Source organism: Lathyrus oleraceus, chromosome 1, assembly GCF_024323335.1.
Source record: "Lathyrus oleraceus cultivar Zhongwan6 chromosome 1, CAAS_Psat_ZW6_1.0, whole genome shotgun sequence".
Lineage (NCBI taxonomy): Eukaryota > Viridiplantae > Streptophyta > Magnoliopsida > Fabales > Fabaceae > Lathyrus > Lathyrus oleraceus.
Genome location: NC_066579.1, coordinates 411,717,017 through 411,789,105, shown reverse-complemented (window position 1 = coordinate 411,789,105; position 72,089 = coordinate 411,717,017). Strand labels below are relative to the sequence as shown.

The window sequence follows — 72,089 nt, the reverse complement described above, 5'->3', positions numbered from 1 at the left end:
CTCAAGCAGAAGTCAAAGATCATTCAACCACACCAAGAAGCAGTAGAAGTTATCAACCTCGAAATAGAGGAGGACAAGAAAGAAGTCAAGATAGGTGATGCCTTATAAGACGTTGAGAAAAGGAAGTTGATCAAACTTATTCATAGTGTTCGCTTCGTCATACCGAGATATGTCTTGGCTAGATACGGACATTGTTGTGCACAAGCTGCCTCTCAGAGAACAATGATCACCAGTCAAGCAGAAACTCAGAAGAACCCGGCCATATATGACTCTCAAGATAAGAGAAGAGATCAAAAAATAGTTTGATGCATGCTTCTTGGTTGTAGCAAAGTACCCATAATGGGTTTCAAACATTGTGTTGGTACCAAAGAAGGATGGGAAATTCCTAATGTGTGTCAATTACCGAGACCTAAAATAGAGCGAGCCCAAAAAAAGATTTCCCTTTATCTCACATTGATGTAATGATGGACAATACGGCTCATTTATAGGTATTCTCTTTCACAGATGGTTTCTCCGGGTATAACCAAATCAAAATGGCCCCAGAAGACATGGAGAAAACCATATTCATCACCCCTTAGGGAACCTTATACTATAAGGTGATTCCTTTCAGGTTTAAGAATGTTTGGGCAACATATCATCAAGTGATAATAAATCTCTTTCATGATATGATTCATAAAGAGATTGAAGTATACGTCGATGATATAATTGTAAAATCCCAAACTAAAGAGGATCACAATGTCAATCTGAAAAGTTGTTTGCTCGATTGAGGAAATTAAGGTTGAGGCTCAACCCCAACAAATGCACTTTTAGGGTCTGATCTGATAAATACTCAACGGTTGCATCAATCTTGACAGGTTATGATGCTCGATCTTAGACTTATGACAAGTCAAATAGAATAAAAAAAATCGGCAAAATCCTTCTTCATACCCAACCACCAAAATATTTTCTTAAGATCCTGATACATCTTCGTAGCACCAGGATGAATACTCAAACCACTTATGTGGCCTTCCTCAAGAATCTTATTCTTAAGCTCTGGAAAATATGGTACACGGAATCTATCTCTGAACCTCAAAACACTGTTCTCGTCAATTTTGAAATGCACCTCTTTACCTTGATTAATTAACACTAATCGGTCAATCAATCCCAAATCTGAGTTTTGGCCCTCTCTGATCTCGTACAGAACATAGTCAGATAACTTTAGCATACCCAACATAACACTTTATGACGCTATCTCACACACCAATCTAAGATCTATGAACTGCCCAATCAAGTCTATCTCTCCAACCATCAATGACGACATATGCAAAGACTTTCTATTCATAGCATATGTTACCATATTAGCTTTGCAAGGTTGGTAACTCAACTCAAAATCGTAGTTATTCAAAAAATCAAGCCACCTTCTCTACCTCATGTTTAGCTTCTTCTGATCAAACAAATATTTCAAACTCTTATGATCGCTGAAAACCTCAAATCTCGAACCATACAGATGGGGCCTTAAAACGTTAAGTACAAACAAAACATCTGCTAACTCTAAGTCATGGGCAAGATAATTCATCTCATGAACCTTGAGTTGTCTTGAAGCATAAGTTACCATATTACTCTTCTGCATAAGCATTCCACTCAATCCCATCATGGAAATATCAAAATACAAACCAAAGGTTCACTAGCATCTGGTAGAACCAAAATTGGAGTTGTCTTCAACCTCTTGTTCAACTCTTGGAAGATTTCCTCACACTGAGCATCCAACACGTAAGCTTGTCTTTTTAGAGTCAACTAAGTCAAAGTAAAAGCTAACCTCAAAAATCCTTCTATAAACCTCTTGCAATAACCAGCCAACTAAGAAAACTTTTAATCTCGACAACAGACTTAGGAGTCTCCCACTGCAACACTATGTCTACCTTAGTTGGATCGACTATTATACCACCACTAGAAATCACATGACCAAGGAAGCTCACTTCATACAACCAGAACTTACACTTGGACAACTTCATATATAACTTCTTCTCTTGAAAAGTCTACAACACCACTCTCAGATGTCATGCATGCTCTTCATCTAACTTCGAATACACCAAGATGTCATCGATGAATACTACACCAAAATGATCCAAATAGGGATGAAAGATTATGTTCAAGTACTCCATAAACACACCTGGAATATTAGACACACTAAATGACATCATTGAGTACTCATAGTGACCATATCAGGTTCTAAACACATTCTTCGGAATATCTTCAACCTTCACTGGAATATGATGATAGCCTGATCGCAAATCAGTCTTTCTGAAAACACAAGCACCTACCAATTGATCCATAAGTTCATCAATTATCAAAAGAGGATACTTGTTCTTAATTGTGACCTTATTCAGGTGTTGATAGTCACCACATAACCTCATGCTACCATCTTTCTACTTCACCAACAACACTGATGCTCCCCACGGTGACACGCTAGGTCTAACAATCTTCTTCTCAAGCAGATCTTCTAAATGTTTCTTCAGCTCATCCAACTTTGATGTAGACATTTTATATGAAGCCATCAAAACAGGTCTAGTATCAGGTACTAAATCTATGGCAAACTCAACTTTCACGTTCCGGAGCCAAGTCACAAATATCCTCAGGAAAAACCAGGAGGCTCGCACACCACAAACATATCACTAGCACTAACATCGCTCTCCACTCTCAATGAAACAAACATCACGAGCACCTAATCATCCCCCTGAAGGACATATCAACCTGAGTAACAGACACGAATCTCGAATTTGTACTCTCTTCAGGTTCAAGAAACAATACAACCTCAACAACACATGTCGCATACTAGGGGAAAGTCAAAATTACATAACCTAGCCGGATGGACCAACCCGGCTTTGATATCACTATGTAACACCCTTCTTCCCCGACTCGACATTTAATTAAATAATTCAATATAACTTGACAAATAGACTGTTATTTATGCTTCACCATAGCATAAAAAAACCACTAACAATTTTTTTAGAAATAAGCAGCGGAAAACCAATAAGTTTAATGTATAAATCTTAACAACAATAAATGAGAAAGTGGTTCAATAATCCTCAAAGGAAATAAGATATGCAGCAAAAGAAAACATATAACAATCCTTTCCCTAGTGTTACATATCAGAGTGACTCCACTAAGACCCAAATAATAAATAATTAAAGAGGCACAACGCCATCCTCTAGCATCAAACATCTACTTTTGCACTGTATCGTTTGTACCCTAGAGGAGCACAACCATAACAACAAATAGAAAGGGTGAGAATACGCTCAAATAAATTAACAGTGTAAAAGAATGCAATGGTAATATCATATAAATACAATCACCAACACATAATCATCACACAATAACACACATATTCATCATTCAACCACATCACCAAACAATCACATGTTCATTTACAACATCAAACAATCATAATGATAACTCGATCATAAATGCAGGTATATATGCAAATGTATCCTCAACTCGACTCTAAATATAAATATGGTACAGACTCTTTGGACATCAGAGGTATGTTACCGATATTCTTCCATAGTCGCTCCTGATCCTACCACTGGACCAGAGCATACAAAATCATTATTGATTCGTCATCATAGAGTCAACAACGTTTCATTGATTCACTTTCATCGAATGCAGCTACTCGCTTCTGATTTAGCCACTGAACTAGAACACACCAAAATCGTTATTGATTACTCGCCATTGAATTAGGAATGCTTCACTATCCCCATCATACAAGAACCAGCTACTCACTCATGATCCCACCACTGGACTAGAGCACACCACCAAATCGATATTTGTACACAAATGATGCATGACAAAATGCATAAATATGCTAATTAAGGACACCAACAAATATCCATGCTTACATTATGACGCACCTTTGTATAATTTACAAAAGCATGACAATATCATACATATTCCCTTAACATATTAATATTTATGCACAACAATAATTCACCAATATTAATCATATAATTATTCGATAACATTCAGAGTATATCGATTCGCTTACCAACACATCAAACACCACAAAACAAAGTCCAATAATTATCAGATTTAGAAACAACACAAAAAACTAAATCGGAGACCCAAAATTGGTCCAGTCAAACCCTGGCGGTCGACTTCCAGGCCATGACGACCGTCACTTGGATGTCGACCTACCCGTCATCCCTTCCCCTTACGCATCACCCATTTGGACACCATGACGATTTGCCCATCATCTTATTGATGGGCGCCAGCCTCACAAAGTGCATTGACAGGCATCCTGTCACGCAGGTGACCATCGTCACCTCTGGGAAGAATTTAGAGTGCATTTTTATGCCATTGGAGCACTTCGAAAGCTCCAAATTTCACCCCAACACACCCAAACACACAAAATCGATCCAACAATAATTATATCATATTGAACATGTTAATTCCACACCAATTAACATCTTAATTCATCAATTACTCGCTGGTTCAAAATTATGTTTCTTGTAATCAAAACTTTTCACATAATACTACAGCTTAAGGAAAACAATTTAATCACGCCTTGAAATGCACATTTAGTCTCTTAAGGAATCACCATGAGATAATGCTACGTCTTAGCTTTCCAACGCTTCAAATCACGCCTAAGACAGAGTCACGAAACTCAAGCTATGGTGAAAATCATATTTGAACAAGGTCATCCTGGTCGTGACGGGTGGACCATCACAAAGCTGACGATCGTCAACTCGTTGGACGCAATGAAGGGCGGCCCATCACAAGGTAGACAATCATCACTGCTGCAGAATGCAGAGTTTTGCATTTTTCCACCATTGGAGACCTTTCAGACCTCTGATTTTCATTCCATAAAAAGCCAAATGCTCAGAATTTAACATACAACAATTATATAACAATTATACAGCAACTGGATAATTATACAAACCAGCCATATCCCAAAAATTGCCCTATCCTTTTTATTTTTCATCTGACTTTTGACTTAAGATTCATCTGCACACTTTTATGCCAACTATATGTGTATCATGTATTCATATTAACACTTTCTCACAAACTTCATAGATTCAGAGCTTGTGAATAACAAATTTTGGTTTACTTGACCTTGTGGGATTACATCTTGACCTTTCATTCATACACCCTAGTTTGCTTGGCTCTTGCCCTAGAAGGATCTTTTGATCATGAAAACCATAATTGTGGATGTTCATCATGGGTGATTCATCTATTGATCTTGCTTTAAGCTTGAAACCCTAATTTAGGGGTTTCATCATTAAGGTTTGCTTTTAGCCTTTGCTTGTGCATAAAATCCTAATCAAGGAAGGTATGATCCCAAGGTGCCTTGTGGTTTGACTTGTCACCTTGTGCTTATTGATAACCCTAATCCATTGGGGAGAGGCTTTTGGCTTACATGTCCATTTGCTTGGGATTTCATTTGGTTCAAGGTTTGTTCAGATATCCATTCACATGGTGCTTTCAAGATTCATAGGTCTTTGATTCATGCTTACATCAATGCATTGGTCTTTCGATCCTTGATTTGTCATTTGATCCATTATGATTCAATCCCTTATAAGACATCATTGTGGGTCCATCTATGATCAGACTTATCCATATGGCTTTGAACATATATTATTGTTTCAGGTTATTATTCATTCAATACCTTGCTTTACACAGGTCTATTTTACACAAGAAAACCTTAGTTCCTAATCCTTTTGGTCAACAAGTTGACCAAAGTCAACCTTCACCCATGAGATAACTTCAAGCCCATGCTCATTTGGTTTTGTCCAAGTCATGGTTTAACAAGCCATGTCATTCCATTTTGTTACTAACTTTTCGACCTAAACTTGTGTTATTCTTCATTTCATCCTACTTTCCATTAAACCATTCAATTACAACCATTCAATTACAAACTATTCTTTTCAAATCACATATGACTAATTCCATTCAACTTTTCACATTTTATTTAATTCAATTTATAATGTCCATATCCGTTTATACTTTCCATGTTGAATACTTTCACATTCGATTTTAATTAACATTTCTAAACTTGTCAAAACCATGCAATTAACATTTCAAAACCTTTTAAAGATAAATCCATTTCAAACTTTTACTAACATTTAAATTCCATTTTAAACTAAGCATTCAAATCCATTAACTTTGAATTAACAATTCAATTCTAACTTTTAATACCAATTCAATTTCAAACATTTTTCAAAAGAGACCCTCTCATTACATGTTTCAAGTCTATTACATTCATATACAATCATCAAGAAAATTACACAATATTCCTTTAAACCTACACGTTGACCAAAGTCAAAACCTTTCCCTAAGATATATTCCCTTTAGAGTCCAGCCTCACTATGCTTCAATCTTACCACCATCTTGCCTTGACTCCATATGCCTTTACAGAACCTGCAGAATCAATGCCAAACATTTCAAATCATGAGCTAAGCATCATCACATCAAAATTACAAACCACCAAACAACTAACCGAATCATGTAATTCATTTAGCAACACAAACTGAGGTCCACTGTAGTCTAACAGAACAATGCAGAGGATCGAAGCTAACTCTAACAGTTTTATTTAACGAATAACTGATTACAGATTCTGGGATCTAATAGAGTTTGCACTCTGTTAAATCAAGTTGGTATTTAACCATACTTCACTGCAGTTTCTAGGAGGCTTTCATTTTCTCATTCTAAAATCCAGTTTCTCACAGAAACGTTCACTCTGAATTTCTCGATCTCTCTCATTTTTTACTATCAATCACACACTTCAAATTCACTCCCACTTCCCCCTCAATCGATCACTCATCACAAACAAACACATGCACACGCATACAACAATCACAACACAGAGGAAGAGCCAACATCACACCATGATCTACAACGGAGGGAAAGAGGAAGAAGAAAGCACTTACGCGAAGAAGAGGAAGAAAGATCTGAGCTCTATTTGTCGACGTTATTTCCGTCGAGCCACTACATCGGGATTTCGATCCGGTGAGTTCTTCAATCCATTTTCAATGCCATTTTTTCTGTTTTCACGTATGTGTGGTCACAGTCTTAAATTGAGTTGGTGATGGAGAATTTGAAACGTGATTTGATGATCGTTATCCGTCGTATGGTTCGCTGCGTGTGGATTCGGAGCTTGAAACGTAGATGCGACGCCGGAGATACGAAATAGTTGCAGAGGCACGTTCACTTGTTGCTCATTTAAGTAGTGGACTCGGTTTATGGCACTGGAATTTATCTATTGGCTTCCATTACAACCCGGTTCCAGTTGGGCCTAAAGCCCAAAAGAATTATGCTACACACACTGATTCTCATTCCAACACACCTTTTTTTTTGCTTTTTGCTTTGTGAATTGGATGGGCTTTGACTCAGTAGGCCCATGCTCGTAGAATTCTTGTTAACACCCCTACATGGGCCTGCACCCCATGTTCCTACTATTTCTTTTAATTTCTTTTTTTAGATTTTAATTGTTTCTTTAATTGTTTTAATGAGATTTAATTTCTGTTTTTACAATTTTTAGCATGAAATTAATTTATGGAATTGATGCTTGATTTTATTAGTTTAGTTTAATAGTCATGTAATTAGATATTAGGAATTAATTAAGATTTAATTAGGTTTTGACTAAATTTGTAATTAGATTTTTGATTTAGAAATTAATCCATATTGATCATCTGTGTAAATTGACTTTATTAACCTTAGGGTTTAATCATAGAATTTCATGTTCCCTTAGATTAGGGTTTGATTTAGATTAATGGATCATTTTTTTACTAATTATTTTCATGTGATATTTGACGATTGATGATTAACTTGATCCTAACTTTTGCATGACCCCTTAGATTAGGTGAATCATTTAATCTTTAGATTAGGTTGTACTTAATTGACCATTAATTCAATCTCTTTGATTTAAGTTGATCAAAAGAAATTTTGATTAACTAAATCATTTGATTCATGTATAACCCAACTGTCTATTTAAGTGATCAAAAGTCCCTAAATCACTTGATAAGACTATTTTTGTAAAGCTGTGTATTTTGAGGCCTTAAGTCCAGACCTTCATGAAATGCACCCTAGGCAAATCTGGCAGTGGATAATATAAGGCATGTCAAAGGTGTTTCTTCAAGAGCTTGTCAACAAATATTACAATTGTGTGACATGAGCCTTAAGAAATAGGGAATGGATGAGAGTGGAGAATTCCATTAACTCATTCTGAATATCTTTAGGTATGGGACGAATGACCCAGTTGCTCATTGTATTCACCCTATTCATAGACTTTAGCATAATTTAAATCACATGATTGTCAAGTCTCTCTTCAAAGTAACAATGCAACAATCAGAGGTCTCCGTCAACAACTTATCAATCAGGATTCAAGTTATATGCCACGAGCCTTAAGTAACAAAGAATGATGAGAGTGGAGAATTCCTATCCTTGTCTAGGATATCCTTAGGTACGAGACGAATGACTCAGTTGCTCAAGGTATTCACCTTTGTTCATAGACTTTATTGCAATTAGAATCGAATGATTAATAAGGTCTTCATCATCACAAGGAACATCAAAGATTCTTCTCCAACAACTTAAAAGTTATAATGAGAATCACATGTCACGAGCCTTAAGTAGTAAAGAATGAATGAGAGTGGAGAATTTTATTAACTCATTTTAAATATTTTCGGTACAGGACGAATGACCCAGTTGCTCATCGTATTCACCTTTACTCATAGACTTTAGTGTGGTTCATATCTAATGACTGCCAAGTCTTTTTCATCTTCCATTATCATATCATATCTCTTAGCCCAGTCTCTTGTTGTCAGCCCTAGTAGGCTGAACTACGAAAGCTTTGACTTTCTCATTGCACAGTGAGAATACGTAGGCACGAGGATTCAGATTCTCCGCGAGCTACCTTATCCATTTCTACCTCTTTGTTATTCTTCATCAATCAATACCATCCTTTTTGGAACCAAATCCTTTATCACTTTAGATTCCATAACCATTGCCTTCCTTTGAACCAAGAGGTGTTTCCTTTGATATCAAACACTTAATTCTATTTGTTTTTCTGGTTATGACAATATTGTGGGTATGTCTCTGTCCCTCCATATAGTAGTTTGTACCTCGTTACTCTTTGGTTCAGAGTTTATTCCTTCATGGATCCAATATACCATTCTTCTTTGGTTTCAAATCGTTTGTTCCCCATAGTGATATACTATTCTTTGTACCAATCAGTATTCTCCTTTGGGTCCCATACTTACCCTTTTAGGACATGTGTCCATCTTACAAACCAAGAGATGTTTACTTTGGAATCAAACACTTAATTCTCTTTGTTTCGTGGTTATGACAATACATTGGATATGCCTAGTTTCCTCCACATCTTAGTCTGTACCTCTTTACTCTTTGGGTTTAAAGTCATTTTTCCTTTATGGTACCCTAAGCCACCATGTTCTTTTGGTACAAGTTACATTATTCATCAATACAATCATACCATTGAAGTTGTTTGTCTTATTAGTCCTAGTTGCTTAGACAAACACTTATTTGTTTCATCATTTGTTTTCGTGGTCCCATGAACTACGAATGCTCTAACTTTCTCATTACATGATAAGAATATATAGGCATGAGGATGCGAATCCTTGGCAATCACAATCCTAATTAATCCTTCTGCCTTAGGGCACCATTCATACCTCTCATGATCCATGATCTACCTTCAATTATAACCACTCACCTTAGTGACATACTGCCTTCTTTGAAACCAAATACCCTTTTCTTTGGAATTTCATATACACCATTTTAGGATATTTGTCCACCTTTGCACCAAGAGATGTTTGCTTTGGAATCAAACACTTAATTCATTCTTTTCAATCATGACAATACAGTGGGTATGCCTTTGTCCCTCCACATCTTAGTTATGCCATATTTACTCTTGGGTTACAAATACCATTTACCACTATGCATTCCAATATAACCCTTACATTTGGTTCAGACCATACCTTTATCACTCTTCTTCACCTCCCATAATTAGTTATATGAACTACAAAGCTCTGAATTCCTTATTGCACTATAAGGATACGTAGGCATAATGGGTCAATCCTCATCGAGCACTTTATCTATTCTTTTCCTTTCCCCTTATTCTTTTGCGAGTAAACCTTAAGATATAACACCTATTCGAGCAAGAATAACCAAAACAGTTCCCATGGAGTACCATGATGTTAGGGGTGCTAATACATTCCCCTTGCATAAACGACTTCCTTACCCAGTTATCTCTTCCCCCGGGTTTTATCTTTTTTTCCCTTTCCTTCAAGAATAAATAAATTTTGATGGCGACTTTATTGTATGTTCGAGCGTGCGATGCGTTCGGGTGTATTTCCGCTAGCTTCAGCTGGCGACTCTGCTAGGGACATTCTACTACTTAGGATATTCCCTAGTCGTTAAAAGTAGTTGAGCCTAGTTTTGATTGCTCTCTTAGCTTTCTTAGGGTGTTTATCTTTGCATTTTATCCACTTTATAATTATATTCATATGCTTTATATTCTGAATATTATTGTTATACTCTCTGTTGGGTTGGGGTTATGCTACATGAGAGAAGATTTACACCCGATCTTAGTATACACACATGATAAACTCGTGAATAGTCATGTACACCTGTGTTTCGCGCGTTGGGTTGTCACAAGAGTCACACCCAGACTACATTCACTTGAAAGTACTTTTGTCTTGCGAGAATTCGCTACGGCAGGCTATTTTCATTTCGAGTTGATGACTCTGGGAGACCTTCTAGGAACTACCGTTTGAAGACTAGAACTTATATGTTAGAGGGATGTGAGTTTTTCTGCAGGAAACCATCGACTTTACATACCTTTGTTCTCATGGATACGTCGAACCTTTGATCCTACATCGGGCAGTGTATGCAGATTATCCAGTTCATGATGTGTTGTTCCATACCATTTTTGCATTGTTGTATATATGTCGGACTTCTGAATCTGAGTTATTATGCCATCATGCTTTGAATCAATGGACGTTGCATAATTTTTTGCATTTCATCCATAACATATGCATCCATTCATTTGCATTTCATGCATGTCAACCAAAAAACTCACCTTATCCATTCCTCCGTCAGAAAGACAATGATTCGCCGACACCGATCATCAGAGAGTCATGGAAAAGGGAAAGAGCATTGACAGAGCTAACATGGTCTTGGGGATATTCTTGGATAGCATGACAATGGACTTCCCAAATTAGGTTGTAATTGATTAACGATCTGAAGATGGTCTGAAGAAAGGTGACACGCAGAAGGTGGCTGCAAGCATACTACCACTTCCTCCTTAAGAACATCGTCTACTTCCACATTAGGGGTCTGTTCAAAGCAGCCAGAAATTAAAGCAGAATCAAACTAGCAAGAAGAACAACGACCAGGAAGGGAGACGTCCTTATAATTATCCAATTCATATGACTTATGCACATCTGTTACCTATACTAGTTAACGCTGGGCCATTGTGCCTAAATAGATCCAACCTACTAGAGTTCCTTATCATCCCAAGCATAATCCTAATGCCACATGTGGATATTGTAACACCCTTCTAAAATACCCCAAATATTTAATTAAAATAGCAATACATCAATCAGAGTAATTATGCAATTAAGGGTGTCACACAATCATTTCACACCATTCACCATAATAACTGTCATGCTCTTTTATTAATTCAAAACATAAAGCATTTGCACAATACGCAGCGGATAGAAATCAATTCAATCATGCAAAACATGTAACACATTACATGTAAAATTATTCAACAAGGTAAAACATCCCGTCCCGATGTTACATCTATCAGAGCATGACCCACTAAGGAGACTACACTAGACTCCAAGCACTAGCTTCTACTCAATCACTGCTCGTTACCTGAAAAATAGTTGTAAGGGTGAGTTCCTCAATCGATATAATAAGCATTATAAAATATCATGCAATGTTAAGTAATTTAACACATTTCATCACCCTAATCATAACACACATTCAGTAACGGCACATCAACTCAAATGGCATACTCAATACCAACACAATTCATACTCATACCCAATGCCAACACAAACACACGTATAATATTGGAATACATCCATTCATATTATACGTCATACATACATTATGCAATGAGACTCCATGCATGCGGTACCGACTATTCGTGAACATATAGTTCACCTCACCGATCAAATCCAGATACGGCTACCAAGCCCACTAGTCCCACTCATTTGAGACCTAGTGACTCACTCACTAATTCCTCACCATGGGAATTAGCTACCACCCCAAGGGCTATGCTATGCACGCTAATCACCTAGCATGCAAACATCAACAACAATCTACAAAGATTTACTCACTAATTCCTCACCATGGGAATTAGCTACCACCATAAAGGCCACAATATGCATGCTAATTCACCTAGCAATGCAACATCATCAACAACAATCCACAATGGACATATGCTCACACTCTAAGCCATAAAACAGTCCATTCACCAACACATGCATAATATATACATTCACAACATTATGCATATTTTCACACATCATCAGCATATTTATCACATAATCATATCATGTCATGCCAATTAATCAATCACAGTATTAGCACACTCTACTAATACCTATACTACTCAAAACAACGGGAAATAATCCCTACTATATCACATACCGATATAGGCCAACCATCAAATATATACACAACATTTAAAATACCAATTTTCCCACTTTTCAACAGTGTTAACCGGTTAACGCCCTGGGTTAACCGGTTAACGCAGACCAAAACACGCTTCCTGGCAAAACTTAACAGTGTTAACCGGTTAACGCCCTGGGTTAACCGGTTAACGCAGACAGAACAATAATTTCTCAGAAACCACAACAGTGTTAACCGGTTAACGCAAGCAAAACAGCAATATTTTCACAGTTCATAACAGTGTTAACCGGTTAACACCCTGGGTTAACCGGTTAACGCAAGACAGAAAGCTGTTCCTGCGCTAACACGAAGCAGAATGCAGAATTCTCCGCATTTTCCGCCGTTGGAGGACTTCCGGACCTCCGATTCCGATTCCGTAAAAAGCTATACGTTCGGGAATTTACAACTCACACAAATACAGATTCAATTACAGTTTTCACATCATCTATTCATCACAATTTTTCAACATTCATAATCCAATTAGGGTCAAATCAACGGCTTATCACTACCCATTACATGTTAACCCATAATACCCATTAAACGACGATAAACCCCCTTACCTGAGTTAATCCGGCAATCCTTTAGCCTCAAGCTCTTCTCTTCTCCAACCTTCTTCCTCTTGCTCTGCCTCTTTGCCCTTTTCCTCTTTTTGAGCCGCTTCTCTGTTTTCACGTGAAAACTCTTTTTACCAAACTAGAACTCTTTTTCCTTATTTCCAACTTATATATTTTCCAATAATTATTATTCCAATAATAATAATAATAATAATAATAATAATCCAAAAATTCCAATTATTTAATTAAATTAATAAATATAATATTAACTTAGATTAAATAATTATCTTATTTTTATCGGGGTGTTACAACTCTCCCCCACTAAAAGAGTTTTCGTCCTCGAAAACATACCTCAAGCGAATAACTCCGAATAAGACTCCTTCATCTGACTCTCAAGTTCCCAAGTCACATTGCCACCTGCTGGTCCTCCCTAAGCTACCTTTACCAAAGCAATCTCTTTACCCCGCAACTGCTTCAACTCTCGATCCTCGATCCTCATAGGTGATGCTTCAACAGTCAGGTTATCTCTCACCTGTACATCATCTATTTGGACAACATGCGACGGATCAGGAATGTACTTCCTCAACTGAGACACATGAAAAACCTCATGCAAATTCGCAAGTGACGGCGGTAAAGCGATACGATAGGCTACTTCCCCTATCCTCTCCAAAATCTGATAAGGACCAATAAATCGAGGTGTCAACTTCTTCGACTTCAAAGCTCGACCAACACCAGTTATCGGAGTAACACGAAGAAACACATGATCTCCCTCTTGAAACTCAAGTGACTTCCTCCTCTTGTCGTGATAACTCTTCTGACGACTCTGAGCAATTCTCATCTTCTCCTGAATCATCTTAATCTTTTCCGTAGTCTGTTGAACAATCTCCGGTCCAACCACAGCACTCTCACCGGACTCATACCAACATAAAGGCGTCCGACATCTCCTACCATACAAAGCTTCAAACGGTGCCATACCAATGCTCGAATGAAAACTATTGTTGTAGGTAAACTCAATCAAAGGTAAATAACAATCCCAAGCACCTCCTTTTTCCAAAACACAAGCCCTCAAAAGATCCTCCAATGACTGAATCGTCCTCTCAGTCTGACCATCAGTCTGCGGATGATATGCAGAACTCAATCTCAGCTTAGTTCCCAAAGCCTTCTGCAAACCTTCCCAGAACTTCGATGTAAATCTAGGATCTCTGTCCGAAACAATACTCGACGGAATACCATGCAAACTTACAATTTTCTCAATATACAATTCAGCTAATCTCTCCAATGGATAGTCCATTCTGATCGGAATAAAATGAGCCGATTTTGTCAATCTGTCAACAATCACCCAAATAGCTTCAAAATTCTTAATCGTTCTCGGTAAACCAGAAACAAAATCCATACTGATACTATCCCACTTCCACTCTGGAATAGCCAACGGTTGCATTAGCCCAGACGACTTCTGATGCTCAATCTTTGACTTCTGACAAGTCAAACAAGAATAAACAAAACTCGCAATTTCTCTTTTCATTCCCGGCCACCAAAATAACTTTTTCAAATCATGATACATCTTCGTAGCCCCAGGATGAATACTCAGGCCACTACGATGTCCTTCCTCAAGAATACTCTTCTTAAGCTCGGTAACATCCGGAATACACACCCGATTACCAAATTTCAAAACACCATTCTCATCAACTCTGAATTCACCACCTTGACCTTGATTCACTAGAGTCAACTTGTCCACCAAAAGCACATCGGATTTCTGACTCTCTCTAATCTCATCCAGAATACCACTTGTTAACTTCAACATTCCCAATTTAACACTATTGTGAGTACTCTCACACACCAAACTCAAGTCTCTAAACTGTTCAATTAAATCCAATTCTTTAACCATTAACATAGACATATGCAATGATTTCCGACTCAATGCATCAGCCACTACGTTTGCTTTACCCGGATGGTAATTCAAACCAAAGTCATAATCCTTCAGAAACTCTAACCATCTCCTCTGTCTCATATTCAGCTCTTTATGATCAAACAAATACTTTAAACTTTTATGGTCACTGAAAACCTCAAATCTTGACCCGTACAAGTAATGTCTCCATAACTTCAGAACAAATACCACGGCTGCCAACTCTAAATCGTGTGTCGGATAGTTCCTCTCATGAACCCTCAGCTGTCTCGAAGCATAAGCTATAACCTGCTTATTCTGCATCAACACACCACCCAAACCCAACAATGAAGCATCATAGTAAACCTCAAATGATTTCGACAAACTCGGTAATATCAGAATAGGAGCAGTAGTCAACCTTCTCTTTAACTCTTGGAAACCTTCTTCACATTTTGAGTCCCAAACAAATGCTTGCCCCTTTCTGGTCAACATCGTCAACGGTAACGCCAACTTAGAAAATCCCTCAATGAACTTCCTATAATATCCTGCAAGTCCAAGAAAACTCCTTATCTCAGAGACTGACTTCGGAGCTTCCCACTCAGATACCGCTTCTATCTTAGAAGGATCAACAGCAACACCATCTCTTGAAATTACATGACCAAGAAAACTAACCTCTTCTAACCAAAATTCACACTTTGACAGTTTAGCAAATAACTTCTTTTCCCGCAGAACTCCCAAAACCACTCTCAAATGTTCAGCATGCTCTTCTTCAGATTTCGAATACATCAAAATATCGTCAATAAACACCACAACAAACTTGTCTAGGTACGGATGGAAAATCCTATTCATATACTCCATAAATACTCCAGGCGCATTAGTCACACCAAAAGGCATCACAGAATACTCATAATGTCCATACCTTGTTCTGAAAGCCGTCTTCTGAATATCCTCAGTTTTCACACGTATCTGATGATACCCCGATCTCAAATCTATTTTGCTGAACACACTCGCACCAACCAACTGATCCATCAAATCATCAATCCTCGGCAAAGGATACCGATTCTTGATCGTCACTTTATTCAGTTGCCTGTAGTCCACACACAACCTCATAGTACCTTCTTTCTTCTTAACCAATAACACTGGTGCACCCCACGGTGACACACTCGGACGAATAAATTTCTTATCCAACAGATCTTCCAGTTGACTCTTCAATTCAGCTAACTCAACAGCAGACATACGGTACGGAGCCATTGATATCGGCCTAGTACCAGGTACCAAATCAATCGAGAACTCAACTTCACGCTCTGGCGGTAATTCATTCACTTCTTCCGGAAACACATCAGGAAAATCACACACCACAGCTAGATCGCGAATCACCAGTTTATCTTTAGCCTCCAAAGTCGCTAACAGCATAAACAACTCTGCCCCATCTGCTACTGCCTCATTCACCTGCCTTGCTGATAGAAACAAACTCTTTCCTTCCTCAATCTCAGGAAAAATCACAGTCTTATCAAAACAATTGATATAGACTCGGTTAAACACCAACCAGTTCATACCCAGAATAACATCAATCTGCACTAGTGGAAGACACACTAGGTCTATTCCAAAGTCTCTACCAAAAATACTCAAAGGACAATTTAAACAAACTGAAGTAGTAGTCACTGAACCCTTCGCAGGAGTATCAATCACCATACTTCCATGCATCTCAGATATCTCTAACTTAAGTTTCACAGCACAATCCAAAGATATAAAGGAATGAGTAGCACCGGTGTCAATAATAGCTACAAGAGGAAAGCCATTAATATAACACGTACCTCGGATCAAACGATCATCTGCAAAAGTCTCAGAACCCGATAAAGCAAAGACCTTGCCTCCCGACTGGTTCTCTCTCTTCGGCTTAGGACACTGTGGACTGATATGACCCAACTCTCCACAGTTGAAACAAGTCACAGTCTTCAACCGGCACTCTGCAGCCAAGTGACCACCTTTGCCACACTTAAAACACTTCCTCTCAGCACTGGTACACTCATGGATACGATGTCCAGCCTGACCACATCTGAAACACTTAGTAGGGGCACTGGAGTCTCCCCCACCAGGCCTCTTCATCCCACTCTGTCGCTGGAGACCTTTGCCAGCTGCATACGGTTTCCCACGATCATTCTGATTCTTGCCTTTCCTATCAACCCTCTGCTGATAGCTCTCCGCTCTGGCTTTGGTATCCTGTTCAAAAATCCTGCAACAGTCAACCAAATCAGAAAACACTCTAATCCGCTGATATCCAATAGCCTGCTTGATCTCGGGACGTAACCCGTTCTCAAACTTCACACATTTCGAGAATTCCCCAGTAGCCTCATCATAGGGAGTGTAATACTTCGACAGCTCTGTGAACTTAGCAGCATACTCAGTAACAGACCGGGTGCCCTGCTTCAATTCCAAGAACTCTATCTCTTTCTTTCCTCTGACATCCTCTGGAAAGTACTTCCTCAGGAATCTCTCTCTGAACACAGCCCAAGTGATCTCAGCATTCCCAGCAGATTCCAACTCAGTGCGGGTAGCAACCCACCAATCATCTGCTTCTTCTGACAGCATATGCGTACCGAACCTGACCTTCTGGTTATCGGCACACTCAGTCACTCGGAAGATCCTCTCGATTTCCTTCAACCACTTCTGAGCACCATCTGGATCGTATGCTCCCTTGAACATTGGAGGATTGTTCTTCTGGAACTCACTCAGTTGACGAGCAACTCCCATTCCCGCAACATTCGGATTCCCTCCAAGTACTCCAGCTAGCATACCCAGAGCCTCAGCAATCGCAGCATCATCTCTACCTCTTCCAGCCATCTCTAATCTGAAAACCCAATCAAGCTAAAACAATAAGTACTGATAGGGTTACACAACACCTATCCCGTACAGGGGAAACAGAATAATTACGACTCGACTCGACCGACTATGCTCTGATACCACTAATGTAACACCCTTCTAAAATACCCCAAATATTTAATTAAAATAGCAATACATCAATCAGAGTAATTATGCAATTAAGGGTGTCACACAATCATTTCACACCATTCACCATAATAACTGTCATGCTCTTTTATTAATTCAAAACATAAAGCATTTGCACAATACGCAGCGGATAGAAATCAATTCAATCATGCAAAACATGTAACACATTACATGTAAAATTATTCAACAAGGTAAAACATCCCGTCCCGATGTTACATCTATCAGAGCATGACCCACTAAGGAGACTACACTAGACTCCAAGCACTAGCTTCTACTCAATCACTGCTCGTTACCTGAAAAATAGTTGTAAGGGTGAGTTCCTCAATCGATATAATAAGCATTATAAAATATCATGCAATGTTAAGTAATTTAACACATTTCATCACCCTAATCATAACACACATTCAGTAACGGCACATCAACTCAAATGGCATACTCAATACCAACACAATTCATACTCATACCCAATGCCAACACAAACACACGTATAATATTGGAATACATCCATTCATATTATACGTCATACATACATTATGCAATGAGACTCCATGCATGCGGTACCGACTATTCGTGAACATATAGTTCACCTCACCGATCAAATCCAGATACGGCTACCAAGCCCACTAGTCCCACTCATTTGAGACCTAGTGACTCACTCACTAATTCCTCACCATGGGAATTAGCTACCACCCCAAGGGCTATGCTATGCACGCTAATCACCTAGCATGCAAACATCAACAACAATCTACAAAGATTTACTCACTAATTCCTCACCATGGGAATTAGCTACCACCATAAAGGCCACAATATGCATGCTAATTCACCTAGCAATGCAACATCATCAACAACAATCCACAATGGACATATGCTCACACTCTAAGCCATAAAACAGTCCATTCACCAACACATGCATAATATATACATTCACAACATTATGCATATTTTCACACATCATCAGCATATTTATCACATAATCATATCATGTCATGCCAATTAATCAATCACAGTATTAGCACACTCTACTAATACCTATACTACTCAAAACAACGGGAAATAATCCCTACTATATCACATACCGATATAGGCCAACCATCAAATATATACACAACATTTAAAATACCAATTTTCCCACTTTTCAACAGTGTTAACCGGTTAACGCCCTGGGTTAACCGGTTAACGCAGACCAAAACACGCTTCCTGGCAAAACTTAACAGTGTTAACCGGTTAACGCCCTGGGTTAACCGGTTAACGCAGACAGAACAATAATTTCTCAGAAACCACAACAGTGTTAACCGGTTAACGCCCTGGGTTAACCGGTTAACGCAAGCAAAACAGCAATATTTTCACAGTTCATAACAGTGTTAACCGGTTAACACCCTGGGTTAACCGGTTAACGCAAGACAGAAAGCCGTTCCTGCGCTAACACGAAGCAGAATGCAGAATTCTCCGCATTTTCCGCCGTTGGAGGACTTCCGGACCTCCGATTCCGATTCCGTAAAAAGCTATACGTTCGGGAATTTACAACACACACAAATACAGATTCAATTACAGTTTTCACATCATCTATTCATCACAATTTTTCAACATTCATAATCCAATTAGGGTCAAATCAACGGCTTATCACTACCCATTACATGTTAACCCATAATACCCATTAAACGACGATAAACCCCCCTTACCTGAGTTAATCCGGCAATCCTTTAGCCTCAAGCTCTTCTCTTCTCCAACCTTCTTCCTCTTGCTCTGCCTCTTTGCCCTTTTCCTCTTTTTGAGCCGCTTCTCTGTTTTCACGTGAAAACTCTTTTTACCAAACTAGAACTCTTTTTCCTTATTTCCAACTTATATATTTTCCAATAATTATTATTCCAATAATAATAATAATAATCCAAAAATTCCAATTATTTAATTAAATTAATAAATATAATATTAACTTAGATTAAATAATTATCTTATTTTTATCGGGGTGTTACAGATATCATGTCAAACATGTAGGGTATTCTATTAGAATTGTGATCCTTTTAAGGCTAGAGTTCAAGAGATCAGTAATCATAAGTTGTTGTGTTTCACGCATGTGACTACTAAGGCGCCTATTGAGAAAGGGTTTAAATTACAAGGGTCCTCCGATTCATGTGCAAGTTCCTCTTTCTGCGGTCCAGCCTGCTGTGCAGTATCAGAATCAAGGATATCACCCTAGAATGCCTTTGGCCTATCCCAGAGCATTATCTTCTATTGTTGCTGCACCTCATTACGCCTATACTAGGGCACCTTATGTCTCATTTGGAGTTCAGTATGGTCATACTTTTAATCAGATAGTCAATCATGGCTTGGTGCACTCTGCTCAGATGTTCCCACCGATGGCTACTCCTCATATTCATTCTCAGTTGCAAATACCTTTGGTGCCTTTGCCATACTACTCATTCCATAGGATATTGCATCTCAATATCAATAATCTCATAAGGCTTAGGTGGAATCGATTGAATGAATATGAGTCAAAGCTCTTTTGAGCCTTTTGCCGACCCAGGACACCATTTTTTGACATTTACATGTTTGTAGAATAACTACAAAACTATTAAATTTTAAAAATATAAATTATATATTAAAATTATAATATTTAATAATTGTAGGGTGTAAGGTGCAACTGGCAAGTAAAAACTTCTTACAAATCTACACTAGAGTGGATGAAGAGACACGAATCCAAAAAAATTTAACCCATGAATATTGTATTATGAAGCTCAAGCTCATAATGTAAATAACGGGCCAAGTGGAAAACCAAAAAATATAGGAGATATTATCTTGCTATAGTTTGACGTGACACTCCCACATATTTTTATAATGGAAAAAAATACCTTTCCCATTATTTACCCTTCAAAAATTTACATTGGGTCAAAATATTTCACTTTGGAAAACTGATAAAAAGAGAAAAATTCGATAGTTATGCAGAAAAATCTGATACGAAAAAATTTGGAAAAGGCGGAAGTTATGCAATTTTACCGGATATTTTAAAAGCCAATATGAGTTTTTATCGATTTTTTTGAAAAATATGTTTTTTTTTTCATTTTTATTGGATATTTTTAAAAAAATTGGTATTTTTTAGAAATTAGTTACATTTTGACCGCATTTTTTTAAAAAAGTCGGTCCATTTATACCGGATTTTTGAAAAATCGATTAGTTACTATATTTTCTTCCAAATATTTAGAAAATCTGGTATAGATCCAAAAATTCTAGATATTTCAAAAGTTTCGGTGCACCGTATTTTTCGACTGTTGTAAAAATTATGGTAGTTCATAATGCTTCAATTGTGAGGTCCAAATCCTGATTGTTCCCCAACAAATTTTATATAGTTTTTTACCATTGACGTTGCATGTTTTACTTACATATTTTCTTTTTAACTTGTTCAAAACTTAATAGACTTTCAGTAAATCTGACATTGATAATTTACTTTAAATTTGTTGTAAATGACAGATATTTCCCTCCATATCTAAAGTGTTAGCATGAACAGAGTCCATTGGTAAACAACATGGTGTTATTGTTGTTACTATTCATTTTTATACTGTAGATGGAATCAGAGGGATGAGAGATAAATTAATTATGGATTGTGAGAGAGGAGGAAACTACAAAAAGAATAATTCTTCTGATGACATTTATAGTATGAAAGTTAAATATCCATTTATCCTAATATCAATGCCAAGTGGTAGCGGTTGAAAGGTTATGGTTAGATGTGGGTTTCACAATTATAAACTAGCTAAGGACTTAGATGACTATGATATATTAGGCCGTTTAAAAAATGATGATGAAAGACAGTTTGTGAATGACACGATAAAATACATTTTGGCCCCTAGATACATAATTGTTGCTTTGTAAGATAGAGATCCAGAAAGCCCCACGAGCGTTACCCAAGTGTACAAGGCAAGATATACATACAAGACGAGCAAGAGAGGTCCATTGACTAGAATGCAACATCTCTTGAATCTTATTCATGAAGATAAATATATGTATTGGACTAGAAACAATGACGATTCAAATGTTGTTGCTGATATCTTTTGAACACATCCCGATTCAGTGAAATTATTGAACATGTTTAATTTGGTGTTTATTTTTTATTGTACATACAAAATAAACATGGATTGCATTCTACAATAATATAAACTTTCATTTATTTGATTCTGGGTTGGAAGCTGTTGATTATTTACTGTACATATAAAACAAACAGGTATCGACTACCACTACTTGAGATTGTTGGTGTTACATCCACGAAGTTGACATTTTCGGTTGGATTTTCCTATATGGAGAATGAAAGGGAGGAAAACTTCACATGGGCACTAAAGAAGCTGAAAGAGTTATTTGCTTTTGAGAAGTTGCTACCGAAGGTTTTGGTGACGGGTCGGGAAAAAGCGTTGATGAATGCCATGGAAGTTGTGTTCCCAAACTCAACTCATATGTCTTGCTTGTTCCATATTTAAAAAAAAAAGTTAGTATGAAGTGTAAGTAGTATGTTGAATCACATACCCAACATCATGTTATCGATCTATGGAACAACAACATGTATTCAAATAGGGAATATGAGTTTGTGGAACACCTGAAGCATTTTGAGGTTGTATGTGTTGATATTCCTTTATTTGTCTGGTATGTGCACGAAACATGGTTGACACCCTATAAGAAAAGGTTTGTTATTGCATGGACTAATAGAGTCACTTATTTAGGGAGCACGACAACAAATAGGTACATCTATGTGACTTTAAATACATTACATTACTAATCATGAAATAATGACATCCTTTTCTATTTATGTTTTTTAAGGTTATTTCTACTTACTGGAGACTAAAAAACATGTTAACTACTAGTAAAGAAGATTTATGCAGAAGTTGGGATGTTGTGAATGTAACACCCCGATAAAATAAGGCTAATTATTTAATTTGAATTAATATAATATTTATTAATTTAATTAATTAATTGGAAATATTATGGGATTATTATTATTATTATTTGGAATAATAATTATTGGGAAAAATATATAAGTTGGAAATAAGAGAAATAGTCTCATTTTGGAACAGAGGAGTTTCACGTGAAAGAGCAGAAGCATCGTGAAAGTGGAAAAAGGGAAACGCTGAAGAGAAAGAGAAGGAAGAGGAAAAGGCCAAAGATTGCTCGGAGCTTCCTTCAATCCAAAGAGGTAAGGGGTCTGAACCTTATTAAACAATGATATGCGAGCAATTGTATGACATCTGTTGAATTGTTGATGAATTTTGGGGATTTTAGGGAGATTGGGAAAGTTGGGGTTTTGATGGAAAATCCTCTGATTTGTGAGTTTTGTTGTGTTATATGCATCGTAATCGAAGTATGTTGCGTATATGTGTCTGTTAAATGTCGATTTTGGTTTGCTAGCTGTGGGGTACGGGTTATGGCGAGTAGAGAAGCGAAGCTGCGCTGAATTCTGCAGCAGAGGGTTCTGGTTGCGCGCGATTCGCGGCGCGAAGCCCAGTTCGCGGCGCGAACTGGGCAGGATTCAGAAGGAGTTCTGTAATTCGTTGTTCGCGACGCGAACCCTGCTTCGCGGCGCGCACTGTGTTGTATTGGGGGGTTCGCGGCGCGTCCCTATGTTGGCGGCGCGAACTGGAGAAATGCAGAAGCTAATGTTGGTGGGTTTGGAGTACGTTGAGTTGCGAGACTCTTAGTAAGTCGCTGTAGTTGTATTATAAACAATTAATGGCGATTGTATGATCGTGTATGAAGTGTTTATGATGATGAGATGTTGGAGTTACGTGTTTAGTTATAATTGTTGTTGTTGTTGTGTTGAGTTGTATGTCATGCTATTAATGATGATGATAACATGACTATATGATGTTGTTGTTGCTATGTTGATTATGATGCATGTTTGATGTGCATGCATTCATGAAAGGCCGATGCCTAGTGATGAACGGACTGAGTTCCAATGATGTTGTTGACTCCGGGCTTGTTGAGAGGCTTGGTTCCTTGCGGGGAACTCGGATTCTATGGTGGTGAATCTGGGAGTGGTGATCCTGTAGTGGTCACAAAATGGGTATACCGAGTCGTGTTGAGTCATGCATGGGTTTGTGCATTGCATTGATGTGTTGTTTTGTTGATGTTTATGAGTTTGTTGATTTTGATGATGATGATGAGTTGTGTTGGCATATGTGAAATATATATTTATGTTTATATTTCTGTCGTTATATTATTATTTAATAATGTAATTCTCACCCCTTCTGCATGTGTTTATGTTCATCTATGATGAGCAATGTGCAGATAAAGAGGAGTAGCTTTTGTTGAGGTTCGAAGAATAAGTGTAGAATTATTCTACAGAGTCGAGTCAAATGCTCTGGTCATGTGACACTGGGGATTATGGGATTCGATAGCCAAATTAATTTTATTTACGTTGTTTATGATGAATAATTGTTGGGATGTTTTGTTGAGATCATGTTGACACATTATTATAATATTTATGTTGTTGTCCGCTGCGAAGTCTTAAATCAAATAAATAATATGTTTTATGTTGTGATGCGAGAAATGATATGTTGTATGAAATGTAAACTCTTCTACATGTTGTACTCTGATAATATATATAAATGTGTCGTTTGGGTAGAAGGGTGTTAAATTAGTGGTATCAGAGCATGGTCAGTCCAGTCGAGTCATAATGTGATGTTTTCCCTGTTGGTCGACTAGTGTAAATGACACTGTCGATATTTAACGGTTGTGGTTGTGTTGTGTAGAGTATGGCTGGAGAAAATGACTGTGCGATTGCTGAGGCTTTGGCTGCTATAGCGCAGGCTATGCAAGCGCAGCAGAATCCACCGGTCGACGAGTTTAGGAATTTGGGAAGGTTTCTGAAGAATAACCCTCCTACATTCAAAGGGCGTTATGACCCAGATGGTGCTCAGATTTGGCTGAGGGAAGTTGAGAAGATTTTCCGGGTGATGACGTGTACTGAAGCACAGAAGGTGCAGTTTGGTACGCATATGTTATCTGAAGAGGCTGAAAACTGGTGGGATAACACTCGCCAGAGAATTGAAGTACCAGGTGCTGAGATGACTTGGGAAAGGTTCAAGACGGCCTTTCTGGAGAAATATTTTCCTGCTGATGTGCGATGTAAGAAGGAGATGGAATTTCTAGAACTGAAACAGGGTAACATGTCTGTCGCTGATTACGCTTCGAAGTTTGAGGAGCTGGTGCAGTATTGTCCTCATTATAATAATGCTGATGCCGAGGAATCCAAGTGTGTCAAGTTTGAGAACGGGTTGCGTCCCGAGATCAAACAAGGCATTGGTTACCAGGAGATTCGTAGGTTTCCTACACTGGTTAATAAGTGCAGGATATTTGATGAAGATAGCAAGGCTAGGACTGCTCATTACAAGAGTCTTAGTGAGAAGAAGAATAAGGATCGTGGTAGTCCTTATGCATCTCCGAATGGTAAAGGTAAGCAGAAAGTGGTAGATGAGAAGAAGCCAAGTGGGGGAGGATCTTCCATAGCTGGTAAATGTTTCAAGTGTGGCGAGCCAGGCCACCGTGCTGATAGCTGTACCAAGAGAGTGCTGAGATGTTTCCGATGCGGTCAGGCTGGTCATAGAGTTACTGAATGTAAGGATGCTGGTCCGACATGTTTTAATTGTGGCGAGAAAGGCCATATCAGTTTGCAGTGCTCGAAACCGAAGAAGGCGGCTACTGCAGCTCATACTACTGGTAGGGTGTTTGCTCTGAGTGGGACTGAAGCTCCTAAAGAAGATAATCTGATTAAAGGTACTTGCTTGATTAATAATGTTGAATTGCTTGCTATTGTTGACACTGGTGCTACCCATTCGTTTACTTCGTATGAGTGTGCGACTAGGATTGGTGTGATTATGTCGTCCCTAGGCGGAAGTATGGTGATAGATACTCCTGCTAATGGTTCTGTGGAGACTTCTGTTGTCTGTCGAGGTTGTCATTTGACGATCTTTGAGAGAGAGTTCGTGGTTGATTTGGTGTGCTTACCCTTGCACCAAATTGATATTATTCTGGGAATGAATTGGCTAGAATTCTATGGCGTGTTTATCAACTGCTATAGTAAGACGGTGCGGTTTTCTGAAGTTAGTGAGAATGATGAGGCAAGATTTCTATCTGCTAGGCAGGTGGGGGAATTTGTGAAAGATGAAGCTCAGATATTCGCTTTATTTGCGTCTCTGCAAGCGGATAAGAAAGTAGTGAGTGTAGATTTGCCTGTTGTCTGTGAATTTCAGGATGTGTTTCCGGAGGATGTAAGTGATTTACCTCCAGAACGTGAAGTCGAATTTGCCATTGACTTAGTACCAGGTACGAGTCCAGTGTCGATGTCTCCTTATAGAATGTCGGCAACTGAATTAGTTGAATTGAAGAAGCAACTTGAGGAATTGCTTGAGAAGAAGTTTGTGCGTCCAAGTGTTTCTCCTTGGGGTGCACCAGTATTGTTAGTGAAGAAGAAAGAAGGTACGATGAGGTTGTGTGTCGATTATCGGCAGTTGAATAAGGTGACTATCAAGAATCGGTATCCATTGCCGAGGATTGATGATTTGATGGACCAGTTGGTTGGAGCTCATGTTTTCAGTAAGATTGATTTGCGGTCGGGTTATCATCAGATCCGAGTAAAGTCAGATGATATTGCGAAGACTGCTTTCCGTACGAGGTATGGTCATTATGAATACACTGTGATGCCGTTCGGTGTGTCTAATGCTCCAGGTGTGTTTATGGAATATATGAATCGTATATTTCATCCGTACCTTGATAATTTTGTTGTGGTGTTCATAGATGATATATTGATATATTCTAAGACGGAAGAAGAGCATGCAGGACATCTGAGGATTGTTTTGCAGGTGTTAAGAGAGAAGAAATTATATGCAAAGTTATCTAAATGTGAGTTCTGGTTGAAGGAAGTGAGTTTCCTTGGCCATGTGATTTCGAATGGTGGGATTTCTGTTGATCCTGCTAAAGTTGATGCTGTATCACAGTGGGAGACTCCGAAGTCTGCTACTGAGATACGTAGTTTTCTGGGGTTAGCTGGTTATTATCGCAGATTTATTGAGGGCTTCTCTAAGTTGGCATTGTCGTTGACGCAGTTGACTAAGAAGGGTCAAGTGTATGTGTGGGATGCAGCTTGTGAAACGAGTTTTGTTGAGTTGAAGAGGCGGTTGACCAGTGCTCCAGTGTTGATCTTGCCTAATCCTGGTGAGTCCTTCGTTGTTTATTGTGATGCTTCTTTGATGGGTCTTGGTGGTGTTTTGATGCAGAATGGTAAAGTTGTAGCTTATGCTTCTAGACAGTTGAAAGTTCATGAGAGGAATTATCCTACGCATGACCTAGAACTTGCAGCTGTTGTATTTGTGTTGAAAATGTGGAGGCATTATTTGTATGGTTCCAGATTCGAAGTGTTCAGTGATCACAAGAGTCTGAAGTATCTGTTTGATCAGAAAGAGTTAAATATGAGGCAGAGAAGATGGTTAGAATTACTGAAGGATTTTGACTTTGAATTGAGTTATCATCCCGGTAAGGCTAATGTAGTTGCAGATGCGCTGAGTAGAAAATCTCTACATATGTCTATGATGATGGTTCGGGAGCTTGAGTTAATTGAACAGTTCCGTGATATGAGTTTGGGTTGTGAAGTTTCCGCTGATAGTGTAAAGTTGGGTATGCTGAAGTTGACTAGTGGAATTCTAGAAGATATTCGGAATGGTCAGCAAGTTGATGTCGCTCTAGTTGATCATATTACTATGGTTAACCAGGGTAATGGTGGTAATTTTGAGATTGATGAGAATGGCATCCTGCGATTTAAAGGTAGAGTTTGTGTTCCTGAGGTGTCGGAATTGAAAAAGAGTATTCTTGAAGAGGGCCATAGGAGTGGATTGAGTATCCATCCAGGTGCAACTAAAATGTATCAAGACTTGAAGAAATTGTTTTGGTGGGCTGGTATGAAAAGAGATGTTGCTAAGTTTGTGTATGCCTGTTTGACTTGTCAGAAGTCAAAGATTGAACATCAGAAACCGGCAGGTGTGATGCAACCTTTGGAGATTCCTGAATGGAAGTGGGATAGCATTTCCATGGATTTTGTGACGGGATTGCCGAGGACGGTGAAAGGTAATGATTCTATTTGGGTGATTGTGGATCGATTGACTAAGTCGGCGCATTTCTTGCCAATGAAGATTACTCACTCTTTAGAGAAGTTGGCAGAGTTGTATATTGAGGAGATAGTGAGGCTGCATGGTATTCCATCCAGTATTGTGTCGGATAGAGATCCCAGATTTACTTCTAGATTTTGGGAAAGTTTGCAGAAAGCGTTGGGGACTAAGTTGAGGTTGAGTTCAGCTTATCATCCTCAGACTGACGGTCAGACTGAAAGAACTATCCAATCCTTGGAGGATTTGTTGAGAGCTTGTGTGTTGGAGCAGAGTGGTTCTTGGGATAGTTATTTGCCGTTGGTGGAGTTTACCTATAATAATAGTTTTCATGCTAGTATCGGTATGGCTCCATATGAAGCATTGTATGGTAGGAGGTGTAGAACTCCATTGTGTTGGTATGAATCAGGTGAGAGTGTTGTACTCGGACCTGAGATTGTGCAGCAGACGACTGAAAGGGTCAAGATGATTCAGGAGAAAATGAAGATTTCTCAGAGCCGTCAGAAGAGTTATCATGATAACAGGAGAAAGGCACTTGAGTTCCAAGATGGAGATCATGTGTTCTTGAGAGTTACTCCGACGACAGGGGTGGGTAGAGCTTTAAAGTCCAAAAAGCTTACTCCGAGGTTTGTGGGTCCGTATCAGATTTTGAAGAGAGTTGGGGAAGTGGCGTATCGGATAGCTTTACCGCCGTCGCTTTCTAATCTGCATGATGTGTTTCATGTATCTCAGTTGAGAAAATATATTGCGGATCCTTCGCATGTTGTTCAGTTGGATGATATCCAGGTGAGGGATAATTTGACCGTTGAGGTGTTGCTAATTCGGATAGATGACCGAGAAGAGAAGACCCTGAGAGGTAAGAAGATTGCTCTAGTGAAGGTTGTTTGGGGAGGTCCAGCTGGTGAGAGCTTGACTTGGGAGCGTGAAGATCAGATGAAGGAGTCGTATCCGGCTCTATTTGCTTGAGGTATGTTTTCGAGGACGAAAACTCTTTTAGTGGGGGAGAGTTGTAACACCCCGATAAAATAAGGCTAATTATTTAATTTGAATTAATATAATATTTATTAATTTAATTAATTAATTGGAAATATTATGGGATTATTATTATTATTATTTGGAATAATAATTATTGGGAAAAATATATAAGTTGGAAATAAGAGAAATAGTCTCATTTTGGAACAGAGGAGTTTCACGTGAAAGAGCAGAAGCATCGTGAAAGTGGAAAAAGGGAAACGCTGAAGAGAAAGAGAAGGAAGAGGAAAAGGCCAAAGATTGCTCGGAGCTTCCTTCAATCCAAAGAGGTAAGGGGTCTGAACCTTATTAAACAATGATATGCGAGCAATTGTATGACATCTGTTGAATTGTTGATGAATTTTGGGGATTTTAGGGAGATTGGGAAAGTTGGGGTTTTGATGGAAAATCCTCTGATTTGTGAGTTTTGTTGTGTTATATGCATCGTAATCGAAGTATGTTGCGTATATGTGTCTGTTAAATGTCGATTTTGGTTTGCTAGCTGTGGGGTACGGGTTATGGCGAGTAGAGAAGCGAAGCTGCGCTGAATTCTGCAGCAGAGGGTTCTGGTTGCGCGCGATTCGCGGCGCGAAGCCCAGTTCGCGGCGCGAACTGGGCAGGATTCAGAAGGAGTTCTGTAATTCGTTGTTCGCGACGCGAACCCTGCTTCGCGGCGCGCACTGTGTTGTATTGGGGGGTTCGCGGCGCGTCCCTATGTTGGCGGCGCGAACTGGAGAAATGCAGAAGCTAATGTTGGTGGGTTTGGAGTACGTTGAGTTGCGAGACTCTTAGTAAGTCGCTGTAGTTGTATTATAAACAATTAATGGCGATTGTATGATCGTGTATGAAGTGTTTATGATGATGAGATGTTGGAGTTACGTGTTTAGTTATAATTGTTGTTGTTGTTGTGTTGAGTTGTATGTCATGCTATTAATGATGATGATAACATGACTATATGATGTTGTTGTTGCTATGTTGATTATGATGCATGTTTGATGTGCATGCATTCATGAAAGGCCGATGCCTAGTGATGAACGGACTGAGTTCCAATGATGTTGTTGACTCCGGGCTTGTTGAGAGGCTTGGTTCCTTGCGGGGAACTCGGATTCTATGGTGGTGAATCTGGGAGTGGTGATCCTGTAGTGGTCACAAAATGGGTATACCGAGTCGTGTTGAGTCATGCATGGGTTTGTGCATTGCATTGATGTGTTGTTTTGTTGATGTTTATGAGTTTGTTGATTTTGATGATGATGATGAGTTGTGTTGGCATATGTGAAATATATATTTATGTTTATATTTCTGTCGTTATATTATTATTTAATAATGTAATTCTCACCCCTTCTGCATGTGTTTATGTTCATCTATGATGAGCAATGTGCAGATAAAGAGGAGTAGCTTTTGTTGAGGTTCGAAGAATAAGTGTAGAATTATTCTACAGAGTCGAGTCAAATGCTCTGGTCATGTGACACCGGGGATTATGGGATTCGATAGCCAAATTAATTTTATTTACGTTGTTTATGATGAATAATTGTTGGGATGTTTTGTTGAGATCATGTTGACACATTATTATAATATTTATGTTGTTGTCCGCTGCGAAGTCTTAAATCAAATAAATAATATGTTTTATGTTGTGATGCGAGAAATGATATGTTGTATGAAATGTAAACTCTTCTACATGTTGTACTCTGATAATATATATAAATGTGTCGTTTGGGTAGAAGGGTGTTAAAGTGAACACCATGTTAAAGTTGCAACTAGGTTCCATCAGAGTATCATTTCAATTTTTTTTTGACAACATTGAGCATCGGTACTACACTCTATTTTACTCCAGATTGTATGACTTTGTTTCATGATAGTGTATGAAACACGTTGGAAAGGAGCCGGAAAGGATAAAATTAGTTGGTTATGACAAAGATGCATGTGGTTGCTTCATTAGAATAACACATGTATTACCTTGTGCTTGTGAACTTGCAGGTACTCAAATACAAGGCGAGCCTGCTCCGTTAGAATCGATACACGTGTTTTGGAAGAAATTATACATTGAAGATCATGATATCACTCAAGAAGATAGTGGGATGCAATTGGATTTAGAAGAAGAGAGTGAAGAGTTGAAGAGGTATTTCAGTATACTAGATATTGTAGGCATATTATGATGAAGAAAAAAGTTTGGGAACTAACACATCCATCAATAAATTTTATGTGTCCATCACCAATGAAGTACAAGCCAAAAAGGGGAATAAGAAGAGTAAAAAGGGTTAAGAGAGTGATGTGCATCGTGATTCTTCCTAGTGAGAGTATGCAGGGAGGTCAGACTACGAAGAGATAATGTATAAAACTAACTAAAAGTCAACCGTCTAGTCCGTCTTTAAGACATCTTTACTTGTCTTAGTTTCATGTTTTCTTACTTCAGTACATTGATGACATAATTGATGTAGGTCAAGATGGAAATTATGGTTTTCGTGCTACTGCAATTTACTTGGATGAGGCAAAGATTCATGGTCTTTGGTTCAAACGTAGTTAGATGCTGAAGTTTATCAACACTGTCAAATGTATTCCAATGTGTTATATGACACATTATCTGAAGTTAGGAGTATATTGCAAGTAGCTAGCTTGGGTGTGCAGGGTCGTGAGAAGTGGATGATGATTTCTGATATGGGTTACCATATTACTTCTAGATACAATGTCATATATGTCTCGTTGTCCAGGAACCTTAACATCACTTTCTTCCCATTAGTGATATCTTCATGCATAAATGCGAGTAGACACACAATTATTGCAGTTGATTTTGTTAACAATAATCACTGGATTCAGGTGAAGTTGAAACCTAATTGTCCATTGTCTCCCGTCACTGATCGATGGAGACAGAATTGTAGTGAAGGTGCGTGAGCATGAGAAACAACATATGCGAGACATATAAAGCAATGGGAAGAAAAAGTTATGAAGTCAAAATAATTCGTTCTATATGGATATTATAACATTTTTTGCATTATATGTATATATTTTATTAGGTATATTTTGTTAAAAATGTCAAAAACTTGAGGATTTTTCAAAACTCACCACTACCTATCAGATTTTTCATATATTCAAAATATTTTGGTCTGTACCTGATTTTTAAAAATCTCCAGCACATTTTATAAGTTATCGTATTTTCCCAAACATCCAGTATATTTGTACCGGATTTTTGAAAAAGTCGATATGTCTTCAAGCATTTACCATAAAACAATGTGTTTTTATCGAAAATTTTAGAATTTTTCAATATTTCTTAAAAAAAATCACAAAATATATAATTTTTTTTTTGCATTTCTTTCTATAAATGTAAAAAATCCAATAATCCTTTTTGAAAAAATCCTATAATTTACAATACTCTTAAAAATCTAGGATTATTAAGTAAGGGCATAAAACTAATGACATTGCTCATGTGGAGGTGCTCGATCAAATGTTGGGGATAGGATGATAAAATCTCAATCTGGAGGCCCAAAGAAAGCCCAAACAAATTACACAGAGAAAAGACACTTTCACCAGCACAAGCACAAACGAACACAGTTATTCTTGTTCTTAGAGGTTGAAGTTCTACTAAGCGAGTCTCATAGCCTAATCGATCCATATTGAAACTTCAAAGATGAACACAGACATCACAGCATCCACAAAACCAGAGTACCCAGTCATCGATCGCAACCCTCCATTCACCACCGTCGTCGGAAACTTCAATACCCTCGATTATCTCCGTTTCGTTACCATCACCGGTGTTTCCGTCACCGTCGGCTATCTCTCCGGTAAACATCTTCCACTGTTTCTCTCTTACATTGAATCAATTGAATTATAAATCAACAATTAGGGGATTATTTTTTTGTGTGTTTTAGGGATTAAGCCTGGAATCAGAGGACCTTCAATGGTGACCGGTGGATTGATTGGTGTCATGGGTGGATTCATGTATGCTTACCAGAATTCTGCTGGGAGAATTATGGGTTTCTTTCCCAATGACGGTGAGGTTGCTCGTTATAACAAGAAATGATTTTTTTTTTCATATTGGAAAAAACCCCTTTTTATGAGCCATTGAATAATCAGATTTTCCTTCAGTGTTCTATATTGTTGTTGTCGTTGTTATTGTGAGAATTTTTGAGGGATTCTGTGTATCAATTTGGTTAACAAGTTAGTAGATTTCTGTTTTGTTTTATTGGCTTCCATTTTCCAAGAGATAAACTTAGGGCAAAAGTGTTATGTCTTTAAATATATCACTCCCTTTGAATACAGCTGTATGAACTCTATGATGCGTTCTTCTCACTAGTAATGAACTCTTAAAGACTTTATGGTGTATGTGATGAGGTATTGATTCACGTTTCTTGAGTACTATTGACCAATAAAAGTATAAGAGTTACTATAAGTACTCTACTACTTGCATTCTTCTCTATGGATACAAGTCTATTTTATGTTTATAGAAATAATGTGTATATATGATATGCTCTATGTATTCAACTTTTGGTGCCTTGCTAATCAGTTGTGTCACTTTGTATTGGGACTTTGTTTTTGGCAGTGTTATACTGCAATACTAAATGGTACTTCGTTTTTATTGTGTAGTTGATATCCATGCATAGATGTCTTAAGAAAAGGCGGAATTTATCTCTAATCTATTGTATGCTATGAAGCACGGATACATCTAAGAGTAGGCGTGTCGTAGTGTCTGACACGTGTCGGTGTGCGACACTTGTACGACATGTGTCAGAAAAATCTTAGAAGTGTCGGAAAAGTCAAACAAGTGTCCCCTTAAAAATGTTTTTTTTTTTGTTTCAACACTCTTTGAATCCGTGTCTGGTACCCGTATGACACTCACAACACGTGTTAGACAATTCATACAAGTGTTGTACATTTTTTGGACAAATCTCTTATACATATAAAAAGGTTAAGCATGTATTACAGCAATATCATCAATGCAGAATTAAAGACATCACTTTTGATTATAATATTTTAAACTTTTTTTAATAATATATGAACAAATGAATATTAAATACTATCATATATGTAGCGTGTCAGTGTCCTATTTTTTTTGACAAAATCGGTGTCGGAGTGTCCGTGTCGTATTGTGTCCTAGTGCCCGTGTCAAAATCTATGCTTCATGGTCAGTAGTAGGTCAGTTCCACAATTTGAGTGTATAGTATGTAACTTTAGCGGTAAATTCATGACCATCTAGCTATTGGTTGAGGGATCTTAGGGGTCAAAATTGGGGTTTTGCAGCAACACTATAACAACTCCATTAGCTTGGTGGGTATATGAAAGGAGTTACTGATTATTCCTATCAGAGCTACACATTGCAGAAAGAGTTCAGTTTAAATTCTTAAATTTCGTCTGTCCTTACTAGAATTATGTGGCTGTGTTAAATTGTAAGCTTCTTGGATCATGCTTCCTACCTTTCCTTTCAATTTGTGATAGCTTGGGATGATAATAATGCCATGTTAGGAATGTCCATTGTTACGCCTTTGTTCTTACGGTTCCCCTGAATAGGGATGATCACCAACCATCTTTATACTATCATCTGCCTTTGTACTAAAAAAAATCCACATTAGAGTTTGAACTCAAGGTTTGTTCTTTTGCCTTTCATTTTGGATTTTGTTATGCTTAACTTGAGTCTAGCATTCTGTAAAAATGATGTGTTATATTGGAAGTTTATGACTGTTTCAGTTAGGTCTGTTCAAAATAATTAGAAAACCGAACTGAATCTAACTGAACCAGTTTTATAAGTTTATGAACCGAACCAGTGTTTCACACACAATGCACTAACCCAACCGAACAAAACTATTGAGAACCGGACTGCACTACACAGTATCCTATTACATTTGTTTTCCAGCTCTAAGTCTTTCATTTGATTTATCGTCATCTATTTTTGGATCTTTTACACTTTTGCACTAAGATACTAAAAAGTTTCTTAGTATGTCTGTAATGTGATTGACTCAACGATATCTTATTGTCAATTTTTCTTGGTATCCTTTTCTTAGTATCCTTTGTTGCTCTGTGGTAAGTCACCTGAGGTGGTGGCTTTGTGTTTTTGGCCTTTGCTTTTGGTTTGTTGGGAGGGTTAGTTTTGTACTGATGTTTGGTTGGTCATTCAATTTTGAAGTGGCTTTTTATATAATATTATACTTTTCCGTTAAAAAAAAGCAAACAATTGCCTCAATAAAAATACTCAAAATGTTTTGGTTTTTCGTTCTGTTTGGGTCAAAATTACTAAATCGATTCACTGAACTGTTATCAAAGTTCAGTTTGATTCATTAGGACCATTAGCAGTTTGGTTCGGTTTTCTGAACTGTTATTTTAGTTCAAATATGTTCAATCTTTTCAACTCCAATTTTGATTTATACTGCAACTCCAATTTTTTCAAACAGAGTCAGCTTATCTGACTCAGAAGGATCGGAAGGGTTCATCATTTCCTAGGTTCACTTTTTAATTATAGGGTATTCCCTTTTAAGAAAAAACTTAGCAAGTTGCCATTACCATCATAGGTCTTGGTAAGCTTGTTATGGAGTTGGATTCCGGTGGTGAAAAAACCCAAAGGGTCAGGAAGAACCCGAGGGAACCGTCGATCAATGTTCAAAAGATCGGTTGCATGTGGAAGCGGTGATTGCTATTTTATAATTAAAATATAAATATTTTATTAATTGAATAATAAAAAAAATCAATGAATATATTATTTAAAACAAGTAAAATAGATATATATATTAATTCTAAAAATACTTTTATAGATTTTAATTTATGTATTAATTGTTATTTTTTGAAACTTTAAAAATAAACTTGTATATTAATTAAAGAAACACTTTCATTAAAATTATTTTGTCTTTAAAACTTTATAAAAAAAAATTAATTGGTTATCATAATTCTTAAAAGTGCAATACATATATATTTTTCTTAAAATATAATGTGAATTACATTCTAGGATAGCCTTTATAAATTACAATGAGAGAACTTTGAAAAGAGAAATTAATCTAGTCCATTAATTTTAATGGATCAGAAATTAATGGTTATGATTGGTTGTTCTCATTTATTATAATAATTCAGTGTTCTCCCTTGAGTCGCCTTACATAGGGCTAGACAACGGGCCGGGCTGGGCGGTTTCGGGTCCAAAACCCTCACCCAGTCCAACCCACGGTTCAAATATGAAGGCCCATTTCCGCCCAATATCAACACGGTTTGGACGAGTTCGGTTTGTGCGGATTGCGGGTTTATTTTAGCGGTTTATTCGGGTTAAAAACAAACTTATATATGCAGACTGTAGAGGAGAAAACTAAGTAATCCATTTAAAACAAATATTAAAACATAAACACAGTAGTCAAACGAATATTGAGTCAATAGGTCGATCAAACAAAGTGATGTGGCATGAACATTTTTGTCATAAGCCAGCCTCTTGGCAAAATGGCTACAAAAAGAAGTTTAAGATAATATAAGCTATATATTCAAGACCTCTGACAAAGCAAATTCAGTTACACCTTCGCATGAACAAGCTTTAACTTCAAACATAATAGCAAACAAAGTGATGTTGCAAAACACACAAACCAACTACATAAAGCCCATCAAAGTGTCGTCAAACTTCCAGTTCTATTAAGCTATAAAACCATGCATTCAAAAGATTACAATAGAATCAGATGTGAAATTGACTTCTTTCAGTAGATTTAAAATAGTGGTCCCTGGTTCTGTTGTGGCATTCCACTTCTCATCATTGCACAAAATTCCTCATAGTTTATTCTCCCATCCTGTTGGTTTAAGAATCATTAGCGACAATACTGATAGTCTGCAACAGAGCTACCCTGATTAAATTAGGACTAACTTACATTATCTGTATCCACCTCAGAAATTCTATCCTTTATTGTTGCTTCATCAGCTATTCCATGCTTTGTCATGGCAGTCTCTAATTCTTCTCTAGTAATATGCCTGTTTGTGAAATTAGAAACAACATAAAAACAAAATTCTCATAGAAAGTTTGTCACCAGCATTCATTGAAGAACTCAACTACAATAATGGCAGTGATATAACAGTGAAAATATAAAAAAGATGTGTCATTTTAAAGAAAAAAAGTCGTTATTTAGATGTTCAAACAAAAATGATTAGATTTTTTCAAAATATTGGTAATAATATACCATCTATCTTGCAATACTCAACCGCTATTGTCCTTATCAAAATACTGAAATGCCTTGTAAAGATGCTCATCCCGTTCAAGTCTGTGCCTATGCATTGTGGCCGATATGAATTCAAGATAGTCAATCGACCCATTTCCATCAACATCGGCCTGAGAAACATTATACACGAAAAGACAATTCTTGTTGAGTTTAAGATAATAGTCATGCGTTCAACTAGTTATGCTTTTGTAACGGATTTGTAACGACTTACAGCTTCCATAAGTTGCTTCACTTCAGTCTCGGACAGTCTTGATCCAATTCGAGCCAAACCTGTCTTCAATTCTTCATAGGTGATGGTGCCACTACCATCAGTGTCCATGTTTGCAAACATTGCCTTGAGACCTTTAATCTCTTCTTCTGATAGATTTTTAGCCATAACCTAGAGAAATTTCCACTAAATTGGTAATGGAGAAATACCCCAAAAAGATAAGCCAGAACATGTAACTCATAGAATGTTCAGAGTACTCATGCACATGATGAAAAACAAAACATGCTGTAATCATCTAAGATTCCAGAATGACAGCAGTATCCGTAAAGTTTACGTTCAATATGCCAGTTTCTTTTATGCCAACACAATAGACTGGTCTGAATGTGTTAATCTTTAGTGCATGTTTATACCAAAGAAAACTATACGAGAAACCAACACATGAATTTATTGGTTTTTATACAGCCTAATGGTGGCATTAGATCCATGTAGCTCAACCCATCTAGTGAGATACGACTTGAGTGAAAGCAAAAGAGGCTCATAGATATGACAAAACAAACAAAAGCAATTCCATAATATTATTTCTACGACATATTCCAGAATGAGTAAACAAATGTGCAGCAACCAAAAGAGAATTAAGCACCCTTCAACATCATTAAGAACAAAAAAAAAAGACTCTGAACATAGTTGCTTCTGAATTAAGTTCAATGTCATACCTTCAATGCAAGTTTCTTGAACTTATTCATTGCTCTGAACTGTTTCATTCTAGATAGAACAGCACTATCAATTGGCTTATCAGATGCTTCTCCACCTTCTCTCATCCATGGATGTTCTTAGCAAACAAATCATTAATCATAGTCAGACCACGTGTAATAGAAAAGTTAGACAACAAAGTGGAAATACAAATGAATGACGAGAATTCATTTGGTTGATGACAATCTTCTTAAAGGCTAAAGAAACTATAAAATTTAAAAAAACACCCAAGCACAATGTGTGCAAGAATGGAACAAAACAAGTTTGGAATACAAATAAAGTTTAGCAGCATAAACATCCATGATGTAAACCAAAACAAAACAGAGAAAAAATCAGCAGCATAAACTGCTTGCTAGAAGCCCCCAAACCGCGAAATTTGGAGAGCAAAAATTAATATTCTAAATGTATATGACAATACTTGGGAGAGCAGAAGTAGATAAAGAATCTTGCAACATTTGTAACAAAAACTCATAGGAGGACAATTCAGATTCTAAATTAATGCTGAAAAAATAAATAAATTAGTACTTTTAATTTATTTAAAGAAGAACTACTGTAATTTATTTAAAGAAGAACTACTGTGATTGGAGTTAGGAGGAGTGTCAGCGAAATGCAAAGCAGACGTCCAACGAAGAGCAAACTTGACGCGATCAGCCCATGTACAAAGACTTGACAGATCATTATTCGCATAAGCAGGTAGCAACTGTTTCACAGCATCTGCAGCTGCCTCGGTCAGACGAGCCTGAGCCTGAGCACATGAAAGAAATGCAAATCAGTATTAACCAAGGCATGTTCAGGAACTGCATATTAGAATATCAATCAATGACCAAAGAAGTTCTTATATGTCCCCTAACAAATCATGCCAAAATCAAGAATATGCAGTGGATACTGAAATATATGCTTACAATATAATAGGAGTTTGAGCTTTATCTGTCTAAAATCATATCGCAATAAAACACAATTTTTTGTCTGATACTTTTTCACTAATTTAATGAAAATTCTGTGAAATTTGAAAACCAAGCTTACTTGTAATAGCATTGAAGCTTTAGCACATAGGACTGCATTACTGACAGATGGAAATCCATTGGCAAAAGAGAGAGAACAATGGTACTTACTGGCCAAAAACTCATATATATAGGTCATGCATGACTCCAAAAAATCAAAAATCATAGTTGACCTGAAAAATTGGACAACATAAACATTAGTTAAAAGAAGGCCTTAATTAATAAACAAATATCAACAAATGAAATATTTCAATTTGAAGTAAAACAGGTGGAGAATCACCATTAACAAAAAATCATGCATGACTCCAAAAAATCAAAAAAACATAGTTGACCTGGAAAATTGGACAACATAAACATTAGTTAACAAAAATAATAATAAAGTAATAAGTAAATAATGATATACATACATCCATTTCAAGCACAACCCGAAGGTTGTGGCTGAGACTGTGATGATGAGACACCTGATACTCCTTTTGCTGCTAAAGACATTTGTTGAAACTCTAAAATAATTAAATAAACAATTTTTAATAAGGCATAATTATACAACATTACATCATATTTATTAGAAATTCAATAATAAATTCACCTGTTACAATATCTTCTGAAAGCTCAAAATCTTCCATGAGATTCATATCTTTGAAATAGGTAAAAGAAGGCCTTAACCAATTCTGGGTGCAAATTAAAGCCTCGGCCATTTCAGCAGTTAGAGAACTCCTATAGGTTTCTATGACTCTCCCTCCTATGCTAAAAGCACTTTCAGAAGCAACAGTAGACACTGGTGTGGCTAAAATATCTTTAGCCATTGTAGATAAAATAGGATATTCGATTGAATTACGTTTCCACCACACAAGAATGTCAAAGTTAGGATCCCTTTTGACACACTTACTAGAATTATACACCTTAAGCTCATTTTGTTGATCAATCGAGTCTTGCTCCTCTAAATGTTGCTCAAAAGCATCGGCTCTAGCCATAAGTGATGAACGGGCAACAGATGCATTTGTTTCATCATTGGAGACATTATTTCCACCACTACCAAGAGGCTGTATGGAATTATGCTCTTGGTCATAAGCTTGCTTATACCAATCATACAACTTTTGTAAATTCTCTTTTATAGATTTTACCAAGTCACTACCAAACTTTGATCCAACTCCATACATGTCCTTAAACGCCCACTCAATGTAACTCAACTTGTATCTTGGATCAAGAATAATACCAAAATATATCATCTTGTTCATCTTATCAGGACTTCCCCAATATCTATTATATTTTTCCATCATATCTCCACCCACACTTGCAAAAAAATCATTTAAGTTCAAAGTGGCTTGCTTTAACTCACAATAAATGGCAAACACTTGGTGAAAACAAGTATGCAAACTCACATTTTGAGAGGTGGAAAAAGTCTTAGTTGCTTCATAGAATAACTTTAGGAAAGCTCTAAAAGCCCTAGCAATGTCCCAATCATCATTACTAGGGGGATTACCTTTTCCAAAGAACTCTCTATAGCTCGACTCTTTATCCTCAAGCTTTTCAAAAGCGAGTTGAAACTTCTCCGCAGCCTCTAGTATTAAATATGTCGCGTTCCAACGAGTTGAAACATCAAGACATACTAATTTTTTGCAAGTTATTCCAGCAAATTCAATGCATTCTTTAAACTTGGTTGCCCTATGAGGTGAGGACTTAACAAATCTAACAGCATCTCTAACACTAGTTACAGATAAATGTTTATCTTTCAAACCCTCATTTACCACCAAGTTCAAAATGTGAGCTGAACACCTCATATGAAAACACTCTCCATCCCCCATTAACCCATTCATATTTGCTATTTTTCTCTTTAGATATGTCACAGCAACATCATTTGAAGTGGCATTATCAACAGTTATGGTTGACACATTCCTAATTCCCCAATCCCTTAACACTTCTTCAATCTTCCTACCTACAGTTTCACCTTTGTGGTTTGGAATTACGGTAAAGCTTATAATTCTTTTTTGATACTTCCATTCGTTATCCACAAAGTGTGCCGTAAGGGTCAAGTAGTTGAGATTTTGTATAGAAGTCCAACAATCAGTAGTAAGTGCTACCCTATTGCAATCAGACTTAAAAAGGCCTTTAACTTTTGTTTTTCATCCAAGTATAGCTGAAAACAGTCCCTAGCTACCGTACGCATAGATGGGATGGTAAATTGGGGCTGCATTACTTTGGAATAAAATTTAAACCCTTCACCCTCTACTGCACTAAATGGCTGCTCATCTAGAACTACAAAAACTGACAAAGCATTTCTACAAGCTTTCTTGTCAAATCTAGAGCTAACTTGAACCAGTTTACCATCTACACTTGGGTATGTTAGAATAGTTTGTGTGGAGTCAGTTGACACGACAAGGGGCTTCTTAGAACATTTTAAAATATGATGGTTCAAATTAGTGGTGCCGTGAGTCCTAGGGTCACACAAGTATTTTTTATGACAGTGTTTGCAGGCTGCAGTGGGTGCATCAACTAGGTCATCGGGTAATCTAATAAAATGTTCCCAGCAAGCAGATGTTTGCCTAGAACCACTTGCACTAAATTTCCTCTTCTTTATAGGTTGCATAGCTGAACCTACTTCATTAATTGGTAGATTTTGATTAGGCTCACCAGTCACTGAAATAACGAAGGAGCCAATCAAGAACTACCAATTAACAAATAACGGTTCCAATTCATAAAACAGAGACAACAATAGAAGTGCTGGCAAATAGCAGTGATAGCACAGTGCTGGCAAATAGCAGTTATAGTAATGTTATAGCAATAGCAGTTATAGCAGTATACATAGCAGTTATGCATAACAGTAAATAGCAGTAAATAGCAGTTATGCATAGCAGTTATACATAGCAGTAAATAGCATAACATAACAGTGACATAACAATATAAAAACAGTGACTTAACAATATAAAAACGCATAACAGAACAGTGACTTAACAATATAAACAGAACAGTGACTTAACAATAATTAATTTACAAAACAGTGACTTAACAATATAAAAACGCATAACAGAACAGTGACATAACAGAACAGTAAATAGCAAATCTATGCAAATCTCCTAATGCCATACCAATATATAACAGAACAGTAAATAACAATACATAACAGAACAGTAAAATACACGAAGTCAAATACACTTACAATTGCATTGCTCTTGCTCTAAGACTCTTTCCGTGCTACTTTGACGTTGATCCATCTATCCAAATCAAATATCAATAACATCAATAACATCATTAGGTAATACATATTGTTGCCATCAATGTATTAATGTAAAATTTATAACATCATTATGAAATCCATTTTCTCACCTTCCCTCTTCTTTTCAACTCAAACACTTTATACAATATCAAATCCTTGAAAGACGTTTTAGAACTCTACATCATAACATAACGTTTTGTTCATAACATTATTGATGTTCCAGGAAACATTCAGGGCATATAGGTTTTGTATTCTTCGTGCCATCCACTCCCTCACCTTTCGGCTCTCTTGTACTCTTTCCAATGTCACAAATCATTTCAATATTTGAATCTGAATCATAACACCTAAAGTAAAACTATTTTTTTGTAAAGCATAGCTATTTATATTTTATTCAATTTAAAATGACTATAGTGTTAACTTTAATCTATCAAAGTTTAAGAGTGGATATTGTTAACAGCAGAAGTTAAGGCTGAAAAACCGGACTATTCAACCTGCTATAGCTAGCAGAACAATAACTTACTAACTATTCGATTTTTTTGGCGCTACTCATGTTTGAGAGGTTGTGTTATGTGTTATGCTATAGATGTCCGATATTTTGGTAGATTTTAAGAGAGCATTTTGCCCCCGCTCATGCTTGAGAAACTGTATACATGTTTGATTTTTTTGGAGTGTGGGTTGGGTTCCAGCTCGAATCCAATAGAGCCGCTTAGGGTCAGGCTAAGGCAGTTGATGGATCAGGTTGATCATGCCGATCCAACACTAATATGGAGGAAATGATTACAAAGATAAAGAGAAACATAATTCACATAATAGACAATCAATCAAGAGACGATTGCAACTTTACTGATCATCGTTGACCGACTTATCATTGATGTACTTTTACGAATATATACATCAAATTTAGCTTTTCTTAATTGTTATGTTTCAATTAACATTTGTAATTAGAGAAAGAATATTAATTAATCATTGCTTCATTAAACAAACTTGAAAACTCACAAATGGGAAGACACTCTTACTGCTATAAGCAGAAGCTTAGGAAGGGACTATGGTCACCAGAAGAAGATGAAAAATTACTAAGGCATATAACAAAATATGGCCATGGATGCTGGAGTTCTGTGCCTAAACAAGCAGGTAAATTTAATTGTTCAATTAAATCAAAATTATTATATAGTTATAATAAAGTGAAAAAATCTTAATTTAATTCATCTATTTTCAACTCAATATCAGATAACATAGCAGGAAAAAAAACTGACATAAAACTCAATATTTCTAACATAAACCAAAAAAGAAACCGACATAAAACTCAATATTTCAAACAACTAACAAAGCATAATGTATAGTAGCTTATGTTGAGGGAAAGAGATGAAGGAACAAAGTGAAAACAGAGTAAAATCATGAGTTGTGTCTTTACCTAAGTTCCAAAAATCACGGTTCATGCAGGGGTAGCAAAAGTCACATTCCAGTTTCCAAAGATCAACCCAAAGTAATCAAATATTATGCAAAAATCAAGTTTTTAAGTTAGAGAGTTAGAGAGAACAAACAGATTCATCGAAACAACAACAATATAAGCAAAAAAAACACAAACTCTAATCACCTGTAGAGTGAGAGAACTGGTCCAAAGCCTTTAATCACCTGTAACAACAACAATCATCATAAACCCTAAATTAAAAACCTTAGATTCAGAAACCCTAATTAAAAAATCCTAATTAAGAGTGATTTAACGGAGAGTGTGTGAAACTAAGACTTACTAACTGGAATGAAAGAGTGAAAGATCTGGAACGAGTGGAGTGAGGGAACGAGTGGAGTGAGGGAACGAGAGAGTGAGGGAATATTTCCTAGGAAAAACGAGACTGAGAGAAGTGAGAACAAGAGATGGAAAAGGAAAAACGAGAGTGAGAGAAGTGAGAATATGGAACGGAAAGAGCGGTGTTTCGTGGATGGGCGGGTCTGGGTACCCGTGGGTCCATTTTTGGTACCCGACCCGTTCTTTTGAACCCCCTGTAACCCGGTTTGATAACCCGGTTGACCCGTTGGCCCGATCCAACTCGCCCAAATTCTTTTTTTTTTCCGGGTTTCACCGGGTGGGCGGTTTATGTCCACCCCTAGCCTTACATATATTAATCCAATACTAGAATAATTATTTCGTGCAATCTAAGTCTAACACATTCCACATTTGGTGTATTAAGGTTAAGATAATGTATGAATTTTCTTATTGCGATTGATCCTATTTTTCAGAATTGGATAAGTTATACCCGTGTTTATTCAAACGTAAAGTGGTGTGACTTTTTGCTTTGGGTCTCTAAATCTGATGAGATTCAAGCGTGAGTATTCAAGTTTCTAAATTTGAATGCGATTGATCCAATTAGAAATGAAAGAGATATTGGATTTATAACAGACCTCACATATTTCCATTGCCTAAGGTTTTATTTTGGAGTTTGGAGGAAAATAAAGGACGGTAAAGATAAATTATATATATATATATATATATATATATATATATATATATATATATATATATATATATATATATATATATATATATATATATTTTTTTTTTTTTCCTTTTCAAACAAGAGTACACCAATCTCCTCATATTTTGTGAGAAATTCCACTATTGTTAGATCTTTATATAAGTTTTACACTAAGACTTCTCCTACAATTTTCTAACAATAATAAAGATGCATATTACCTTTTTGATTTCTAATTTAAGAGAAAGAATCATATTTTCTCTTTTACACACTTGTATCGCAACCTGATAAACAAGTTACAAAACATTGATAGTGTAACAATAAATTTGAATGAAATTTTAAGTACATTGGATTTTTGATAACAACAAAATTCTAATAAAGTTGTTCTTCCCTTTTCTGTAACAATATGATTCAATAATATATGACTTAAGTACTCAAGGAAAAATATGAAACTTTTTTATCTGATATGAATATTAGCATCAGAGAAGTTTCCATGAAAGTTTTGAACATTTTTAAAATATGTCAAGAAAGAGGTTATTTTAGAATTTGAAAAGTATTCTGTTTATAATGATCATGCACCTCTTAGTTTTTTTAGAAGCAATTGTTAGAGAGAATCTTATGAAAAATTTCCATGGTTAAGAAACGATTGGTGATGAAGAGAGGTGACAGAAAAAAATGCAATGCTTCAGTAAAAATTCAAAAGGAAACAACGTTCAAAAGTATGTAAAAAGGAATGAGTGTTAATTGATTATCCCTTCCCCTTTTTAAGGAGGATAATCGATTATCATCATGTGAAAGGACATGATAATCGATGATGCTAGCCATATGAAGTAGATGTTAATCAATTATGCTACTGTAAAAGGAGGAATTGTTAATCGATTACTTTGGCTTTCTTCCCAATATGCTAATTGAATTGCCTTAAATGAAAACTCGAATTTTCTTTTTATAGAAGCTTGTTAATCAATTACCACGATTTTCCTTGCCATGGGTTAATCGATTAACCCTCTTGTAAACTTGGAGAATTTTTACAAATAAAAATGTCACTTTGTGCTAATTTTCAAAAGTGATGAACCAATGCATAAAATGAATTTTATGAATATTTTCTTTGAGCATCTAAGATTATATCATTAGCGCATATTGCATATTGTACCTTAGCTTAGCCTTTAATTAAATTTCATATTCCCATGCTTGATGATCAATTCCTTGATTCTTTTTTGCTAAGATACTTTACTTGTCTTTATACAAATTCCATGTTGAATCTTTTCCTTCTCATGCATATTTATCTTCATAAAAATAACTTCAATAAGAGGCTTTTCTTCACAATCTCTCCCTTTTTGATGATGACAAATAATTGATGTTTGTTGATTTTTGGAAAAGCTCCCTCTTAGTTGATTATCATCCCCTTAGTTCATGATTCTTTGAATTCCTTTGGGTTGATAAACTTTTATACCCGAGTTCAATAGAAACAAGGAAATAACAAGCATTTACGTCTCTCTCTCTCCCCCTTTTGATATTATCAAAAAGAAGGAAAAATGGATGAAATATGAAAGATAAATCATACAAGAATCAATTATGCGAATGGAAAATTAAACATAAGAGGACTCATCTTCTTCACAATGATGTCAATATTGATGCTTCTATAAAACATATTTCATTTAATGAAACTTTTAGAACTATCATAACATATGGTCTTGTATCTTAAAAGATCAATCTTGATTTGACAATACTAACATATTATCTTCAAGTACCTATAAAATAATTAATGGTGTTTTGGTATCCAATATTCTTTAGATCATCTTGGGTTAGATCCCTTTATCACCCATACATACTCACCATAAGGAATACCATAGTTTCTTATGTAACAAGTATTAAAAGTATGACTTTTTGCATTACAATAGAAACTAGTAGGTCTGAAGACATGATTTCTTTTATTGACATAAAAGTTACTTCTATAAGGCATTTTATGATGATTTACAACACGTTCTTTCTTTGATTCTTCATTGTTGAATTTGCTAGTAGCCTTTAAAAAGACGATTTGACTTCTACTATGATTCTCAAAATTAGTAAAGTCAAGTCCACATTTATTATTTGAAATAATTTGACTACTTAACACATTTTCTAAACTAATTTGACATTTTTCATATTTCATGATCACTTGATTTAATTAAAAAAAAATTAGACTCAAAAGAAGAACAATTATTGTATGCTGAATTTTTGATTAAGTCTAACTCCACTTTTGTGATAGTAGCCTCACTTTCTAGATTTAAAATAGTTTTTTTTTTAATTTCTAGAAAATTTTAAAAAATCATGTAATTCATTAAAAGCACTTTGTACCGAAACTTGACACGCCGCAAGTGCACGATTGTGTGAAGTAATAAAAGATTATCGAACCACAAGGACCAATGGATTAAGTACCAAATTCCGCTTTATTGATGTGTATCTAGAGAGATAAATAATTTGAAATTTTGTAAAAACAAATTAAATAAAACCACTTAAAGAAAAATAGCTTAATTGAAAATCACTTAAATTACAATGGAGACAAATTGGACTAAGGGTCACTTAATTTAATCACTTAATTTAATCACTCTGGCACATTTGTACAATCCGAGTCATTTCTATTATGAGAGTTTCTACACAATTTATAGAAAATAAATAAATATGGACAACACTTGCTTTCCCCAACATATTTCCCTATTGATGGCGAATAATTCGTTAGCTTTCACTCAACCGTATTATTCGTTAGGAATTCGTTACTTTTGCTCGGCTATAAAAATTGGAACTTTTCTCAAACTCATCTAAGCGCTTTCGCTGTATTGAACTTATTTGTTTAAAAACCTACGCTCTGATACCAATAGATATTCTTTAAGACTACAATCAATACCTGAGAACACTTTATTTTCGTACAAGGGTTGGAATGCATGAACTCAAGTATTAAAATAAATTCGGACAAAAGACTCTCATAATCGACTTCTGACAGATCATATCAATACTAATAATTAGTCTTAATTCCTGTAATTATTTAGAATTGTAAATCCCTATTCTTTAGGCTAAAGACCAGTGTATGTTTAGAGGAGAATCATGAGGAGATTTGATTACCTTGATTCATTCAAAAAATTAGGCTTTACAAATCTGTATTTATACTGACAGAAAGTAATAACAAATATATAATACTCCATTCACTTCTTTATCTTTTATATGGTATCAGTTGGAAACGATCCAGCCACCTCTCTATAATTCAGGACGCCGTTCCTAGCTTCCACCCCTGTTTCCCAATGGCCAGCGATAGCACCTTCACCATGATTAACCCTTATGAACCATCCAAACCCTTTACCTGTATCACTCTTAGCAGTGTTACCAAACTTATTCCCATAAATTATCTCAATTGGAAACTTCAAGTTGAAGCCTTCCTTGATGGTTATGATCTTCTCAAATATCCAGATGGATCCTTCCCCGCGCCGCCGGATTCAATCACCACCACTGCAACGCCTCCAGTGACTACCCCCAATCCTGCTTTTCAGACATGGCGTCGACAGGATCGCCTCATCTATGGTGCCCTTCACACCACTCTCTCTAACGAAGTTGCCTCCCTGGTGTCTCAGACAAAGACCTCGCATGATCTTTGGATTCTTCTCAAGAACACCCATGCCAAAGCATCTCGCAGCCACCTCAAGCAACTAAAGGAGCGTCTCCCTACAGCTTCCAAAGGTACCCAATCCATAACAACCTATATGCATTCTCTGAAGCAAACAGCAGATCTTCTTACATCACTTGGATCTCCTGTCTCCGTAGAAGACATGACTGATTATGTCTTGCGAGGTCTCGACGACGGTTACAAAGAGGTCATCGACGGCGTGAATGCAAGGGACAACCCAATCACCTTTGATGACCTTCTTGAAAAACTTCTTATTCAAGAGCTATCCATTGTTGCTGCTCAGAGCCAGACCTCCGCTCCACTAACAGCGTTACATGCTCAGGCACGACCCAACTTCAACAACAGGACTCGATCTGGGCAATTCTTTCCACAACCCAATCAACGCCTTGGCAATCGCAAACCCTTTCTAGGCCGCTGTCAGTGGTGTAATGTCAAAGGACATGTTCTTGCTCAGTGCCACACCTTCAGGTAGCAACATCTCGGTGTCCCGCCACCACCTCGGGATTCTTCTTCAGCTCACACTAGACAAGCTCATGTCAATGCTGCAGCTGTTGGCCCATCTCAGACTGGTTTTCTAGTTGACAGTGGAGCAACACACCACGTCACCAATGACCTTGCAAATCTGGCACTACATCATTCGTACACTGGTCCTGACTCGCTGTTTATGGGTAACAGTTCAGGTTTAAACATCTCTCACTCTGGAACACTTCTACTTAATGACTTATCCCTGTCTAATGTTCTGTGTGTTCCTTCCATGAAACAAAAAGTCCTTTCTGTCTCTAAACTTACCCAACAAACTAACTCTGCTATTGTTTTCCTGCCCAATTCTTTTTATGTGAAGGATTTGCAGACGGGTCAAACAACCCATAAAGGCTCATGTGTGGATGGACTTTACCTTTGGCCTACCATCTCACCATCCGTTCACACTCTCCGCAAGGATTCCCCTGCATCATGGCACCATCGGCTTGGCCATCCTTCATCTTCCATTTTCAAATTTCTCCAGCAGCATTTTCTTTTGGGTTCAAATAAATTCCAGCAATCCGATTGTAACTCATGCCAAATTAGCAAAAGTCATAAACTTCCTTTTCATGAATCCACTCTTAAATCCTCTTATCCATTAGAAACAATTTTTTCGGATGTATGGACTTCTCCCATTTTATCAATTGATGGTCTTCGCTACTATTGCATATTTGTTGATCATTTTACTCGTTATATCTGGCTTTATCCAATGAAACACAAATCTGATGTGCAAACTATATTTCCCAAATTCAAATCACTTGTTGAACATTTCTACCACCACAAAATCAAAATCTTATACACAGATAATGGTGGTGAATATATTGGTCTTCGTCCTTTTCTAAGCACTCATGGTATAAGTCATCACACCACCTCACCTCATACTCCTGAACACAATGGTATCTCAGAACGCCGGAATCGGCACATTGCTGAAACCGGTCTGTCTCTTCTTCACCACTCAGGTATGCCCCTCACCTATTGGCCTCACGCCATGACCACCGCAGCGTACCTAATAAATCGTCTCCCAACACCAATTCTTGGGTATCAATCACCCTACTCCAAACTACTTAACATTAGCCCGGATTATCATAAGTTAAAATGTTTTGGATGTTTATGTTTTCCCTGGATTAAACCATATGCTAACCATAAACTTGCGCCAAAGTCTGTTATGTGTGTGTTTGTAGGTTACTCAGCTGATCAACATGCGTACTTGTGTCTTGATCCCTTAACAGGAAGGATTTACACTTCTCGCCATGTAAAGTTTGTTGAATCTGAATTTTCGTTCGGGTCTTTAGTCACTCGATCCAATCTAAGTACAAAGCATCAACCAGGCCCACTTCAACTATCCATTTTACCTCCTACAACCCAACCCATGGTGAGCACCACTCTAAACTCACAAGAAGATTTACCCACTGCCCCTTCTTATCCATCCATCACTCACTCTCCAGATATGGCTCAAACCTCAACCTCAAACGAAACCACCACCACCACCACTCAATGCCCCCTCCTACCCCACCATCCCAACCCATTGGCGGCGGGATCATCACCCGGTCTAAAAACAACATTGTCAAACCGGTCAAAAAGCTCAATCTCCATCTCCAACTTTCCGCTCCTATAGAACCCAACACCATCACTCAGGCTCTTTGTGATCCTGATTGGCGCTCCGCTATGCAAGCTGAGTTTGATGCCCTACACCACAACAACACCTGGGATCTTGTTAGTCAGTCCTCTACTCAAAATTTAGTTGGTTGTAAATGGGTTTTTCGCATCAAACGGAATCCGGATGGATCAATTGATCGCTACAAGGCTCGGTTAGTCGCCAAAGGGTTTCATCAACGCCCTGGTTGGGACTATACGGAAACGTTCAGCCCAGTAGTTAAACCGGTAACCATTCGTGTTGTCCTAACACTTGCCGTTCGCCAAGGATGGTCAATACGTCAGCTTGATGTCAATAATGCTTTTCTTAAAGGGACGCTCAACGATGAAGTCTTCATGATACAACCACCAGGTTTTGTCAACAAAAACTTCCCTGATCATGTATGTCGTCTTAAAAAGGCACTCTACGGGCTAAAACAAGCACCCCGTGCCTGGTATACGGAGCTTAGAGTATTCTTGCTCTCCCTCGGCTTCGTCAATTCGACAGCAGATGCATCTTTATTCATATACCACAAACAGGGAGTTACAATGTACTTAATGGTATATGTTGATGATATCATTATCACTGGGAGTTCCTCTGCGGCGCTGTCCAAAATAATTGCCACACTTGCTGCTCGTTTTTCACTGAAAGACCTTGGTTGTCTCAGCTATTTCTTGGGTGTTGAAGTAATTCCATCCGCTGCAGGTATGTTTCTTTCACAAAGGAAATATGTCACTGATCTGCTACACAAATCAGGCATGGCAAATACAAAACCACCATCCACTCCCCTGTCAGCGAATGCTCCATTACTCAAGGATTCAAGCCATCTCTTGCCTTCCCCAACTGAGTACATAACACTCGTTGGAAGTCTTCAATACTTGAGTCTTACACGCCCAGACATCGCCTTCAGCACCAACAAACTTGCACAGTTCATGCAAAACCCACGAACGACACATTGGTCTGCACTCAAAAGAGTGCTTAGATACTTGGCAGGCACTTGTGACAAAGGAGTCTTCATCTCCGCGACTACCCCGCTGACCTTTCATGCCTATTCGGATGCGGATTGGGCAGGTGACACGAATGATTATGTCTCAACCACTGGTTACTTGTTGTACCTTGGCAGCACACCCATCTCTTGGAGCTCTCGCACGTTCTGTTTCTCTATCTTCAACAGAGGCAGAGTATAAAGCCTTAGCTGACACAGCTAGTGAGCTACTTTGGGTATTTTCTTTGTTCACAGAACTTGGTTACACACCATCAACCAATCCGGTTATCTATTGTGACAATCTCGGAGCCACAAATCTAAGTGCTAATCCTGTCTTCCACTCTCGGATGAAACATATAGCCCTAGCCTACCATTTTGTCCGAGAAAATGTTCAAAATGGCAAATTTCGGGTGTCTTTCGTGTCTACAGATGATCAGCTTGCCGATATTTTAACAAAGCCTCTACTTCGTCCTCGGTTTGAGTCGTCACTGTCCAAGTTGCATATCTCTTCCAGATTATACAACTTGCGGGAGGATATCAATACTAATAATTAGTCTTAATTCCTGTAATTATTTAGAATTGTAAATCCCTATTCTTTAGGCTAAAGACCAGCTTATGGTTAGAGGAGAATCATGAGGAGATTTGATTACCTTAATTCATTCTAAAATTAGGCTTTACAAATCTGTATTTATACTGACAGAAAGTAATAACAAATATATAATATTCCATTCACTTCTTTATCTTTTATAGATCATACAAATAATCATGAAATAAGCCTCATGACCCCTAGTCCCTAATTGACTATCCACGCACGGTGAGGAAGAACACAATCAATTTTATATTCATAATTGAACTCATAACATACAATTGAAATATGTAAGCAATTGAATTGAAAAGGAATAAGAAAACCTTATTGATTAAGCTTTGATCTAGTGCTCCAGTGGAGACTTTGGTATAGAGAGAATACAAAATACATAGAAACTTCAAAAAATAAAACTTAGATCCTAAAACTCAAAACTAATTCTGAGTTTTATAAAAAGTCTAAATTGGGATCAATATCTCACTGATCAATAGTCATTACATCAGAAAATATCATATCTAAACATGTCAAATTCCAAAAACATGTAAAATCAGTCTAAAAAAGGAAACAGATCAAATGATGGCACGCCACTCTGCTACAACCCATAGCAACTGTTATGGGTGACCGTAGCAGGCCTCTACGTTTTGTGATGGAACTTCAAAATGAGGGCACCTCTAGGGTTTGGCTATTATGGCCTGTAGCAGCTGCTACGGGTGGCCATATCAGCCCTCTGGATTTTGTATGGAGATTTTTCGAATTTTAATGTTTTTCATGTGTATTGCCTGTTCGTGTTCCTCTTTCGCCTCATATGCTTATTAAAACATGAAAACAACAAAAATACACTAACAAAGCATAAAATACGATAAACAGAAACAAATCAGACTAAAAGCGGTAAAATACTAAGATAAAACAACTAGTAAAAACGATACGAAAATCACTTATTAAACTCCCCAAACTTAGACCGTTGCTTGTCCTCAAGTAACAAAGCTTGCTTATGCAAATTTTTGGATCAAACAATTCACTATATGAAAAAGCATATAAAAATGAAGCTACTGGTACTCATACATGAGTTTTCGTTTCGACCGACTAAAATCTAGTTCTCTCGGTAATCACTTGACACCGAAGGTATTCACAAGAACACTAACCGCAGTAAGACCACCGACCTAAGTCTTCCTTTCAAACACATTTTTAATTATGCTTTGTGCTCAAGTCACTTTCTCAATTTTTCCTTCCTTTTTCATTAGGACAATCAAATTAAGGCAATTGGGATTATTTTTGTCATCACATGCACAAGACCGGTCAAGAATTTTTGTTTAGACACCATTTTTATTTTATTTTACCGATGAAGTTACACACCTTTTTCTGCTTATTTGTCCATTTTGAGACGAAGTTTGGGGTTCAACCACCGTTAGGCTAAATAACCGAGTGATAGTTACCCAACTTAGAAGGTGTAGTTTCCTTTTACAGTCTTTTCATCATTTTGGTGCCAAAATTATTTATTTCCTAACCAATCATACACTCATGCGAGTCTAATTTATGTCGGACTGTCATTATAAACTAATTAAAGAGTATTTCTCAAAAGCCGAGTACTATGGCAGAAATCTACATGTTGGACTCACATCTTACTTCAGGGAACCTAGGGTGCTCGGGTGATACCTAAGTTGTCAAACTTTCCCAATGTCCATATTCTAAATCTTTCATCCCTCTTACTTTATATACTATTCCCGTTTCCTCATAACCAAAGCTTTTCAAGAGCTTTTTTTTTAAAGACCCTAATTCGGGAAAAGTTTTGAAAAAGTGGTCTTTTTGAAAAGAAAAATTACAAAAACGACTAAATAAGAAGAAAAAACATAAACATAAACACACAAGAAAGTAGAACAAAAAAATAGTAAATAAACAACAAAAAAAGACATAAGTGATAAAAAAAGTGTGGGTTTCCTCCCACTAAGAGCTTTGTTTAACGTCATTTTAGCTCAACGATTCACGAGTGCAAGCACTTATGGTGGTTCCTTCAATACCAAGCTCATACCTTGGTCTACTACATCGCTAGTGGTATAGTGTTTCAACTTATGCACATTCACAATAAACGTACTTGTAGGCTCACTCCACACTTCTAATGCTCCGTACGGTGTTACCCTCTTCACTACAAAGGGACCAGACCAACACGACCAGAGTTTTCCGAGAAAAAGTTTAAGTCTTGAGTTAAAAAACAATACTAGGTCTTCTTCGTTGAATTCTCGGTTTAAAAACCTCTTATAGTGTCATCTCTTAGTCCTCTCTTTGTACAACTTTGTGTTCCCATATGCATCATGCCGTATCTCTTCCAACTCACTTAATAGTAACTTTATCCTCCCTCTCGCTTCCTGGTAGTCTAAGTTGAGGGCCTTAATGACCCAATAAGATTTATGTTCTAATCAATAGGAAAATGACAGGATTTCCCATAAATCAGTCTGAAAGGGGTCATACCGATGAGAGTCTTATAAGGAGTCTGGTATGCCCAGAGTGCATCGTCGAGTTTAGAGGACTGGTCTTTCCTAGATAGGGAGATTGTTTTCTCTAGAATAGTTTTTATATCTCTATTAGAGACATCGGCTTGGCCCCTAGTTTGAGTATGATAGGGTGTAGCAATCCTATGTCGCACCACATACTTTTTAAGCTAAATCCATTAAAAGCTTGACCACTAGTTTGGGGATGATAGGATGTAGCATACTGTCGCATCCGCAAAAAAACAACTGGCGGGCTGAAACAAAAAACAACACAGAGCCGCCACTGCGCGTTATTTATCCCAAGATAGGGAAAGGAAACGCTCAGAGAAACCTGGAAAAAGCATGGTCTCGCGACCAAAGAGAAAGGGTAAGGGAGTCGGTTACGCAAGGGGAAGGTATTAGCACCCCTCACGTCCGTCGTACTCGACAGGATCCACGTTCTAAAGAAAGAAAAGGTTGCTAAAACATCACACACACACACACACCGAAGACAACACATGTGGGGTTAAGAGGAAGAGAGCTCGATAGGACGTCGCATCTTATGCCTACGTATCTCGTCTGGAACGAGAATCAGAGCTGCCGTAGTTCGGCTCACGCACGCCAAACAAGACACACACACCCACAGGCAAACCTGGAACCCGACAACCACTCGATGGAATTACGTCAGTTTCCGAACCAAACAAACACAATCAGGATACGTACAGCCAATCGCTGGGCTTACGTCCATATCCTGACACACAAGTAAATAACAAGTAAACACACACAAAAAGAAAAAAAAAGTGCCCGGAGAGACCTCGCACGGTCTCCTGCCTACATACCTCGTCAACGAGGATCAGGGCGATGTAGTTCCCCCCAAAGGGGGAGAAAGAACATGCAAACTAGTAGGGAGTCGGGAACTCGAGCCTACAAGTCATCAAGCAAGCCAGAAGAGACACTGAGACGTCAGAAGAAACGGCACACACAGACTAACAGGGAGTCGGGAACTCGAGCCTGATAGCTGCCAAACAAAACACACGCAAAAAAGAAAAGGGTGCCCGGAGAGACCTCGCGCGGTCTCCTGCCTACATACCTCGTCTGGAACGAGGATCAGGGCGATGTAGTTCCCCCCAAAGGGAAAGAAAATCTAGCCAGAAACCAAGGGAAGACACACTACCAGGGAGCTGGACTCGAGCCTAGTGTTGTCATGCATCATTGCCCTATGTTACGGTTTCTACCTACTTGCACAACTGCAAGCTAATCCTATCCAGGAAGAAAGCAAGCATACAAGCATACAAGCAAACAGCATTTCAAATATTCACAAAGCACACACTATAACCAGTCAAGTGAGGCTCAAACAATGGGTTTGACTGCCGAAGCAAGTCATCTGTACATGGGTAGTATTCGCTCTTAACCTTGCCATTGCGAGGCTAAGGTGAAGCAGATGAAAGGTGAGTGAAGATTAGACTTCACAGCTCTTATCCCTGACCAGGGAGAGCTTCAGACAAAGGAGCGTGGGTCCAGAATGGAAGGACCCTTCTACGCTCAAGACTCTGACTCGATTGTGCAACAACACAAGATCTTGGGTTTGTGTCCCAATGCGTCAACACACAGCCGTGTGAGCAGGGGACGACTCAACAGAATAGTGGGGGATAGATTGCATATCCCTTTGATCCACCAATTGCCTCATAGAGGTCTTTACCTGCTTGGCACAAATGTAAACAACCACAAACATCGCCTCTTAAGGAGGACTTCAGACAGTTGCCTGGCCAAGTAACAGGCCAGGTCTTCCAGACTACATGGAGAATAGAAGTCCTACCTCAAGTGGTTTAAAAACCAAGCAGCAGCAAACAAGTTCTTAAAGAACTGTAAGCGACTAAATGTACCTGAAATCAATCAAGTATCATCAGTACTCAGACAAACCAACAATAAACAGCAAATGTTAATCAGTTAAACTGCACAGGCAACACAAGTTAATGCACACAAGTGCAAGCTATAAGCCCAAGCTCAAGCATCACAACCTACAAAACAAAGTCAAGTTAGTTTATAAACATCAACCAAACTCAATTCAAATTGCCTTGAAGCAATCTCCTTAAGCATTGTGCATTTCATCCTGAAAATCCAAACCAAATGTGAGAAACTAGACCACTAGGCCAAGCCTAGGGTCCAAAGGTGATAAAAAAATTCTAAACAGCAAGTAAAACCAATCCAAAATCAACTTAAAACAATTCAAAAGCAAATGCAATTGGTCCCATGCTCCTATCATTCACCAATATCATTTCATGCACAATTTAACATCAAACATGCAATTTGCAACTCCAAATGACCAAACAGAACTATCTCAATCAAATCCATATCAAAACAATTCAATTAATTCCACAAAAATTCACACCTAAACAGGACCCATTCAATGTATAGCATGTCAATTTTCAGCTCAATTGGACAAATGAAAGTAGGTCAATGAAAATCAAAAAGTCCAGACACATTTATACAAGCCAATTCAAGGCATCAACACAAGCATCAAATTCCAAAAATCATAAAACAGTGACAACATATTAGAAATGAATGGGATCAAAACCATAATGTCCTACAATGTCTCTAGAATGCTCATGTCAAATTTCATCTTCATCCAATACCATATGAGAATTTCACAAGCAAAATGCAAACATGTGTCACACAATGTTGCAAAATGAACCAACAGTGAAGAAAATTACCAATCAATTAGAAAATGACATCAAAAATTCCAGAAAAAATCACATGTTATCTTGACATATCAATGATTATTCATGCAAAAAATTGAAGCAATCAAACAATCCTAGGCCATGCAAATAAAATCAGAAAGTTGACCTAGCTAGGTGTGACACAAATTGTCACACCTCTTTTCAGAAAATCATATCTCCATCACCAAGTATCCAAAAATCTCAAACTCTACATGGAAATCACTATCAATGAGTCCAGAACAAGCACAAAAATTTTCATTCATTTCTTTACAAGTATGAGCATTTCATGTAAGTTTTAGCAAAATGTATACAAATGTGACATATTCCACAAACCCTAGGCATTTTAATTTTCTACACATGCAAAAAATCCACAAAAATAACCATAAAATTCTACACATTCTCATGAGCATGGCACAAAACATTTCACCAAAATTGGACAAGAAACGAGTGAGATATGATTTTCCTAAGATCATGTAACAAAAATGAAATCAACATGAAAAAAGAAAATGAAATAATACATTAATTAAATAGGCAGTGGCACGCTTGTAATTCTTAAAGCCCTGGCCAAAACGACGCCACTTTGATTAGTGGCAGGGAAATGTTCTGATTGGCTGTTCTTGGTGGGAAACAAAAATTCAAACGAAACAAGGCAAGTGGACGGATCAAACACAGCTTTGGCTCACGTTCTTCACAAACAAATTCCAGAAAATTCCCAGAAATGAAGAACAACGAATTCTCACCAAAATTCACAAATGGATAACCAAACGAACCGTCCTTCCATGAGGATCACGAATATGTGACTAATTTAACCTAATTCTAACTGTATCATCGGGATCGATCAAAAACCTAAATGACATCCAAACTAAAAATCACAATATCTTCCTCTACAATTAACCAAATCAAACACTACGAATTGCACGATGTTCTACATGATGAGATCTACCTAAACCATATCAAGATTTACACAACGGTGAGTTTCGAATTCTAACCTTGTTGTGATGGCAGAAGTTGTTCTTGAGGTGTTTGACTCCAATGATCCAAAACAGATGAAGGAGTAGCTTTAGGAAGATGATTGGAACTCGTAGCTAAGCTCAAAGTTGATCCAAGTGAAAGAAATCTTCAAATGCCATTGATGCACATACTTTGGACAGCTGCGATTTGGAAGCTTTTGGCAATGGAGAAGTCAAAACAGATGGAGATCTTGATCCAAGGAAGGTGAAGCAACAAGAATTTCGTGAAATGATGAAGAATTGATGAAGTTTCAATGAATTTGGTTGATGAAGGTTCTTGATGAATTTTCACTTTTGGAGGGAAAAATAGTTACAAGCTTTTGTGAATTGTGATTCTGATCCAAATTCAGTTACACTTAGGCTCTTATACTTCCACTTAATCACTTTGTTAATCACCAATTAACCAAAAATGAAATAATTAGCATAATGTGTAATTTTCAATGCAAGGGCAAAAATGCCATTTCACAATAGGCCATTGACAGCTCATATGACAGCTCACACATCTTCCAAATATCATTTGTGATGTGTTGGCTTTGGTTCCATGTTGATTGGCTTTGTAATTCTCATTTTCCATATGCTATGCCAAAAAATGCATTTTCAAGTGAAGTTTCAAAATGGCCTAGCCAAATATTGGACCTTGAACACTTATGACAATTCAAACCATCTCTAATTGGCATATGTGAGGTGTTGCAAAAACTCCCATTCCAAAATTCCCATTATTTCTCAAGTTGGACCATTTTGCCCTTGGACTTTTAATTGTGCACTTGAAAATTGACCTTTTGCATTGACCTTTTTGATGAATTCCAATTATGCACCATGAAAGTACATCTTAAATGGAGTTTTCACATAAAAAGATCACTCAATTTGGACACTCCATGTGAAAGTTATGCCACTTTGATTATGGGTCATTTTTGAAATTGAATGGACCATAACTTGCCAACCATACATGGGATTTTCAAGTTCTTGGACTTTTTGGAAAGGTTAGAACAAGATCTACAACTTTCATGTTGAACAAATTTTCATTTGAAGCTTTCTTGGACATGTAATTTTGAGGTCAAAAACTTTCCATTTTTGGAAACTTCCATTACAAGTCACTTTCTATTTTTGGCAATTTTTGTCCTGACTTGATTTTCTTCATTCTTGAGCTTTGAAATGTCAAATAACACTTGTTTTAACATGAATGAAGTATATCCAACTCATTTCCACCTCCAAATCCATTAAAATCAAGCGCAGTTGACCACAATTGACTTTTCAACTGATAGATGAATCTGGCAATGCATTGATCAATCTGAGCCCCAATTCTCTGATGAAATGGCCCAAGGGTGAAAACCTAGCCTCTATAAGCTCAATAAAATCATGGAATGATCCTCATATCCATCATAGACCCCATCTCCTTGCCATGCCCTGATTGGCCCAATGCAACTGATTAGGGTTGACCAGTGGTCAAAATCCTAATCTCAAGGACTATGCTCCAATACTTGATGATGACAAACCATGATGATGATGATGAATCATTTCAATCAAGATGAAGACCAATCTCCTTGAGAATCACAAAACCCTAATTTGGACCTCCACATCCTCAGATGATTAATGACCAGTCCAATGAAACCCTAGCATGCACATGACCTCTTCATCTCCTGATCAAGACTTGTGAGGATGACTTGCACAATGTAACCACATGATATGCAATGCAATGTCTAATGACCTAAAAAATGATATGCAATATGTTAAGCTAGTCCCAAGAGAGGAGGGTAAATTTTGAGGTGTTACAGCTGCCCCTATTCAATCCACTGTGAACCTGTCGATATGAACAGCCTCGGCTTTCAGATGATCAGGATGAAGAGTGATTGAATACCAAGAACAGACGAACAATTTGCACTATGATGGGAAATAATTAACAACGCCTGTCAGAATCGGCGAAGAAACAATCTCTGAAGAATCCGTTTGGTACGGAAGAAAAGTCGGCCTGAATACCGAAATGGAACTGTCGACCTGGATACCAAAATAAATGGTAACACAGGGATAACCATGGCCTGATCACCACATCCGCTGGGAATTATCATTTCTTTTCCTTTTCTTATTTTCTTGAACCCCGGAACTTTCCTTTTCTTGGTCTGAAAACCACTTCGGTCTGAATACCGCCTCGGTCTGAACACCGGCAAATTGGCCTGAATGCCACAAGTACATCGAACTGATCGTCGGAAACTTCTTTGATCTGACAATCGGAAACTTGGCCTGAACGCCACATCGGTCTGAATACCGCCTCGGTCTGAACACCGGCAAACTGGCCTGAACGCCACTTCGGTCTGAATACCGCCTCGGTCTGAACACCGGAAAAAAGTACTTCGACCTGATCGTCGGAAACTTCTTCGATCTGAAAATCGGAAACTTGGCCTGAACGCCACATCGGTCTGAATACCGCCTCGGTCTGAACACCGGCAAACTGGCCTGAACGCCACATCGGTCTGCTTACCGCCTCGGTCTGAATACCGGAAAAATGGCCTGAATGCCACAAGTACATCGACCTGATCGTCGGAAACTTCTTCGATCTGACAATCGGAAACTTGGCCTGAACGCCACATCGGTCTGAATACCGCCTCGGTTTGAACACCGGCAAACTGGCCTGGATACCATAAGTGCATCGACCTGATCGTCGGAAACTTCTTCGATCTGAAAATCGGCAACTTGGCCTGAACGCCACATCGGTCTGCTTACCGCCTCGGTCTGAATACCGGAAAAATTGATTATCGTTCCCGTCTCCGCTCGACAGAAACTTTGATGCAACTGATTACAATGCCAAACTCGTCAGAATAACACCTTCATCTTCTGGCAAAACCGCCTCTCAAACAGTAACCACGGTCTGAGACTAGCTGATGCTTGCAATGATGCATGATTGATTTTTCTGCGTAATGCTCCATAGTTATGGAAATGCTACGCGACTTACTATTTTTCCTATGCAATATGTTATGCTATTTTTCATGATGAATGCATAAAAAGCATCCCCCTCAAGGGACTCTTCTGGGGAATACGAGACACTCTGCTGAGGAACTCGTCACTGCTCCGATTCCACCCTGCTGGGGAATAGCACTGCTGCCGGGAAAATGCAACCCTTGCTGGGGAAAAAACCTCCTTTGCACCCGATCCGCTTGAGGATATGCTGGGGAAGAAGAACCACCATTGCACTCTGTGGAGATACAACAGTCTTTGACCTGCCGGGGATATACATCCCAACTCTGCTTTAGAAACCCTCACAGATACTCCCACTGGGGGAAATGAGAAAAGTTGGTACAACACCCATCGACGCGTCGAACCATGGTATCCACCTCCCAATCTCGTATCAGCTTTCCACTTTTGAGAACCCCCAGACTCCTCTGGACCTTTTCTGCTCCATCATCTTGTATTCCAAATCGCTCCGCGCTCGACGAGAAACGTACTCCTGGGATTTATACAGAAATTTCAATTTTCCGACTTTGAAGAGTCTTCTTGATTAATTTCAAAGGTCGTCGGACGTCCCTCGTCGTCTCTTCCTACCGTTCGCCCGTCCCTGGTCGGACTCTGCGGGGAATTACATACTTTCCAGTCTTTCGACTTTGAAGAGTCTTCTTGATTACCATCAAGGATCGTCGTACGTCTCAACGTCTTCGTCATCCCTTCATACATTCGTCCCTGATCGGACTTCCATGGGGATTGTAACACCCTTCTAAAATACCCCGAGTATATAATTAAAATAACACATATCAATCAGAGTAAATATGCAATCAAGGGTGTCACACAACATTTCACACCATAATAACTGTCATGCTCTTTCATTAACTCAAAACATAAAACATTTGCACAATACGCAGCGGATAGAGATCAAATCGATCATTCAAAACATGCAACATACTACATGTAAACTGGTTCAACAATCATCAACAACAATATTAAAATTGTTCCCTCCCGATGTTACATCTATCAGAGCATGACCCACTTAGGAGACTACACTAGACTCCAAGCATTAGCTTCCACTCAACTCATTTATTCGTTACCTGAAAAATAGTTGTAAGGGTGAGTTCCTCAATCGATATAATAAGCATTATAAATCATCATGTAATGCTAAGTAAATTCACACATTTCATCACTCTAATCGTAACATACATCCAGTAACGGCACATCAACTCAACATCATACTTAATATCAACACACTTCCACCCCTCAATTAAATTAAATATCCATACAACAAGCCAACAAAATGCAACTCTAATGAGACTCGACTCGTCATGCATGTGGTACCATTCGGAGTAAAACTCCCAACTTAAAATCATTGCCAGTTTATTGGGCATCAAGGCATAAGCCTTCAACTTTCAACTTAAAATTTGCCAATCCAGGCCAACGTGGTGTGAGCAAAGCTCCGACTTAATGCATATGAATGTACATGGCATACACGACTTTAAACTGTCGACAACATAATAATAATAGCAATACAACAATGTTTTCAACAACATCAACTTATAATCAACTTTGGCTCACCAAGCCTACAACTCGGTATTTTCAACAACTTTCCGTACACGGAACAACTCAGCAACATACTTGTATCAACACTTCATAACATAAATCCAACAAAATTACTCATCACAATTAACTATAATAGGCCAATCACCAATTAGGTTCACAACATTAAAATATCAATTTTTTCTAATTTCCAACAGTGTTAACCGGTTAACGCCCTGGGTTAACCGGTTAACGCAGGACAAAACACACTTTCTGGCAAAACGCAACAGTGTTAACCGGTTAACGCCCTGGGTTAACCGGTTAACGCAGGACAAAACACACTTTCTGGCAAAACGCAACAGTGTTAACCGGTTAACGCCCTGGGTTAACCGGTTAACGCAGGAAAAACAACACCTTTTCACAAAATATAACAGTGTTAACCGGTTAACGCCCTGGGTTAACCGGTTAACGCAGGCAAAACAGCAGTTCCTGCGCTAACACAAGGCAGAATGCAGAGTTCTCCGCATTTTCCGCCGTTGGAGGACTTCCGGACCTCCGATTCGACTTCCGTAAAAAAGCTACATTATCGGAAAATCACGACACATACAATTATCGATTCAATTTCAGTTTTCATACAACTTATTCATCACAATTTTCTCAGCATTCTAAATCCCAATTAGGGTCAATTCAACGGTTTATCACTACCCATTACATGCTATCCCATAATACCCATTAAACGACGATAAACCCCCCTTACCTGAGATAATCCGGCAATCTCTAAGCTTCAAGCTTTTCCGTTCTTCAACCTTTGCTCTCTAGCTCTTCCTCTTTGCCCTTTCTCCACTTTCCACTTTTCAGCCGCTTCTCTGTTTCACGTGAAAACTCTTTACCAAAAAATCAAAACCCTTTTCTCTTATTCCAACTTATATATTTTCCACTAATTATTATTCCAAATAATAATAATAATAATAATAATCCAATAATTCAATTTATTTAATTAAATTAATAAATATATTATTAACTTAATTTAAATAATTCTCTTATTTTATTCGGGGTGTTACAACTCTCCCCCACTAAAAGAGTTTTCGTCCTCGAAAACATACCTCAAGCAAATAACTCTGGATAAGACTCTTTCATCTGACTCTCCAGTTCCCAAGTCACATTGCCACCTGCTGGTCCTCCCCAAGCTACTTTCACTAAGGCAATCTCTTTACCCCGCAACTGCTTCAACTCTCGATCCTCAATCCTCATAGGCGATATTTCAACAGTCAGGTTATCTCTCACCTGTACATCATCTACTTGGATCACATGCGACGGATCATGAATGTACCTCCTCAACTGAGACACATGAAAAACCTCATGCAAATTCGCAAGTGACGGCGGTAAAGCGATACGATAGGTTACTTCTCCTATCCTCTCCAAAATCTGATAAGGACCAATAAATCGAGGTGTCAACTTATTTGACTTCAAAGCTCGACCAACCCCAATTATCGGAGTAACACGAAGAAACACGTGATCTCCCTCTCGAAACTCAAGTGATTTCCTCCTCTTGTCATGATAACTCTTCTGACGACTCTGAGCAATCCTCATCTTCTCCTGAATCATCTTAATCTTGTCCGTAGTTTGTTGAACAATCTCCGGTCCAACCACAACACTCTCACCGGACTCATACCAACATAACAGTGTCCGACATCTCCTACCATACAAAGCTTCAAACGGCGCCATACCAATGCTCGAATGAAAACTATTGTTGTAGGTAAACTCAATCAAAGGTAAATAACAATCCCAAACACCTCCCTTTTCCAAAACGCAAGCTCTCAAAAGATCCTCTAATGACTGAATCGTCCTCTCAGTCTGACCATCAGTCTGCGGGTGATATGCAGAGCTCAATCTCAGTTTAGTTCCCAAAGCCTTCTGCAAACCTTCCCAGAATTTCGATGTAAATCTAGGATCTCTGTCCGAAACAATACTCGACGGAATACCATGCAAACTTACAATTTTCTCAATATACAACTCAGCTAATTTCTCTAACGGATAGTCCATTCTGATCGGAATGAAATGAGCCGACTTTGTCAATCTGTCAACAATCACCCAAATAGCTTCAAAATTCTTAATTGTCCTCGGTAAACCAGAAACAAAATCCATACTGATACTATCCCACTTCCACTCTGGAATAGCCAACGGTTGCATTAGCCCAGACGGCTTCTGATGCTCAATCTTTGACTTCTGACAAGTCAAACAGGAATAAACAAAACTCGCAATTTCTCTTTTCATTCCCGGCCACCAAAATAACTTTTTCAAATCGTGATACATCTTCGTAGCTCCAGGATGAATACTCAACCCACTACGATGTCCTTCTTCAAGAATACTCTTCTTAAGTTTGGCAACATCCGGAATACACACCCGCTTACCAAATTTCAGAACACCATTCTCATCAACTCTGAATTCGCCACCTTGACCTTGATTCACTAGAGTCAACTTATCAACCAAAAGCACATCGGATTTCTGACCCTCTCTGATCTCATCCAGAATACCACTTGTTAACTTCAACATCCCCAATTTAACACTGTTGTGAGTACTCTCACACACCAAACTCAAGTCTCTAAACTGCTCAATTAAATCCAATTCCTTAACCATTAACATAGACATATGCAATGATTTCCGACTCAATGCATCTGCCACTACGTTTGCTTTACCCGGATGGTAATTCAAACCAAAGTCATAATCCTTCAGAAACTCTAACCATCTTCTCTGTCTCATATTCAGCTCTTTCTGATCAAACAAATACTTTAAACTTTTATGGTCACTGAAAACTTCAAATCTTGACCCGTACAAGTAATGCCTCCATAACTTCAGAACAAACACCACAGCCGCCAACTCTAAATCGTGCGTCGGGTAGTTCCTCTCATGGACCCTCAGTTGTCTTGAAGCATAAGCTATAACCTGCTTATTCTGCATCAACACGCCACCCAAACCCAACAATGAAGCATCACAGTAAACTTCAAATGATTCCGACGAACTTGGTAATATCAGAATAGGAGCAGTAGTTAACCTTCTCTTTAACTCTTGGAAACCTCCTTCACATTTTGAGTCCCAAACAAACGCTTGCCCCTTCCTAGTCAACATCGTCAATGGTAACGCCAACTTAGAAAATCCCTCAATGAACTTCCTATAATAACCAGCCAAACCAAGGAAACTTCGAATCTCAGCAACAGACTTCGGAGCTTCCCACTTAGATACCGCTTCTATCTTAGAAGGATCAACAGCAACACCACCTCTTGAAATCACATGACCCAGAAAACTTACCTCTCCTAACCAAAATTCACACTTGGACAATTTAGCAAATAACTTCTTTTCTCGTAGAACTCCCAAAACCACTCTCAAATGTTCAGCATGCTCTTCTTCAGATTTTGAATACACCAAAATATCATCAATAAACACCACAACAAACTTGTCTAGGTACGGATGGAAAATCCTATTCATATACTCCATAAATACTCCAGGCGCATTAGTCACACCAAAAGGCATTACAGAATACTCATAATGTCCATACCTTGTTCTGAAAGCAGTCTTCTGAATATCCTCGGTTTTCACACGGATCTGATGATACCCAGATCTCAAATCTATTTTGCTGAACACACTTGCACCAACCAACTGATCCATCAAATCATCAATCCTCGGCAAAGGATACCGATTCTTGATCGTCACTTTATTCAGTTGCCTGTAGTCCACACACAACCTCATAATACCTTCTTTCTTCTTAACCAATAGCACTGGTGCACCCCACGGTGACACACTCGGACGAATAAATTTCTTATCCAACAGATCTTCCAACTGACTCTTCAATTCAGTTAACTCAACAGCAGACATACGGTACGGAGCCATCGATATCGGCCTAGTACCAGGTACCAAATCAATCGAGAACTCCACTTCGCGCTCTGGCGGTAATTCATTCACCTCTTCCGGAAATACATCAGGAAAATCACACACCACGGCTAGATCGCCAATCACCAGTTTATCTTTAGCCTCCAAAGTCGCTAACAGCATAAACAACTCTGCCCCATCAGCTACTTCCTCATTCACTTGCCTTGCTGATAGAAACAAACTCTTTCCCTCCTCAATCTCAGGAAAGACCACCGTCTTATCAAAACAGTTGATAGAAACTCGGTTAAACACCAACCAGTTCATACCCAGAATAACATCAATCTGCACTAGTGGAAGACACACTAGGTCCATCCCAAAGTCTCTACCAAAAATACTCAAAGGACAATTTAAACAAACCGAAGTAGTAGTCACTGAACCCTTCGCAGGAGTATCAATTACCATACTACCAAACATCTCAGATATCTCTAACTTAAGTTTCACAGCACAATCCAAAGATATAAAGGAATGAGTCGCACCTGTGTCAATAATAGCTACAAGAGGAAAGCCATTAATATAACACGTACCTCGGATAAGTCTGTCCTCACTGGAGGTTTGAGTTCCGGTCAATGCGAACACCTTCCCCGTCTGAGATTTCTTTGGCTTCTAACACTGACTTCCAATATGCCCTTCTTCGCCACAATTAAAACAAATCATTTCCTTGTGCTTGCAATCAGCTATTGCATGACCAGTCTTACGACAACGAAAACATCTCTTTACTTCAGCAGTGCATACATTACTCTTATGACCAGCCTGACCACATTTGAAGCAAACTATACCAGCAGGAGCACCTCCCCTACTGGTCCTCTGAGCCGGAGCAGCTCCTTGTTTCCCTCTTCCCACTGGAGCATCATACGGCTTTCCACGGTTTTGATGTTGCTTGCCCCTGCGGTCACTGACAATCTTGAAATGAGCATTATTGTCTTCTTCAAATATCCTGCAGCTATCAACCAATTCAGTAAAAATGCGTATCTTCTGATACCCAACAACCTTCTTAATTTCAGAGCGCAGTCCATTTTCAAACTTGATGCACTTTGAAAATTCAGCATCAGCACCAGTGTAATGAGGATAAAATTTGGACAGCTCCACAAATTTCGCAGCATAATCAGTGACAGACATGTTTCCTTGCTTCAGCTCAAGGAACTCAATTTCCTTCTTACCACGGACATCTTCCGGGTAATACTTTCTCATGAATTCCCTACGGAATACATCCCAAGTAATGACTTCACCTGCCACGGTCAACCTCTCGTGAGTCTCTAGCCACCAGTCATCAGCTTCGACTGCTAGCATGTGAGTACCATACCGAACCTTCTGAGCTGGAGTGCAATCCATAACACGGAAGATTCTCTCGATCTCTTTCAACCATCCCAAGGCTGCATCTGGATCATGCTTCCCTTTAAACACCGGCGGATTCTCTCTCTGAAAAGTCGCCAAGCTACGTGATCCAGCATCACCACCAGCATTTGGCAAGTTCTGCACAGCTTGTGCCATCGCTTGCATTGCGGCAGCCATTGCAGCGTCATTCCTTCCAGCCATTTCAACTTATCAATACAACACAACTTAAAAGTTAGATTAGTAACAATACACAATTGTTAGACAGTAAGGACACGACAACTGGCCGGACAGACCAACCAGGCTCTGATACCACTAATGTAACACCCTTCTAAAATACCCCGAGTATATAATTAAAATAACACATATCAATCAGAGTAAATATGCAATCAAGGGTGTCACACAACATTTCACACCATAATAACTGTCATGCTCTTTCATTAACTCAAAACATAAAACATTTGCACAATACACAGCGGATAGAGATCAAATCGATCATTCAAAACATGCAACATACTACATGTAAACTGGTTCAACAATCATCAACAACAATATTAAAATTGTTCCCTCCCGATGTTACATCTATCAGAGCATGACCCACTTAGGAGACTACACTAGACTCCAAGCATTAGCTTCCACTCAACTCATTTATTCGTTACCTGAAAAATAGTTGTAAGGGTGAGTTCCTCAATCGATATAATAAGCATTATAAATCATCATGTAATGCTAAGTAAATTCACACATTTCATCACCCTAATCGTAACATACATCCAGTAACGGCACATCAACTCAACATCATACTTAATATCAACACACTTCCACCCCTCAATTAAATTAAATATCCATACAACAAGCCAACAAAATGCAACTCTAATGAGACTCGACTCGTCATGCATGTGGTACCATTCGGAGTAAAACTCCCAACTTAAAATCATTGCCAGTTTATTGGGCATCAAGGCATAAGCCTTCAACTTTCAACTTAAAATTTGCCAATCCAGGCCAACGTGGTGTGAGCAAAGCTCCGACTTAATGCATATGAATGTACATGGCATACACGACTTTAAACTGTCGACAACATAATAATAATAGCAATACAACAATGTTTTCAACAACATCAACTTATAATCAACTTTGGCTCACCAAGCCTACAACTCGGTATTTTCAACAACTTTCCGTACACGGAACAACTCAGCAACATACTTGTATCAACACTTCATAACATAAATCCAACAAAATTACTCATCACAATTAACTATAATAGGCCAATCACCAATTAGGTTCACAACATTAAAATATCAATTTTTTCTAATTTCCAACAGTGTTAACCGGTTAACGCCCTGGGTTAACCGGTTAACGCAGGACAAAACACACTTTCTGGCAAAACGCAACAGTGTTAACCGGTTAACGCCCTGGGTTAACCGGTTAACGCAGGAAAAACAGCACCTTTTCACAAAATATAACAGTGTTAACCGGTTAACGCCCTGGGTTAACCGGTTAACGCAGGCAAAACAGCAGTTCCTGCGCTAACACAAGGCAGAATGCAGAGTTCTCCGCATTTTCCGCCGTTGGAGGACTTCCGGACCTCCGATTCGACTTCCGTAAAAAAGCTACATTATCGGAAAATCATGACACATACAATTATCGATTCAATTTCAGTTTTCATACAACTTATTCATCACAATTTTCTCAGCATTCTAAATCCCAATTAGGGTCAATTCAACGGTTTATCACTACCCATTACATGCTATCCCATAATACCCATTAAACGACGATAAACCCCCCTTACCTGAGATAATCCGGCAATCTCTAAGCTTCAAGCTTTTCCGTTCTTCAACCTTTGCTCTCTAGCTCTTCCTCTTTGCCCTTTCTCCACTTTCCACTTTTCAGCCGCTTCTCTGTTTCACGTGAAAACTCTTTACCAAAAAATCAAAACCCTTTTCTCTTATTCCAACTTATATATTTTCCACTAATTATTATTCCAAATAATAATAATAATAATAATCCAATAATTCAATTTATTTAATTAAATTAATAAATATATTATTAACTTAATTTAAATAATTCTCTTATTTTATTCGGGGTGTTACAGGGATTTGTTTATCAACAGCTTTCACATCACCACCTGCAAGTGAGTGAAAATATCTAACAATTCCTGCAAAACAGATCGTTAGATAAAACCGTGCCCCAGGCGTGTCAAGATTTCAACACTTGGGTCACTCAACCTTCCAAGATTTCAAGCCTTCAATCTTATAAACATGCATTGGAAGGAACCTATATGTCTTAAAATGCACGATTCTTTATCAAAATAATTGGATGTTTTTGCAATCAAAGCGGTAATGAAAAACAAAAACAGAATTATTTGACTGAATATGCATTTTATTGATTGAAAAATGTGGCTCAAACTAAGCAATACAAAGGAAGCAATTCCTGAAAAGAGGTAATTGCGCACAAAAGGAAAAATCTATCCTAATGGCAATGTGAAACCCGTGATCTCATCGAGTTCCAACTCGGTTACACCCCATATGACCTCAGACTCTCCTTGCTTTCTGCCTTCTGAACAAGACATTTCAGATTATTCCCTACCGGGTATTATCCACGATGCCTTAACCAAAGCGCAAACGATCATGCTAGACGCAGTTGTTCGTTTCAATCCCTCTTTTGCCTGGACCGCCCTTTCGGGTTTTCAGTCCACCGGGATACCCCTTTTTGCCCAAGTCGCCTTTTCAGGTTTTCGACTTGCCGGGTGTACATTTTTTCATTTTATCCCTAATTTTTGCCCGAACCTTTTCTGTTTTTGGTTCGCCGGGATGCCCATTTTTGCCTGGACTATTTTATTCTTTTCGTCCAGCGGGTCTCTTTATACGAAGTATTTTTTAACCGCGTCCGCATTCACAGGGGATGGAAAATCCTCGCCATCCATGGTCGTTAGCAACAAGGCTCCGCCAGAGAAGACCTTCTTGACCACAAATGGACCTTCATAATTGGGTGTCCATTTGCCCCTTCGATCGTTTTAAGGAGGAAGGATCCTTTTCAGCACCATATCACCTACGTGATATACCCGAGGTCGCACCTTTCTGTCAAAAGCACGCTTCATCCTTTGCTGGTATAACTGCCCATGACAGATGGCTGCTAGCCTCTTTTCTTCAATCAGGCTTAACTCTTCATACCGGGTCCTTACCCATTCAGCCTCTTGCAATTTCACGTCCATCAGGACTCTCAAGGGGGGAATCTGAACCTCAACAGGTAATACTGCTTCCATACCAATGAGAAAGGAGTTGCCCTAGTAGATGTACGCACCGACGATCAATACCCAGGATACGATCTTCATATTCAGCCACCATTGTTGGTGTATTCAAATGTTATCCGGGCAACAAAAGGAACATGGGATCCTTTCGGCATCACCAAAGCAGCACCAACTCCTTCACATTAACCCCATCAGACATCAGAATCCGTTCGGATTCAGGGTCAGGCCCCTCCTTCGGGATCGGCTACTCTCAATCTTTCGATCAGAGCACCTCGAGATATCCTCATCAGGGAACTCAAACTTCATCGGTTGATAATCCTCAACGGGTTGCGGGGCGATGTAATCAGACAATTCACTCCCCTCGATTGCTTTCTGAGGGATATACTGGATATCACATCAGTCAAAATTATTTTGCTCTTCTCGCAAACCCGTCCGGTCATTGCTGGCTCTTTCAGAAATCTACCTGATCAGATCCATCTCGAAATCCACAAAGTGGTATGAACCAGCATATA

General features: G+C 38.1%; 3 protein-coding genes and 1 long non-coding RNA gene across 4 annotated transcripts; 1 reads left to right on the top strand and 3 right to left on the bottom strand.

Annotated features, from left to right (window-relative positions):
• Positions 1 to 6,143: 6,143 nt before the first annotated feature.
• Positions 6,144 to 7,260, bottom strand: LOC127076697 (uncharacterized). The gene is made up of 2 exons (XR_007786856.1): positions 6,903 to 7,260; positions 6,144 to 6,393 (listed from the first exon to the last, which is right to left on the bottom strand). It is a non-coding gene; the product is annotated as an uncharacterized LOC127076697 (long non-coding RNA).
• A 25,484-nt stretch (positions 7,261 to 32,744) lies between these two features.
• LOC127076694 (uncharacterized) lies at positions 32,745 to 33,586 on the top strand. Its single transcript, XM_051018426.1, has 2 exons — positions 32,745 to 33,025; positions 33,113 to 33,586. Exons 1-2 carry the CDS (start codon positions 32,872 to 32,874, stop codon positions 33,262 to 33,264), a joined length of 306 nt encoding a protein of 101 aa, XP_050874383.1. The 5' UTR covers positions 32,745 to 32,871; the 3' UTR covers positions 33,265 to 33,586.
• A 3,794-nt stretch (positions 33,587 to 37,380) lies between these two features.
• LOC127076691 (calcium-dependent protein kinase 2) lies at positions 37,381 to 38,462 on the bottom strand. The gene is made up of 3 exons (XM_051018410.1): positions 38,333 to 38,462; positions 37,623 to 37,790; positions 37,381 to 37,521 (listed from the first exon to the last, which is right to left on the bottom strand). The coding sequence occupies exons 1-3, from the start codon at positions 38,435 to 38,437 to the stop codon at positions 37,390 to 37,392; spliced, it is 405 nt and encodes a 134-aa protein (XP_050874367.1). The 5' UTR covers positions 38,438 to 38,462; the 3' UTR covers positions 37,381 to 37,389.
• A 2,220-nt stretch (positions 38,463 to 40,682) lies between these two features.
• On the bottom strand, positions 40,683 to 46,035 carry LOC127112466 (zinc finger BED domain-containing protein RICESLEEPER 3-like). Its single transcript, XM_051046350.1, has 7 exons — positions 46,018 to 46,035; positions 45,271 to 45,333; positions 42,692 to 42,757; positions 42,525 to 42,579; positions 41,584 to 42,004; positions 40,793 to 41,449; positions 40,683 to 40,695 (listed from the first exon to the last, which is right to left on the bottom strand). Exons 1-7 carry the CDS (start codon positions 46,033 to 46,035, stop codon positions 40,683 to 40,685), a joined length of 1,293 nt encoding a protein of 430 aa, XP_050902307.1.
• Positions 46,036 to 72,089: the final 26,054 nt, after the last annotated feature.

Excerpts from the sequence above, each read along its gene's own strand:
- LOC127076691 (XM_051018410.1), bottom strand. The coding sequence starts at position 38,437 with ATGAGAGAAGGTGGAGAAGCATCTGATAAGCCAATTGATAGTGCTGTT. Across the intron at positions 37,791-38,332 it reads TCAAGAAACTTGCATTGAAG|GTTATGGCTAAAAATCTATC; the intron begins GTATGACATTGA and ends AAATTTCTCTAG. Across the intron at positions 37,522-37,622 it reads TGAAGCAACTTATGGAAGCT|GCCGATGTTGATGGAAATGG; the intron begins GTAAGTCGTTAC and ends AATGTTTCTCAG.
- LOC127076694 (XM_051018426.1), top strand. The coding sequence starts at position 32,872 with ATGAACACAGACATCACAGCATCCACAAAACCAGAGTACCCAGTCATC. Across the intron at positions 33,026-33,112 it reads CACCGTCGGCTATCTCTCCG|GGATTAAGCCTGGAATCAGA; the intron begins GTAAACATCTTC and ends TGTGTGTTTTAG.
- LOC127112466 (XM_051046350.1), bottom strand. Across the intron at positions 42,758-45,270 it reads TTAAATTAGAAATCAAAAAG|AGTTCTAAAACGTCTTTCAA; the intron begins GTAATATGCATC and ends GTTATGATGTAG. Across the intron at positions 42,005-42,524 it reads AGAGCAAGAGCAATGCAATT|TGACTGGTGAGCCTAATCAA; the intron begins GTAAGTGTATTT and ends TCGTTATTTCAG.